Here is a 70,524-nt window from a genome sequence, read left to right on the forward strand (position 1 = left end):
CGCCGCCCGTGCCCGGCGAGCGGACAGGCCCCGAGAGCCGGCCGCGGGGGGTGCGGGGCGCGGGGGCGGGGGCCGGCTGCGCGGCCCCGCCGGTGAAGACGTGCTGGGACCGGGCCCAGCCCTACCACCGGCCGGCGGGGACACGAGAAGCTGCCCGGGGTGCCGCCCGCTGCCAGCCCCGCGGAACCTGTTCCCGCGCACGCGCAGTGCGGCCGCCCAGGACCCGGCCACAGCACGCATGTCCGCACGGCCGGCCTGCGCGCAGCTCCGCGCGACTCCCGCGCCCGCCCCAGCCTGGTCTAGTCTGCAAGGGCTCAACGCCGCCGCCGCCACCTCAGCCCCGCCCAGTCGCGCAGCCTTCCGACGCGGTCCCCTCCCTACCCGCAGCCCGGGTGCCCAGTGCGCAGGCGCGGTAACCAAGGCGGCGGTGTCTAGTGAGGATTTGAAATCGGCCGCGCGTGCGCACTGGCGTCGCGGCCCCGGCAAGGGAGGCCGCGCTTCCTCCCCACCGCCCCCTCCCCCGCCCCTCATTGGAGCGGAGGCAGCGGCGGCCCCCTCCTTCCCCCGCGCCCTGCCGCCGCCGCGAGTGTCTTTTCGCCGCCGCCGCCGCAGGAGCACGGAGCGAGCAGCGCGAGCGTGACTGAGGGCCCGGCGCACGGGCGGCGGCGCCTCCCGCGGGTCCCCGGCCGCGCGGCGCCTGGGCCCGCCCCCTCGGCCCCGCCGCCCGCCCTCTCCGATGGCCTGTCCCCCCGGCCCGAGCCGAACGCCGCCACCGCCGCGGCCCCCGCGCCCGCCCCGCGCCGCGTGAAGCGGGAGCCCGCAGGCCGGAGCCGCCCGGGGACGTGCCGAGCGCCGCCGCCGCCAGCCGCGGCCTGCTGGGGCTCGCCGCCGCCGCCCGCGCCGGAACCCCGACGAGAGCGGGCCGCGAGCAGGAGGCCGGGCGCCCGCCGGCCCGGGCCCGTCCGTCCGTCCGTCCGCGCGCGGCCGGCCTCGGGGCGCGGCGGGGGCGGGGCCGGGGCGGGCGCGCGGGCCCCGCGGGGGCGGCGCGTGGATGGATCCGCGCGTGGCCTGGATCCAGCCCGAGCAGAAGGGGCCGGCCAATGCCCTGTGGATGCAGATCTGGGAGACCTCGCAGGGCGTGGGCCGCGGCGGCTCGGGCTTCGCGTCCTACTTCTGCCTCAACTCGCCGGCGCTGGACACGGCGGCCGCGGCGGGGGCGGCCGGGCGGGGCGGCGGCGGCGGCGGCCTGGGCCCCGCGCTGCCCGCCGCGTCGCCCCCGCCTCCCGCCCCGGGCCCCGCCGCGCCCCCCGCGCTGCTGACGGCGCTGGGGCCCGCGGCCGAGGGCGCGCGGCGCCTGCACAAGTCGCCGTCGCTGTCGTCGTCCTCGTCGTCTTCGTCCAACGCCGAGTCGGGCACAGAGAGCCCAGGCTGCTCGTCGTCGTCCTCCAGCAGCGCTTCGCTGGGCCGGCCGGGCGGCGGTCGCGCCGGCGCCTTCTTCAGCTTCGCCGACGGCGCGCCCAGCGCCCCCGGCGCGGCCAACGGGCACCCCGGGCCGCGCGGCCCCGCGCCCGCCGGCTCCCCGCCGCAGCACCAGTTCCACCCCGGCCGCCGGAAACGCGAGAACAAGGCCAGCACGTACGGCCTCAACTACCTGCTGTCCGGCAGCCGCGCGGCCGCGCTGAGCGGAGGGGGCGGCCCCGGGGCCCAGGCGCCGCGGCCCGGCACGCCGTGGAAGAGCCGCGCGTACAGCCCGGGTATCCAGGGGTGAGTGCGCGGGGCGGGCCGCCCGCGGTCCGGCCGGGCCTGGGCTCCGGGTTTATTTCGAGGACGGATGTGGAGGACTAAGGCCCGATTCTACACTGAAAGTTTGTTTTTCCTTTTGATTTTAAAGCCCTTTGCAAAGGAATGATTTGCCCCGATCCTAGAACTAACAGTGCAAAAAACGGCTGCTGAATCCGACTTGTAGATATTTGCCTTTTCTCCTCCTGAATCTGGAAAGGGAAGTCGTCAACTTTATCTGTTTTTTACTCTGCCTCCCACCAGACAAGTTAGAGACCCCTTGTCGAAGTGGGGCACAGATAAGCGTGGAGTTTCATTTAAGTTAAATTGCAGAATGATTTAGTGTTGCCAGGAACTCAAATTGGGTTGGAGGAAAATAACTTTTTTTCTTTTCCAGAAAGTCCTTTTAAAAGATACTAGGATTTTGGTAGTGATACAGTTTAACAATCGGTGAAGTTAGAGGCGATTTGGGAGGGTGATGTATGTTATATTTTAAGTTTGTGTTGAAATTAACATAAAAAGCATCAGCTGCAGTTTTTTAAAACTGGCCAATAGCATTCGAAGAAAATAAAAACAGTTTTGTTGTGTATATAGTTATTCTTTGAAAGCTGTTATTTTTATTTTAAATATTTCCACATCCACCTAGAGGGAATTATAAGTTCTAAGTTGAGCGCACCTACAAGAGGGCAAGAAATGAAAGGAAACAAAACGCCTCATGTGTGTGTTGGGGAGGAGTTAAAATTGTCCCAGGTGAGGCTGTGAGGGGTGATGCTGTTTATGCAGCTCCTTTGCGTTTTGGTGCTTTTCCCAGTTTCTAGAAAGAATTTGCATGTAGGTTATGTGTCGATATTTCCAGACTTAAATCATACTCCTTGGACAATTTTTTTGTTGATTTATCAAACACTTATGGATCCTGCAGGGGGTATTAGGGTTGTTACATACAGTGGAGTCCTACAAATACCTACAATTGTTAGATATTGGGATTCTTTCTTACAGTAAACTTTTTTCTTACAGCTCTTTTTATTTCTCATTGAAAAAATGTTGGAAAACACTTAAGTTGACAGTACTTTAAAGTGTGTGAGATACAGTGTAATAGTTGCTTGTGTTGTGACTTGTTTCACCTGGTTTGGGTTAGAAGTGTTACTTTCTTAAATTCCTGGAAGCCTGATTATGCCCTGCAGACCCAGGGAGGAGCTCTGTTTCCTCTGCCCTCTCCCTCCAGTTCTTGTAGAACTTTCTGAGGTGAGGTGGTGGGGAGCAATTCTTCTTGATGTATGGCACTATATGCCCAAGGGTGCACTTGGGAAGAGCTTCAGGTTTCCAGCCTGTTATGTAACTGGAATGGACTCCGTGTCTCTTAGCACTAGAAAAAATAGGAAGACACGTGGTCTTCTCTGTAGTACCAGTTTTGGCCCCTGACAATCTGGAGTCGCACCTCTGCTCTTGGTGAGCAGTGGTGCATCATGCCCTGTGCACATCACTAGGGCTGTTACCTTATCTTAGTCCTAGTCAGCCTCAGTACATAGGGGTGTTGTTGCTTTTGTTAGTAAATGAGCCCGCAGGGGCCAAGTGCTGTGCTAGGATCTGGGGGTGTGGCGCAGGGCTTGTGTGGGAGATGCACATTCTCATGATCTTGACCCTGAAACCTGACCCTCCTTAGTGCTCCCTTCGCCAGCGCACAAGGGCACTGTCTGTCCAGCTGTGCAGATCTCTTTTGTGCCCCATGTCCAGTTGTCCTTCAGATGCTGTCCTTTGGCCCCATTCATCTCTCAGTAACCCCTCTTCAAGCCAATGCCGTCCCTCTGGTGGAGATTGCTCAGCAGCACACAGTGGGTGCCTTTCATGCACTTGGGTCCTGCTTGGGTCTTTCCTCAGCGCAGCCAGTGGGGTGATCGCCTCTGCCAGCAGACTTGGTCAGGTTCCCCCAGCCCTCTGATGACACCTCCCCTGGCCCCCAGCCCCCAGCTTAAAGACTAAACCCCCAAACTCAGTGATGCCTCCAGGGTTCTGCTGCTCTGCCCCTGGCCTGGTGCCCACCTTTTAGAACTCAGCTCAAAGGCCATATGGAATAGGGCTGGAGAGTGAGCTCTGAAGCCAGCCAGGAGCTCTGGATTGATCCCCACCTAAATGGGAGATGCTGCAGTAATGCTCTTTGAACCCTCCTTGCCTATCTCTGGGTGGCATGTACCAGGACTCCAATATGGCCCTCATCACATCCCCTTCTCACCATCTCTGCCTAGAGGAGGAGCCTGCTGGGATTGCCTGCTGTGTGCCTTTCTTAAATTCTTCAAGGAAGGGCGGGGCGACCTCTGCTTGGTCCAGCCACTGTGGCTGCTGTTTCAGAAGGGACAGGGAAAGAAGTAGTAAACCTGAGCCTTGATACCCATGCTTAGAGGAGGGCAGGCTGCCTGGTGAGTGTTTCCACATGGAGCTGATCTTTTGGTGTCAACAAATATCTATGTCAAGAACTTGCTTCTGGCCACCAGCTTACCCAGAGTGTTGGGAGAGACCACCAGAGTTTTTCAGTTGTGGCTTAGAAAGGGAAATAACTGAGCTAAGGGCATGCCTCGCCAGTAGTAAAGGACCTTGTTGATGAGAAGCCGCTCAGAGCTCTTACATCATCCCAGGACCTGCGTTTCTGAAAAGACAAGCATCTGCAGTCCTTGAGCGGGCAGTTGCCTGATGTGTAGCATCGACTGAGCCCAGTTGGGTCTTTGCCTGGTGGCCTGTGCGGCAGGCAACCTGCGCTGTTTGTCCTTTTCTGGGCAGTAGTTTCCTGCCCTTGAAAATTTTGCCCTGTGGCCTGGCCTTGTGAGACTGCTAGTTTACCTTCAGCATCGAGAAGGATGTGGAAAAAGCAGGTGAAAGAAGATGGGAATTAGTGCAAGAACCTTTAGAAAAGAGAAGGTGAAATACCTGTTTTGGGGATGCCATTGGCTGTGGTTCTCATTACGTTTTTTTGGTTGAACTCTCAAACCTTTGTTTTGGAAACTGCATAGTGTGAGAGGTGCTATCTACCTGGACTTCTGACCTAGAGATGTGGGTGGCTGGGCCCTGTGCATCCCAGCCCCTGGCTGCTTTCACCTCCTGGCCTAGCAGTGCTCTGGGCTATTGTTACTTTGCCGTGGTTGGTCCCAATAGCTTTGGAAACATCCTCAGGTTAAAAGAAAAGTCCTGCCTAAGAGGGTGGGAGTGCAGCCCTCAGGTGCTTGGCCAGGTCCTTACGGGTGTGTTGCAGAGCCCCAGGGAGAGCCTGGCAGACACGTGCTGTCTCGTGCCCTGACCACCCTCCATTCAGAGTTTGGCCTTTCGAAGGCTGTGCTGTCTCGGGTATGCCTGCAGTGTGCACAAGTCACATGCAGCTTCCCTTCTGCAGGACCCTTGATGATATCTAATTAAATCTTTTAATGTCTTCTGTTCTCTCAAAGAAAATTCTGTTCTCAGTTTGAAGTCCGAGAAACTGACCAGTGTCAGCATTCATAGCCTGACCCACGGGGCCTCTGGCATGAGTCATTTCCAACTCATGCATGTTCTTTTCACTCTCGTTTTGCAAGGGAGTCAGCTTAGAGGAGCAGCCAGGATCCCTCTTCTCCCTCCAGCCTGACTTCACACAAGAGTGTGATGTGACCTTCCCCAGAGTGTCCTGAGGCGCAAGTGGGAGGGCACAGGTGAAGGCCCAGCAGGGCCCCTGAAGAGCATGGGAGCCTTCACTTTAGGTGCGTTTCTCTCATTTCCGTGGCTTCCTGTAAACAGCAAGGGATGCACAGGAGAGGTTATTATGAGATCTGCCTCAAAAGGTGACAGTGGCACCCATGGGCCTTGTTTTCTGGGTTTCATTCTCTGAGACCCCAAGGGTATAAGGTTGTAGAAGGAGCGTGAAGGATCACACTGGGCCTCCGCTGCATTTATGAAACTAGCTGTCACTCAGACACCCCTGCCGTCTGATACCTGCATGGCTTGTTCCTGCCCACTGCGTCCCGGCCAATCTCCACAAAGTGAAATTGAGACTCGAGCGCGCCATGCTGGCTGTGGTGGAGCCGAGGAGAGCCCTGCTGGAGCGCTGCGTGTGCCACGTGCCTGGCCACGGGCTGGCACTGGAGAAGGGCTGCCAGGAGGGCACAACAGGCCCTTTGGAAAAAGAGAGGTGTGTGTGTGTGTGTGTGTGTGTGGAGGTCTTTTGGGAAAATGAGAGGCCTCAAATGTTTTTTGCAAAAAAAATGGCCTTCTTAATGCTCATGTAGTGCAAGTCAAAGCGGTGTACAGTGGATCCTGTCTCTTTGTGAGCTTTTTCTCAGATAATACATGGTTGTGACTTAATTTTTAAATATTTTAAAGTAAAAGTAAGTTTTTCATAATTGTAAGATTTGTATCTCAAGGTAAAGTCTTGGACTTTTTTTTGGTCAGTATTTAATATGAGATTTTGGTCCTTATTTTAAATAGATCCGTGTAAGTGGCCTGTGGGAGAAGGGATAGCAGTTATCCTTGGAAAATAAAGACTTTTTATGCCTTGGGAAGGTCATATGGTTTAGAATCTGATTTTGTAGTTGTGGAGTAAAAAAGTGTTGTAGTTAAGAAAAAAAAAACCTTTGAAATTCAAGTTTAGAGACTTGATTTTGGTGATGCAGCCAGAATTCAGGCTAAAGGGGGACGACTGAATCAGACCACCTAGGCTCATAGGAGGTGACACTGTGAAATCCACAGTGTCACCTGGAACTTGCCCTTGGCCAGTGTTGCTGTGGAGAGGCCCTGTCTTGGAGGTCTCGCCAGCTCGTCAGTGGTTTCTCAGAAGCAGGGTGGGCGGCTGCCGCACTGTCGCAGAAGGCTGCCCTGTGAGACAGGCACCTGAGTAAGGGTGGGCGGGTGTTCGCGGCAGGCGCTGAAGGTGTCTGAGGTACTCAGAACATGTGTCTGAGTGAGACGGCCCAGATGCCTTGTCCCCTGACGTTGGAGATGTACCCTGAGTAATGCAACATCTTACTCTTGAGATTTCTGTGCTGTACTAGTTTTCTGTTGCTGTGCAGCAAATTACCACAGACTCAGTGGCTTAGCAGGAGACGCACTCACTGTCTCGCAGTTTCTGTGGTCAGATTAAGGATGGATCAGCTGTCCTTTGCTCAGGCTCCTACGGCTGAAGCCAAGGTGCTGCCTGGCTGTGTTCTCAGCTGGCCCTCAGGGTCCTCTTACAAGCATATTCCTGTTATTGGCAGAATTCAGCTCCTTGCAGGACTAAGGTCCCTGATTCCTTGCTAGCTGCCAGCTGGGGAGGATGGAGAGCTCTCAGCTTCTTCAGACCACCTGCATTCCTTGGCTCAGGGCCCCCTCTGTCTGCAAGCCAGCAAGGTGTTTCAGATCTTTTTGATGACATCTGCCAGCTGGAGGAAGCCCTCTGCTCCTAAGAGCTCCCGATGGTTCCGCCCACTCAGGTAACCTGCCTGCCGTAAGGTCATGTAGTAACACAACGTGATCATGGCATGATGGCCTCACCAGAGCCACAGGTTCTAGGGGTAAGGATGTGTAATCTTGTGTTGGGGGTGCTGCCTGGCACCTGTGCAGGTGTTCTCCCGGGGGCAGGCTCCCCACCGTGGAAGCCGATGGTTGTCCTGGCCAGCACTCCTCTCCCTGGACTGGACTCCAGCCCTTCAGGATGACTCTTGCAGACCCTGTCGTCTGGCTTGATTATCACTGCTGAACTCAGGCAACCGGAGTAACCAACCACGAGAGCTTTTCTGTGCCTCTCTCAGGTGGACTGTTCTTTAAAGTGTGTCAGTTAAGAAGAGTTTGCAGGAAAGGCACGTGAGTACATAAAAACACAGCAATTGAAAAGTCCTGCTCATGGGGGCCTGCATCGGCCCACTTAGGAAAGGTGTTATTCCTATGCAGGTGGGGGTTGGTGACTCACCCAGTCTCCTCTGGGATCCAGTTCTAAGTACGTAGCAGTCCATCTTTGCTTTGTGGGAACGCTTGTCCTGCAAGCTCAGGTTATGGGAACAGTGTCTTGCCCAGGCCCTCAGCTTCAGAGCACTGTGCCTCCTTCAGGAGGGGAAGAAGACGCCCCAGCAGTTCCTCTGTCCCTTCCTGCGGGCCGTCTGAGTGTTCACCTCAGAGGCATTACTGACCATGCATGCCCTCAGGGAAGGGGAGGCTGTATTTTCACCTGCATCCCCAGAGCCAAGCACACTTGTCTGTGGAAAGAAAGAAAAGGAAAGAAAGAGGATCTGCCAGCTCAGGCGAGAGTTGGGATGGCAGGTCTTCCTAGTGTCGTAAATCAAATGCTAAGGAAAACTTTTGTCATTGTCTTAGAATTTTAAAAATAAAGTCTGCTGCAGTTTGTTTTCCTTCCTGAGGAAAGGGTAAACCAGTTTTTATGTTTTATAATATAAAGTGCAAAACTAGAAAACATTCAAAAAATTCTACAATGTATTTGAAAGACATCCTCATTTAGTTTTAGCTGTTGGTTTTTCTTATTATGAAATTAATGCCTATGAAAAATTAGAAAACTTGGAAAAGTATGAAGGAGAATCACCCACCGTTGGGCCACTTGGCGAGTGTCCCTGTGCACCTGTCACCTGTGTGGCTTTGGCGGTGTGCACTCCATTTCGTGGCTATACGCAGGGGGTCGGCGTATGTGGGTCTCTGCCTCCCCCAGCCGACGGGGTACAGTGGATGGGAGCAGCACTGAGGATCCCTGTTGGCAGGGAATATCTTTGATTGTCAGCAATTCGCCTTTTTGTTGTGGGCATGTGCTCTTTTCTGTCCTAAATTGGCTGCTGTGCATAACCGGTTAGGCTCTCCTGTGGTTTAAGAGTGGGGTTAATTTCCTAAGTGATAGCACTTCGGTGTAGGTAGCTACAGCTTTTTCATGTTTGAAGTAGATTTCAGATCATCGTAATATTTCTGGAATACTGTGACTCTGAGGGAATGGCTAGGGTGCAGTAGTTGAAAGGAAATGAAAAGTCAAATTATTTCTGTGTTTTTGCTTCAAACCCTGTGGCTGGAGTCCTTTTCCCAGCATTGGAGGCATGCTACTGGCCCTGAGCACTTGCTCGCTTAGCCCATGCCACCGACTCACAGGTCTGGTTTTGGCTGGTTTCACCACAAGTTCTGATTTCTGAGCCTCAGTTTCCCCACTTGGGAAGCAGGGACTGGGACATCCACCTCAGAGAACATATTAAATAATGAAGATTGGGAACACTTTGTGAATTGTCACGTGAGGGATTAAAAAGGCTGCTTCCTTCCCTTTTTTCCTCTTCTAAGGAAATTGAAACTAAAACTTAAGTTGTTCTCACTGCCAACTGGACAGGAAAAGCCTCTCTCTTGGTTTTTGCAAATACAACTTTCTCAGGCTGAACCTTTTCTCTTGGAGAAACTGCTAAAGAAGACTAAACTCCTAACTGTTGGGGATGGTGGGGGGCGGGCTGAGAATGGAGAGAGATCTTTCTATTTTTAAAACATTTTAACAATGCCTTCATAATGTCTGTTCTGCAGTTTGTAATTAAGCATTTTATCTTCCCACAGTCCTAAGGGTACTCTTGCTGTACTTTAGCCAGGCGTGTGTGTGCTGGAAACTTGTTTAAAGGTGATTAAGGTTTTTTATTCTGTGCACATAGTAACGGGAGCGGATAAAGTGTTCTAATGTAGTGTTCTGTGTGTACAGTGTAAGAAAACAAAACTAAGGGACAGGAACATTCTCAGGTAACTAGAACAGCACTGTCAGTAGCACTTCCTGCGAAGACGGACAGATTCTGTTTTTGCACTGTCCAGTACAGTAGCCACTAGTGGGTTCTGAGCACTTATAATGTGCCTAATACAACTGAGGAATGGAATTCTAATTTTATTTACTTTTAATTAAAATTTAAATGGCCATATATTTGGACAGTGCCAAACTAAAGTAACTTTAGACTCTTTATTTGAAACACAGTATTTGATTCAGTGACTTATTGAAATAAGTTGAAACTCAAACAACAGTAAAAACTGTATTATTCAGCAGATTACCACTGGGAAAGCTCTAGAAATTGTGTTTCTGAGTTTCCAGTGCAAGTCTTTTCCAAAAGGCTGCTGTTTTAATAACATGTGAAGTGTAAAATAGAAGGTTCCTAGCCAAGTGCATCATGGAACAGCTGTTAAGGCGCAGTGTCTCTACTCCAGCCTGCAGGTGACGGGTCTCGGCATTTTGCACATAGGTTAATGGGAGGAGTGCAGATGGTCTCTTCCCTGTCTGGACAATCTCCCGAGTCACCAGCACCGCAGTGACTCTCGTGTGGGGCTCTTTGGGGCTCAGCTTTCTGCCTGAACGTCCTCCTTGAGTTCTCAGAATAGGCCTACGAAATAAGTAGACAGAAAACCAATGTCATTGTTTAAAAATAATGACATTGTTTTTATAAAACTAATTTTTGGCTTTTTTTTTTTTTTTAAGTAGAAAGCTTTAAAGTCACTCAATCCCACCATCCAGAAATAACCGAAGCAGGGTGAGGTGACTGCCACCGTGGGACCTCTTTTTCTAAGCTCATGTGTAGACGGACACATGAATTGGTCAACAGAAATACTTTAATTAATATTTATGCTATCTTTGCATAAAATTTGCTAAATTAATTTTCCCTGAAAGTGAATGATGTTCAACTTCAGTTGGAAATACTAGTTTCTGAGAGAGATTGCTGAGACATAAACCATGATGAAAACCTTACGTGGCTAAGAGCCAAGAAGTTGGAGTAAAAGTTATCATGAAATATTAGTTTGCTGCCTGCAGGTGGAGAGGTCACAGCCCTTTTATCTATCTTCCCACCTCCTGACTTGCATTGTGTTCTTCCTACGTCACCTCTGCCCTGTACTTAGCCATCACTACGATACTGGGCCCCTGCTGAGTGCCAGGCGCTCTCCTGACTACTTCATCTGTATGGGTTCATTAAGTCCTCATAATGCCATATGGGGGTACCAGCATCCCCACGTTCCCATGAGGAAAGCTGGGAAGCAGCAGGGTGTGGTCGGGCGCGACAGTCGAGATTCCTGGCCCCTGCAGTCCTGCCTCTGTAGGAAACTGCAGTTTGCAGTTGGTGAGTCTCGGTGCCCTGTATTTCCGCAGACACAGCCTGGACTCCTCGAGATTTCTGAGTTCTTTATGTGGTTCACGTTTTTGGTGGGGTTCATTGAGGCGGTGCCCCCGCCTTTGTGTTGCCTTTGTGTGCTCTGATCAGCTTTGCGGGGTCAGCCCTGTCCCCCACAGAGTGTTGCACAGTGTCCTGGGCTGTGACCTGCCCTGCTCCACCTTGACCTAGCCTTCCCTCTTCATTGCTCTGTCTGCAAATAGGAGCTGCTGTCAGTTGGTTTTTGTTGTGTGTGTTAAATGGTCAAATGTTTTAAAGAAGGGCCGACTGGGGCTGCATTCCTCAAAGCCCTTGCTTGCCTGGATAGCAGCATGACTGGCTGCATCCTCAGGCCTCTCCTCTCCGGAGTGTGTTGCCTGTGGTCTCTGGCTTGGAGTGTTGTGAGAAATCTGAGGCAAGACTGAGTCCCCTCCTGGAGGTGGCTAATTCTGATTGCCCTTGCCTGGAGCGCCCCTCGGCCCCACACCTGGCCTCTGCCTTGCGAGTTGCTGCCTTAATTCCTCCTGGACCCCAGCCTGTTCCTCTGTGGAGGCTTTGATACTTTGTTAACTGGTTTTGTAGCCTTTCCTCTCTTGAGTCTTTGATACTCTGTTACTGGTTTTGTAGCCTTTCCTCTCTTGAGTCTTTGATACTCTGTTACTGGTTTTCTAGCCTTTCCTCTCTTGAGTCTTTGATACTTTATTACTGTTTTTCTAGCCTTTCCTCTCTTGAATCTTTGATACTTTGTTACTGGTTTTCTCTTTCCGTGGGTGGGAGTGTCTGGCCCTCCGGGGCTCCCAGCCTCACTGGGATGGCTTCAGCTGCTGTTCAGGTTGCCTCTGCCTGCCTTGTTCTCAGCTGCCTCCTTAGCTCAGTGGCTTCTTCATGGCCTCTTGTTCTGCACTTGTCTCCCCTTTAGCTTTGCTTTCTTGACGTGTCCTTACTAAGTTTTTCTGTAGAACAAGGCACTGTAGTGTTTTTTCCTCTGATCCTTGACTTAAGTTTTCTTCCATATTGTTTTCACTGTGTACTGGGTTCCCTTCTTTCTGCCCTTTTTTTCCAGTTATGGTGTGCTTAGGGCAGGCCTCCCAGGCCCTGTCTTCATGCTGAGGTGCCACCAGTATGTCCGTACTGAAGCCCCTTCCACCTTGCCTGAGAACTTTTCCCTTTCAGCCCAGGCTGCAGGTTTGAACGTCTGGCCATGTTCCCGCTTACCTTTGTAGGGTCTTGAGGTGCCGGCTAGTAGAAAACAGGCTTAGGGTGAGTTATGGTCACCTTTGAGGAGCCCGGACTGTTCCCTTGAATTGCTCTTGCTTTGAGAGCTCAGTCCTTTTGGTCCTGTGACACTACTGAGTTTCCTTAAGTACTTCATGGTCTCATCTGCTCTGTGGGCGGCCCATGGCAGACAGGGACACCGGGTCCCAGGTCACAGACTCAGGTTCCAGCGCACTCTCAGTCCATCCCCACCTTGGGGGCCTTGTCCCGCTGTTCCTGCTGCCAGGAGCTGTCCCTCACCTTTGCATATTGGGCTGCTGCTTGTGCTTCCTGTGTCAGCTTCGATGCTCTTTGGGAGGTTGTCCCTGAGCACTAACCCAAAGTGGCCGTACAGGGCTGCCATTTCGAAAAGGGCATAGCAGTTTTTTGGTTTATTTTGGTTATTATCTCATCTGTCCGTGGGGTACCCTCACCTCCAATATAATAAACTCAATGAGACCAAGGGCTTTGTTGACTTTTTTCTTGCTCCCTGCTGTGCTGTCGGTATCAGAACAGTCCCTGTTACGTGGTAGGTTCATAGTAGAGTGAGTGAATCGCATCTGCCTTCTACATGTCAAGATTGACTTACACCTTTGGGTCCATTAAGTTCTTCTTTCTCACACTCTCCCTCTTTCTGTGATTTTTGGTGATCTTCCAGCCTGTTGTGTTTTTTTGTTTTGTTTTTTTTGTGATGGGGTCTTGGCTCTGTCCCCTGGGCTAGAGCATGGTGGCCTCATCATAGCTCACTGCAACTCAAACTCCTGGGCTCAAGTGATCCTCCTGCCTCAGCCTCCTGAGTAGTTGGGACTACACCTGCATGCCACTATGCCTGATTAAATTTTTTTTAAATTTTTTTGTAGAGTTGGGGTCTTAATATTGCCCAGGCTGGTCTCAAACTCCTGGCCTCAGGTGATCCTCCCAAAGTGCTAGGATTATAGGCATGAGCCACTTCACCTGGCTGTCTTTTGTTTTTTATAATTTTTTCCTGTCGTTTTGCTAGGATCTCAGGAGGCTGAGTGTGCAGGGAGGGCAGATGCTGTCCCTGCCCGATTTTCGTGCCAGATGTGTGGCTTAGGCAGATGGTGTAACCTTTGAGCTATCTGTCAAATGGGATGGCAGTGGTGGTTTCAGGATCATACTCAGTGACATGTATCATACAGTGAGTTCTTGGATACACAGCAGGTGGTAAATATCAGCTAATAGTAAGAATTGGTATGATATCATCATTGATGAATTTTAAGTTTTTTCTTCTAAGTCTGAATGCAGCCTCAGAATCCTGCCTGACCCAGCCCTCTGGCAGCAGTGCGATTGCTGAGAGTTGGCGTAGTTGAGAAAGCCTGGTGGCTGTACCTGGTGTGATTGGGGTGCTTGAGAGAACACCTCCTTCCATACAGCTCTATTCTGGGGTTCAGTCTTCTGTATTCACAGAGGTTTCTTGGGGTTGTGGGACAGGGTTTTAGGGGCCGTATCTTTCTGGGCAGGTGCTGCTGCAGTCCGGGGGAACTTCCTAACCCAGAGAAGTGACATGGCGCTAGACGCAGAACTTTAGTGCTAAGGGGGCCTTTTTAGCCTCGTTGGGCTAGCAGTGAGCAGAGTCTCCTGTGGGATGCTGGGCAGCAGAGCTAGGAGGGGCCCATCTGGTTGGCTTTAATATAAAGGCTGGGGGAGGCCAGATTCTTAAAGAAGACTTAAGACAGGCATATGATGTCTGCTTTTGACCTTTGGGATGAGATTAATAGGGAATTAGTAAAGCTGACATGATAACTCTTCTTTTGTTGTGCTTATAAAGGCAATAATGTACTTGTTGAGGAAAATTTGGAAAATACAGAAACTAATTTTGCCATTGTTAATATTTGAGTATATGTCTTCCCAGTATTTTTAATGCTGCTTTAAATATGTAGCAAATGTATCATTTTTGTATTTATTTGTTTAAATCTAATTCTAGGCAAGCATTTCCTCCTGTCCTTGAAAAGCTCTTTTAAATAATTTTTAAATATTGTGTAGATGTGCATTATTTCCTGAATAATTGAAGAGTTATGTTTACAACCTTGCCACTCTGCATAAAAGGGCTGCAGTGGTGGCGTAGTTCTGCGTTGGGTCCTGAATGGGCTTCCCAGCTCGGTTGCTAGAGCTCACCCTGAGAGAGCTGCACAGCTCTTGACTTGTCCTGGTCGGGTGGTCTTGTGCCAGTTCTCATCTGATGAATACTTAGTTTTCTCATTTATGAAATGGAGATGATGATATTTGCTTCAAAGACTATTTAGAAGGATCTAATGAAAATGCTGATAATGTAGATATTGTATCCCAGAATATTCACATTATCAGACCTTTGGCTCTTACTCCATATTGTTGCCCCCCCAGCTCATCTTCCATGGGGTGTGAGGATATCTAGAAAGATAACAGAAAGCGTAGCAGTTTTCCTTTCAAAAATGCTCCAGCTACTTGAGCTAGCGCTAGCAAGCAAAGCTCACACTGGCTCCCAGGTGCAGCCGTGCAGTCTCTCGGTGGATGTGGTCCCCTCGGAGCACCCAGAGGTGGCCTGCATCAGGCAGTGATTGTGCTGTGGCTGTGCTGCGAGGCTGAGTGACAGGTGGCCTGAAGCCAGCAGACGTGGCTCAGGAAGTGCCTTCTTGGCCTCTCCTCGCTCTTCCAGAGAGTGTGGGTCCTTGATTGCATTGTGTGTTTTTTCAGACTCCAGTGTTAGGTGACTGAGCTCTTTGGTATTTTTTGCCCTGAGATGGGTTAAGGACATGCTACACAGGTGGGGTACCTCCCCCTGGGTTTGCTCTGCCTCATGCCTGTGGCATGGGTGGTTCTGAGTAGTGTTAACCCCACTGCCAGAATATTTGTGCACTCACTTTGTGAAATGCTGAGGTTGCCTTCATCCCCGCACCTGGTCTGATGCCTCGCTTTCTTCTCTAGCCATGAGCTTAGAATAAATGCGGTTAACAAACCCCGAATTCAGTTAAATACTTCTCCCATGGCTTAGTTATTATGAGCTTCTGGTACCTAAGCTCTCACTTTCTGTTCTGAGGGAAGAGAAGATTGTGTGGTTGGTTCTCTCTCTTCTGAGCGTCCCCAGGGCCTTTGCTTGGCTTTTGCAGTGTGCCTGGGTTTGCTCCAGCAGTGGGAGGAGCGTTGTGGCCCCCAGCACACAGAAAGGCACCTCTGCTCACCTTCCGGTTAGGTTCTGCAAGGCCCTTGGACAGCCATCTGCTCCCGGGTCCTGTGTGCCTGACCTGGGAGGACTCTGTGAAAGAAGGGGAGAGACGGCTCACCTTTGCTGGCAGCTAAATTTGCTCGGATCATAGTTCCCACGTTGATTCCAAAGCTGCAGAGCCCTCTGTCCTGGCAATTCTGTGAATGCTAGTTGGTCTTGGCTGCCTCACGGGGCCGTAGCCCCCCTCCTGGCCCAGCTCCTGCTCTTCCTGGGGGAGGGGTGCGGTGACGTCCTCCTCCTCTCGCCTGTAGCTTAGCTGGCAGGCCCTCCCTCCACAGCAGATTCTCCTCCAGGGCCCTGCCTGCCCCTCCATTCACACTCGGGCTGGCAGCTCCATTCAGAGCCTCTGTGTGGAGAGACAGGCAGACAGGTCCCTGCTGGAGGGGGCGGGCTGAGGCAGCCTCTGGAAGCAGCTGACTGGGAGCCCTGGGAACACAGGGTTCTCATTTACAGTTTAAGTCCATTTCCTTCCACTTCTTTTGAGCCTAGATTTAAAAAAAATTCACCTTTGAAGGCCTGATTCAAGGTTTTCTAATTTGTGCAGATAGTAATTGTAATACAACTAAAATGAAACAAAAATGATTTATAACTAGCTCATTAACTACATCAGTAAACAGACGCTTTAAAGAGGATCATCCAGTCCTCAAAGTCGTAGGAGCCGTCCAGCCATCCCTCACTGTCCTCGTCCTTGTCCTCTGCCTAACAACTGTTCTTTCTGCTAAGCAAGAAGTAAACGCTAATCCAGGCCCTATCTGTGCAGCATAGTAGATGGAGTCTGTGAAACACTTGTTTTACTGTAAGTTCATCAAAGCATGTTATAAAATCTATAAAATTACAGTCGTTAACTCCAAATATTTTCACTAAGGAATAGTGAAATGGCAAAATGCGGATAGTGAGCATTGTGGAGCTGAGGGGAGTGAGGTCCAATTTCTGAGAAACCACTGGTTTTAAGGCTATTGAAGGAAGAGTTGGAGCGAGTGGGAGAAAATGAATTAACAGTTAACGAGGTTCCAGTATCTTCTACTGCGTTTTACATTGTAATGGAAAAGATCGGGAACTGAAGTTGCATGCAGTTCATAAAACCACTTTTTCCCTAGCATTTGAGATTGATGAAGTTCATAAGTGGGGTGTTAAAGGTAAATCGAGGCACATGACTGACAACACCGAGAGAACTGGGGACCTGGGTGTTGAGAGTTCTGAAACCTCAGTGGGTCGGGAAAATCAAGCACCAGCACTTGCAGTGCAGCTCCTTGTGTGCAGTGGGTTTCTGGTGCTGAAACTGCTCATAACCTCACGGAGGAGGATCCTTCATTCTCTGTGGTGTTTCTCTTCCCTTAAGAAAAATATTGAATGAAATCTGACCTTTGACTATTGCTTTGCTTAGAGGAAGCCTCTGGATCTAAAATCCAGGGGAACGTCCTAAATAAGCAAAGCATTCATTGTATGTTCCCCACTGGAAGGCTGGAGTTATTTCGTGTTTGGCATATTTCTTCTGTCCCTGTTCTTTCTGAAGTGTTTTATTTTGAATAAGTGTCTTTGCTGCAGGGCTGTGGCCTCTGCCTCTGTGCCCCTTGCTGCTTTGTGTCCTTCACCTGCTGCAGCGAAGCTGCCTGCCTTTTTGGGTTGAGTATAAAGAGTCACTTTTGAACAACTTAAAAATCGTGCTTGGTGGAGAAGTGAGCAGAGCCTCTGGGCGGAGAGGGGGAGGCCGGCTTTGCCCAGGGCCGGGGGTGCCGCTCGAGAACCCAGGGACCACTGGGGGCTGCCTCACGCCATCGCCCCCCCTTCAGAACCAACCAGGCCTCCCTTGGCTTTGGCTCAAATTTAGACCAAGTTGGGAACCGCTTAATCCCCTTAGCTCAGCTTCCAAAGCTGAAAATTATCCTCCTGAAATGGGTCATCTTTTTTCATTAATAGCTTTATTAGCTATGAAATTATATAGTTTGGATCTGTAACTGTATGATCCTTCTTTTGCTCTTAAGCTAGCTCTGTGAGTTGGGTGTCGTAAATAATTACAGCAAGAATGTACCAGATACTAAACATTGCTGATGTTGATTTTTGGCACCAAAAGCAGAAATTTGGAAAATTTACTAAAAATTGAGAATTCAGGCGTTACCTTTTGAATGGGTTTGGACTCTTATCGAGTAGTGATTGTGAGTGAGAGCTATCTTTTATTTTTCAATGAACTTTATTCTCTAATTTTTAGTAAAAAAGCATACTTACAAAAGTAATGCTTCAGAAGTCTGTTCTCCAGTATTTTCATGATTAAAATGAAAATTCACTGAAAACTTGGGTCTCACATTTCCATCTTTATTAAGATAACCAGAAAGTGAATTATTCAGCACTTGCTCCACTGGGGTGCATCAGGTGAGACTCCTCCAGATTGCAGTCAGAGCCACACCTGACCTGTGTGAGCCAGTGGCCATCGCTGGTGGCTCAGGATCGTACCTCTTAGACAGGCCGGCAGAGGCTCACCGCATCTACAGATCCCGTTGCTTGCCATGCACCACAGCAAACCCAGGTTGATGACAAAGCCTAAGACAAGGCTGGAAGCCAACCTGCAGAGCAGTCAGAAGCTCCGCTCTGGGTTCTGGGCGTGGTGCTCCGGGCACACGTCCTTGGGTCCCATGGCGATCTGTACCCTGGGGTCCTCAGCTGAGAATGAGGTTTGCAATCATGCAGAACTTCCCCCAGCTGGAGAGTGTCAGGCTAATGCATCAAGATTAGGTGTGGCAACAAATAACAGAAGTACTGGTGGTCTGAACACGTTGGGGGCTAGCGCACCTTCTCACCCCTCGTTCCTCTCTCTGCACCTGGCTGCCTTCTTGAGGCCACCTGGCTACCACAGTTTCTGGAGCCCCAGCCCAGGTCAGTGCCCCCGGACTCAGTGAAGAGGGAAGAACAAGGCCCAAGGGCTCTGTGCAGGTTGCCCTCCATGTGAGAAAGCCCTCCTAGGCTGTCCTGCTCTCACCGGCTGCCTAGAGCTGCAGGGGGCATGGTCCGGCCTGCGCTGCTGCCCGCGTGCAGCTGGCCTGTCGCGGAGGAGCTCGATGGCATGTCTAGGGCTGCCTTGGATCATCGCTGTGTCCTGATGGTTTTGGGACACTACCTCTGTGAACTGTCATAGAGGAACTTTTTTCTGTGATGATCACTACATAGAAATTTCCTCGATTTGGGGACTGCCAGTGAGCTTAACTAAAATTGAGCTCTAAAAGATATTGATGACTAAATTGTCTGTGGAGATGGGACTGTAGTGTGGTTTTTATGTAGGCATCTTGTCAGCTGTGAAATTCCCTACAGGTTTTGATATGTGAGAATCATAAACTTATTTCACCTTTTTTATTGTTTAGTAAAAATTATTAAAACTTTTCATTGACATAATTCTGTGGAAAACTTTTGGAGAATTGAACCTGTGGGTATATTCAGTGTTTGAAGTCATAGACGAAAAAAGGAAGTGGGTTGTAGCTGACGCTGAGGCAGGCAGTTGACAGCACTTAGCTGGGAAAGTATGTTGTCACAACCATATACGCAGTAGCTTGCAGCAGCAGAAACTGGTAATGTTATTATTGAATAAAATAACAAAATATTTAGCAACTATTTACATTTAAAAGGATAGCTGACCATTTAAGTGGTTTCTGTTAACAAATCAAGTTGTCCAGTGCAAGGATAAAGTATTTCCAGAATGATAATGTTTGATGTCATGTTATGGGAACTGTAGACCAGTAATGACAAGGTCATAGCAAAATATTTTAGCAAAACTTACTTGTTTGATTCTACACCCAGGGACTGCTCGCTACGAGGTCAGGTAGTGAGCTGGTGAATCCTTTCCTCCTGGAGGTTGCCTTGCCTGACAGAGACGGGCCCCAGCTGGTCAGCACCTGGCCGCAAGGAAGCCGGGGGTCTGGGGAGGCTGCTGGGCTCAGCTGGAGGCGTGGGCAGAGGGGCTCGGCTGTGCAGGGTGCGGGTTGTTTCACACTTCTTCTCTGCTTAGTCAGTGGTCCCACCTTGCTGCCTGGCCCCCACCCCTCCCCCTTTGGAGGGTTCCGCAGAGAGCTGGTGCAGGGGGCAGCCCTGGGCCTTTTCCGGTCTGCCTGGATGTCATCATATTGATGTTTGTTAGACTTTGCCATGTCCATGTGCTGAGACGGCAGCTGTCACCACCTGTCATTGCAGTCCTCTGCTCTTGGGCACTTCTGGGAGTCATGCAGGGGCTTGCTGGGCCCTGCTTGGGGGACTGGAGGTGGTGAGGTTCAGCCAGAGCCGCCTTGTCCAGCTCCCTCATCCAGGAGACACCAACGGGCTGGTCTACCAGCAGCATGCCTTCTGTTCTGAGAAGGGGAAACAAGAATATTCCTGACTCTTACTATGTATCTAATGTTTGTTACGGCGTGTGCTAATTTACGGTCTGAATTATTACAGATTTCAAGTGGGTGTAGTTATTAATGTATCTTACTGATTGGACACAACACCGGAACAGGCCTCTGTATTCCCCTGGACACGCTTATCCCTCAGGGAATGTGGGCATGCCCCGCTGGGTGCTCATCGCTCCGACGTAGGGGAGGGTGGCTAGGCCACCCCTCTGGTCTCTGAGCAAGTGAACAGACATTCGATAAAAAAGATTCTGTGTCAGAATGCTGGTGTGGTGTGATGCGGGCTGCAAGTGTTACTTTCCTGTTCTTTCCTTTCCTGGAGTGTTGAGCAGGGGGTTCCGTGGACGCTGCTGCACCAGTCCTGGGAGCGGTGGAGGGGGCTGTTTTATCTTGCTGTTATTTCAGATACACACAAGTTAAAGTGACAATGCATTCTACTCTGCGTGTGGCGACCTGGAGTGACCTTTGACACATGGAATGCCCTGTTTTCAAGATGTTTTAATGTGTTAATTTGGAGGATGTGACTAGAAATTTAGTTTTTGTGTTCTTCCATGACTTTGGGCCAGTTGCTTAATCATTCTAAGCCTGTGTTTATTAGGATCTCTCTGAATTTCTGTACTCCCTGTTGGCCTCAGAACAGTGCTGTGAGGTGCAGGAGAGCGTGTGGCTGGTGGTTCCTGTGGACCACCTTCTCCCGTGCTGCTCTCAGGGAGAGCCCAGCACTGCCCCCAGGTGGGCTCTCTGCAGCGACAGTGACTGGTGAAGGGGACCCACCGGGACATTCCTGCTGATGGAGAAAGGCTCTTCCCTGGTGTGGACATTAACCTGTTAACTTGACATATCTAGCCTTACTGACATTGCTAAATAGTAGGAAATTTTAGGTAACACCTCAGACTTTAAAATGGCCTGCTGAGCTGGTGGAAAAAGATAGTTAAATGCCCGGCTGGTGCTCAGCAGTTGTTGTAAAGATACAAGCTTTATTCCCAAAATCTTGCAGTTTGATAGGTATTTTGGAAAAATTATTTTAGCTTAATGTTGTATGACTTACTACCTTTTCAGATCTATTAAAAACTGGACTTCTGGCTGGCTGAATTGGGACCATTCTTGGGATGAGATTTACCTTTAATTTTTTAAATAAAATATGATAAGGCTCCAATGATGGCCTGATATTGCAGGTGTGTTGTGAACAAGAGTATTTAGTATTTATTTCCTCCTACTAGAGTCGGCTTTTTTTTTACTTTTTTTTTTGGAGACAAGAGAGTCTTGCTCTGTTGCCTTGAGTAGAGTGCCGTGGCATCAGCCCAGCCCACAGCAACCTCAAACTCCTGGGCTCAAGTGATTTTCCTGCCTCGGCCTCCTGAGTAGCTGGGACTACAGGTGTGCACCACCACACCTGGCTCATTTTTCTATTTTTAGTAGAGTCAGGGTCTTGCTCTTGCTCAGGCTGGTCTTGAACTGAGCTCAAGTGGTCCTCCCGCCTTGGCCTCCCAGAGTCCTACTAGAGTCTTGCCTGTGTGTTTAGACTAGCCTTTGAATCTACCGTGGAGTGTTTGGAGTGGTTATGCCAAATGGTTTTTGGGTGGGGGGGATGGCGGTAATACTGCAGGTGAAGTTAACTTCAAACGGGAACCAAACTGTGAAATGATGTATCACTCAATTTTAGCTCGAGTAGCTTCATTGCCTTTTGTTTTGCACACTATTTTGCTAGCTATTGAGCTGACCACATTTTATTTTTGTCTTTTACTATTTGTTTTATTAATCAAACTGAGAATGGAAGCAGGTGAATTTGATTTGTTGTAATTCCTAGGATTGGCTAATTTGGCCCCATCTTTAATTAATCCCTTAAAGTGAAAGCGGATGGTGGCGCTTTCTTCCTGCAGTCTTCACATGGGTGCTGGGCCGAGACCTAACTGCGCAGGCTGGTCCCCCAGCCTCAGGGCTGACCTCAGAGCCCAGGGGGGACTGGAGGGCAGTGTCCCAAGGCAGGATGTGAGGCATCTCCTAGCTCTCTCCTCGCACCTGAGCCTTGTGGAGGGAGAGGCCCACGCCAACTCCTGCCTTAGGAGTCTGGTTGTTGATCTCCTTGTTGGCATCTGGAGGAGAGAAAACTTGAATCAGGTCGAGCTTTCCTACCTCCAGGGACTCTTCCTCTGTGTGGAGACTGGGATGCATTGAATATGGGATTTAGTGGAGGGTCAGCAGGTAGCCTGGGCAGACCTGGGCTGCTGAGCTCGGCCTCTGGGCTCCTGAGGACACACATGCCTCTTTCTTGCCTCCCACGTCTCACCCTGCACGTCAGCCTGTCTCAGGCCTGTTGGCGCCTCTTAGTGTGAGGCACCGGGGTGGTGCCAAGCGTGGGCCCCACCTTGGGAAAGCGTGCTGTCCATTGGAAATCTTTCATGGATGGCATTCGCTCATTTTCTTAATGTAAAGTCACTGGGATGATTCCTTTGGATAAGCCTTTAAAGGCCACTTGTCAATTTATGGTTTGGTATTGACAAAATTCATGTGACTCTGTGGTGTTAAGCCACAGGGTGTGATTTTGTCCACCATGATCTTCATTTCATTACATACTTTGAGAGGAGAAAAGAAACTGGATTTAAATAGCCAGATACGTGTTTTACTGTCATACTGATCTAGTAACAGAATGCAAAGCCTGGTTAAGTTCAATTGTAATTCTAGTGTGTTTTCTCTCTTACTCACTAGACTTCATGAAGAAATAATTGACTTTTACAACTTCATGTCCCCTTGTCCTGAAGAAGCAGCCATGAGAAGAGAGGTGGTGAAACGGATCGAAACTGTAGTTAAAGATCTTTGGCCGACGGCTGATGTGAGTACTCTCTGCACGTCTGTGCTGAACGTCCCGTCACACCTGGGTGCGTCCACGCACCTGTGATTGCTGTGTCACCTGGATCCACGCCCTGTTTCCCATGGGCCCAAGGCAGCAGTTCTCCACATGTGGTTTGGGGATGGGCAGCTGCACCTGGGAGCTGGTTAGAATGCACGGCCCGCCCTTCACCTGCAGCATCAGCCCCCCTGCGCTGGGGCCAGCATCCGTGTGCACACCCCAGTGTGAGGACCCCCAGCATAAGGGATTTGTGGGGTTTTTTTGGAATGAAGTGATTACTTAAATTCACCTTAAGGTTAGACATTTCACCGCCACCCATATAGTATATGACTTGTGTTCATTTCATGACATTTGGAAGTGTTCCTCACGCAGCACTTTCACGGTGAGTAGGCAGGTGTGTGCTGAGAGGAGGCGCCTGGGCACTCGGGCGTGCTTGGTGCAGGCAGCATGAGCACCCCTCTGTGGAGCTGCTCGGCAGCCTGAGCCCCGTGCTCGGCACCCCTTCCCCACCCACGCCCCGGGCAGCCCCGCCCCACCGAGTGCGCAGTGGGTGGGAGGGACACGTGTGCTCTCAGTGCAAGGGCAGCGACTTGGTTTCCTTCCTCTTTTAAAATGATATACTAATACATTTGTGGCTTTAAAATTCAGTACCTGGGACAGAGCCCTGCCTGGGGCCTTGGCTCTGGGCCTGAGAGATTGCTGGAGGGTTTGACACTGGCTCTGAAAAGTCCTCAGCTTTGTGTGGGCGTGGGGTAAGGCCCAAGTTGCCTCTTAATATTGAGATTTTAGAAATTCCTTTCTCGGACAGGTCTTTAACTTAAAGAAAAAGGAAATTTTCTAGTTCATCGTAGGATTGTTTTTTGCCTCCCCCTCCCACCAACTTCCAAAATAGTTTTACTTTTTACACAAAGGTATAGTGAGGCTTTTTGTTTGGTAAGAAGTAATGGAAGTAGGACTACTTGAATTGTAGTACACACCTTAAAACAATCACTATTTCTTTCAGGTACAGATATTTGGCAGCTTTAGTACAGGTCTCTATCTTCCAACTAGGTGAGTACCAGATTAGTGTTTATGCATATTTCAGGGTGGGGATGGTGTGTGTGTGTGTATAGTAAGGGCCGAAAGTATTTTCTTTGTGACCGAATCTAAGGCTAGGAATGCCAGCTAAAGGAAGATACTAGGGGTCACAGAGAGAAAATTGGCAGAAGTAAAATTCAGATTCGTAATATGTTAGTGAATTGATGGCTTTGCATTTTTCCTCTGTGCACTTGTTGGGGTACAAAAATGCTGGATGCTGTAAACAGAAGATGAGTGAGAGGACCATGGGAAGTAAATGCAGTTAGATATTTTGGGGCATTTTTTTAAAAAACTGATCTTATGTTGTAATGAAGATTCAAGGAAAATTCTACTTAAGCAGTATGGATTTTTATCTGAGAAAAATGTCAAACAATTTGCATTCTAAAATTGTTTTCTAGTCTTTTTAAGTACTCCTTGATATCCAAATAAATTTTATATGTATTGTTTCATTAAAAGTTTAGCTTCTGTTAACCCACTGATAGAGTTTGGAGACTGAAGAGGCTGTAATCTCAGGATTTGGGGGTTGGTGTTGTCAGGGACGGTGGGAATAGGACAGATTCAAGGTATCCCTGGGTCAGCAACAGTGATCGGTGTGGATAGTGTGGGAGTTGGGTTCCAGGAAGCTTGGGGCCTCGGCTTGGTTTGGAGGGTCAGGCATTTTCATCTCAGCCCCTCAGTTACCTTGTGCTGTTGGGAGGCTCTTTCATCCTTCTTACTTTCTAGCTTATGTCACAGATACCGCAAATCCTCAGTGTTGTCCATAGGGTCTTGGAAACTGCGACTGTAAGTGAAACAATGTATAGAAGGTCCTCAAATAATGAATAATGAATAATGAATGTTTCCTTCAACATCATTTTGTTAATGTGTTGAAGAGGAGAAAAATTGGTTTCCTTATACATCGTTTACCGTAGAGTCACAGTTTCCAAGAGCCTATCAGTGTTAAGTGAGGAAGTTCTGTCATTTATAAACTGCACTGCATCTCCCTGAGGGCAGTGCTCTTGTTGGGATTATGTCTTGGCCTTTGAGGAGATGCAGGCACGGTACTGTGGCACGTGTTGTCCCTGTGTCATCTCGTGTGAGGGGAGCAGTGGTTGATGTGCAGTTTTTCTTCTGTCCAGCGACATAGATCTGGTGGTCTTTGGAAAATGGGAGCGCCCTCCTTTGCAGCTGTTGGAGCAGGCCCTGCGGAAGCACAACGTGGCCGAGCCATGTTCCATCAAAGTCTTGGACAAAGCTACGGTAAGCTCTGGGCTTCGGATCCGCCCCGTGCCAGGGCCTCCGCGCTACGTGGGCATCATGTCTTGCACCTCCACGACTAGCTCGTGTTTGATGGCAGTTATTGGCTACATTTTTGAAGACTTCTCTACTTTCAGTATAATCATGCTTGTTACATTTTTGTTTTATAATCATGATTACCAGCCAAGAACATGTTTAGTGGCAGTCTGAACTGTTGGAATTCGTGAGCTTGTCAGACTGTTCTTGCCATTAAACATATGGTTGTGTCTACTTGTGTCAGGATGAACAAGGAAAGGAGGTTAATGTGCGAAACGAGATATCGTAACATTCAGGTGCTGCCTGTTCTAGGTCACGCAGCTCAGTGACTAAGCCATGGCATTTATGTTTACCATTGGCTAAGTTGTATTCAAGAGAGAAAAACATATGAGTTCCTTTTGTTCAAAAAACGTCCATGTGTGAAAGACCTCTTACCGTGGTGAGAAGTTTGAAGACGAGACTGCTCTGGTGTGTACGTTAAGGTTTATGTCAGTCCAGGGTTAGAAACAGCTCAGGAACTGGAAGTCACCTGCCTGTGGTATGACAGTTATTGGCTCACCTGTGCTGTTAGGTAGCCTTGCATTTTTCAATTGGTGTTTCAACTGAAGTGTGATTAACGTCGTTGTCGTGTTTGAGTGGATTGTCAGAAGTTAAAATGGGAGCTTCATTGTGCTCATGTGGTGGTACAGTGAGGAGGTGTTCCCTGTGTTCCTTGAGTGTTAACTCTTAGGTGCTTTTGATTGGCGTGGGGCATAGTTTTTAAAAATGATGTATGCACTGAGAAATGTACAGCTACCGGGTGGACATCTTGTTGAATTTTAGTGAAGTGCATGCACCTGTGTCACCGGCACGTGGGCTGGAGAGCAAGGGGCCGACACCACTTCCTTCCTTCAGGCCTGTCTCCCAGATGGGGCCTTTGCTTTCCTGCCGTCTAGCACCAGACGCGAGCTCTGGCCGCCTTGCACTGGTCCTCCCAGCTGCTCTCGTTGGCAGACGCTGTTGTTCACATTTTATAGGTGAGGAAACTGAGGCACAGAGAGGTGTGACGATTAGTATGAGGTGGGTTAAACAGCCAGTGTGAGGCGTACGGTGCCTCAATTAGCCCTGGCCTCAACTGTGGGCACAAGCGCCGCGCCACGTGCCTGCCCCTCCGCTGCCCTGTGCCGCGGCCCCTCACGTGGGGCCTACGGGCGAGGTGGGCAGCTCAGCTGTCCGAGGCCCTCTGGCTCTGCCCTCCATGTGTGCCCAGTCGAGGGAGACTAGGCTTCTCGAAGCGGCAGGGTGGGTGGGGATTTCTGACCAAGTATCATGGTTTAGATGTGGAGGAGCTAAAAGGGTCATGCCTGTGTGTCCTGAGTTCCAGAGCATTCTGGAGGACAGGCAGTACTCGAGTAGCTGTTGCAGTGCTTGGCCCCCGTGGCCCTTTACTGTGCGTGTTGGCCACTAAGTCCCCTTCCCTCTGTTACGCGAGGGCCCCCGTGGACTGTGAGGAGAACAGGCACTTGTGTCCACTGTGCTCCCTGTGCTGTGTTCCAGCCGTTGCCTGGCAGCGCTGCTGCTGGGCATGGTCAGCATGTCATTGCGGGCTCAGGAGCCCAGGGGTGAGGCTGTGCTTAAGGTGAAAGCTTGTCTATTGGGAACAGCACTCAAAAATAAATATTGTAGTGTTACTGCTGATTTCCAGAGTTTGGAGGCTCACGCTGTGAGTGTAGGAGTGTGTGTGCGTAAGCAGAAGGCAGGGAGCACCAGAAGGGATTCTGGGGAGTAAGCGCACGAGGATGGAAAAGAAGGTGCCTCCCAAGCCCAGGGTTGGGGATGGCCAGGGTGTCAGGAGGCCTGAGTGTCTGAGCGTGCGGCTGCTTCTGCAGCAGTTTTGATGGGTTCTCTGGGAACATGCCAGTCACAGCTCAGCCTGCCTGGTGGTCAAGCTGAGGTCCCCGTGTCTCTGTCCCTGCTGGCCCATCCTCCTTCCTTGGCAGTTGGCCCCCAGGTGTGGGTTTTGAAGCCAGAGTGGGCGTGTGCCCAGTGAGCTGTTTCTGTGTCCACTCTGTTAACGCTGAAGCCTCTCCCAGCCCCGGATTGCTTGGGTGAAGGGAGCTCCTCCTTTATTCCTTCGAGGCTGAAGGAACAGAACATTGCCTTTCTTCAGGAAGAACACAGTTTTGGTGGGTGGGGAGACAGTGGAGTGTGGTCTGAATGCTTTTTGGGCAGGTTTTATGAGGCTCATTTTGAGTGCCTTTTGGTGATAATTCTTGTTAATGAGAGTACTTCCAAAATAGCGTTTTTATTCTCTGATTTTTAGGGGAAATTTTTCTTAGTAAAATGGTCTTAAAGAGTGAAAACCTAAAGTAAAATTGTTTAGAGAAACAACATCAGTACAAAATGTAGCTTCAGAAACGGCTGTGAATGTTTTCAAACAGACTACCAAGCATACTTGGGGGCCCAAGCGACCCTTGGCCTCCCCAGACACCTTCCGCCACCTCCTTCCCTGGGGCAGCTGTCCCCCTGGGCTCCCTCCCCTCCGTTTTCTGATGCTCAGTCCCAGCCTCGGGCCGAGCCGGGCCAGCTGGGGCACGCAGGGCAGGTGCCAGCTGTATGAGAGATTGGGGACGGGATAGTGGGTCGTCCTGGGTTCCCGATATCACTGAGGTCAATACCTGGCAAAGTTCCCTTTCTTCTCATTTTAAAATCTGGCATTCATGATCTCTAAGCTCGTTTTGTGAATAAGAATAAAAGCCCAACACTTCTGTACAACTTGGGAAACATTTTAATGCCCGACTGTGAAGAATGTTGCATATTAAAGGATAATTTTTAAAATTAAATCTTTATAGGTACCAATAATAAAACTCACAGATCAGGAGACTGAAGTTAAAGTCGACATCAGCTTTAACATGGAGACTGGCGTCCGGGCAGCGGAGTTCATCAAGAACTACATGAAGGTACTGTCACTGGGGAGTTAGCGCCACGTGCGAGGGCTTGAGCTCTCACGCTGGGTGTCTCTTCTCTCATAAACGTTAAAGACTCCCCCCTGATGGTAGGAGTCTCTAGTGATACAGTCTGTACGCTCAAATTATTTGTCCTCTAATGTTATTTCTAGGGCTACTTGGAGATTATGTAGCTTTCTTTCAGATTTGCTTTTCTTGAGTAACCATTTCGTAAAGTTGAGAATTATTTTAGAGAGCTTTGTTAAAATGTTCTTTCTAGTTATTACGAAGAGACTTTGTGTCTAGCTCACGTGCCTCATTCACAAGTTTAGCCCAGGGGTCCACACTTTCGATGGCCTCAGTGCCTGAGGGTGGGATGACAGACTAGTTGTGTGAGCTGATGTATTTTGGACTCTTGATCTCCTGCTGCTGCAGGGGTGCTGGACCCTTAGCAGGGGCTCCTGCACCTTCGGGGCCTTGCTCCTGCAGTTTCCCGGTTCCCTTCCCTCTACGTCATCACCTGGTCCAAAGGCGCTTGTCTAGCTCCAGCATGAGGTCAACAGCAGCCACGAAGCCCCCAACCCACCCCAGTGCGCTGCCCTTCCTTGCTGCCCTCACTCTGCCCGCCGGCTGGGGAGGACTGTCCGCTCGCCCTGCGTAGCAGGCTGTGGTGAACACGAGGATGCGTGCCTCCGTTACTCGCCAGAGCCCCTGTGCCTGGTGACTCAGCCTGCTGGATCGGAACTGGGGGCTCCACAATCTGTATATTTCACAGGTCCCTCAGGAAATTCTTAGGCCCCCCTAAAGTTTAAGACTGATTGGCCTAGAGCCTTCAGAAGGGCAACAAGATTGATTAAACTTTCATTTCTGTCCTGTGAAATTTCTTTAGAAGTGTATGAACTAATCAGTAAATCTTTTTCTTTGGAATTTACAGAAATATTCATTGCTGCCTTACTTGATTTTAGTATTGAAACAGTTCCTTCTGCAGAGGGACCTGAATGAAGTTTTTACAGGTGGAATTAGCTCATACAGCCTAATTTTAATGGCCATTAGCTTTCTACAGGTATGTATGCCTCTTCCCGTGAGAACGTTTGCATTAAGATATGCGTAGAGTGGGTTCCTCATGTTCTGATTGATTGCCTCGTGAATCCCAGCAGTGCTTGCTCTCCCTTCACTGTTCTGTTCCGATTTGGTGGAGATTGACATCTAATTTTTCTAATAAAACCTTCTTTTGATCAGTGCTTCTTTCCTGTTACTGCTTTATAGCTTATTTTTGTAGCTGATTTAACTATCAGGGTAGGGAATACTTGCTTCTGTAAGATAGGTGTATGTCAGTCGAAGCTCAAGGAAACGCTCTTAGAAAACATACATTCCTTGGTAGACAATAAACAGCTATTTTTCTTGATGCTTCTCTGTTATTTATACTGAAAAAAAACTTGTCTCAGAATAAAGTTGGGTACCATATGTGGAGGGAAAGTTTAAAAGAGAGCTTTTCTTCTCAGATGGATGAAACAGTAATATTTTGTCTTAAATTATATGTCCTTATTTTCTTGAATAACATGATGGAAAATCTATCTATAGAAAACCTTCCTAAAAGTGATTAAAAAATGTAAGTGTTAAATGCTATGATGTATTGATAAACTATACCTACGCTTTTTAAACATATAGTCTCTAAGTCTCTTTAAACATTTAAGTCTCAATAATTAATTGAAACATTAGTTATTCCATTTACATATCCTTGCTTGAAGAACTCGCTGTTCTTTACAAAATCTGAGGATAGGGTGACAGACTCGTTGCTTGAGCTGATGTATTTTGGATTCTTGATCTCCTGCTGCAGCAGGGGCACTGGACCCTTAGCAGGGGCTGCTGCACCTTTAGGACCTTGCTCCTGCATTTTGCCGGTTCCCTTCCCTCTGCGTCATCACCTGGTCTAAAGGCGCTTGTCTGGTCCCAGCATGAGGTCAACAGCAGCCACGAAGCCCCCAGCCCACCCCGGTGTGCTGCCCTCACTCTGCCCGCCGGCTGGGGAGCACCGTCCGCTCGCCGGGTGTCATAGCGAGCTGTGCTGAACACGAGAATGAGTGCTGCACAACTGTATTCCTCCATGCTCACCATTAATTTTGTATTTGTGATTGTGCTTAGTGAGGGTTTTAAGACCAGAATTTGGCAATTTCCTCATCAATACTACTGATAGTAGAACTACTGGTTATACCACCTTTAATTATTGTGACTTTCTCAGTGTGTCTTCGCAGAAATGCTTTAAGATTAGTGAAAGTGGAGTTCCATGTCTATTTTCTTACAGTTCTAGTCACATTGTCTTATTTTCTACTTTCTCCTCTGTGATGCGGCCCATATAGTTTTGGGGCATTATTTTGAACTAAACACATCCTTCTGTTCTTCACTGATTTCTCCATTTGCTCCAGATCTGAGCTCTGTCCATGGCTGGACATGGCAGCCATGGCAGCTCGTATTTGAGCTATCCCCAGTGTCTCCTGCTGCCCTCCCTCGGGGCCCTTGCAGTGATCCTGTGACCCCACAGGAGGCCACCCTAGTGTGGGCGATTGCTGTGTCCATGTCCACATCCCAGTGTCCAGAGCGCATCCTGCCTCCACTGTGACTGTTGAAAGCATCTGAATTCATTTCATGACTGGCTGACGGGGGAGGCCACCCTGGCACTGGGCAGGCTGGTATCGCGGAAATATGCAAATAAATCCTCAGAAGCCTAAATTCCCCAACCCTAAAAATACTTGTAGGCTTGAGGAGATGTATTTCCTGTGAAGCTCTGTTATAAATATTTTTAATCATTATACTTTTATGAAGACATTTGCTTCCCTGTGGACTTGGCCATCATGTTCTAGAGTGGCGCTGTCGGGTAGAGCTTTCTGTGTGGATGGCAGTGTCCCACATCTGCACGGCCCAGCAAGATGACCACATACGGCTACTGAGTTCTTGCAGTGCGGCTGCTGAGATTGACACACTGAATTTTAATTGATTTGTTTTAATTCACTTAACTAGAAATAGCCACATGTGGGCAGCACATGTCTGGAAGACTGAGAATTATGAGTCTGTTATGTCAGCGACACTTTGGAGGTTGCAGTGGACCGTGGCTTAGGTTTAGAATAAGTTTATTGCCTGCTTCAAGAAAATGTGGCTCTGAACGGAGGCTGATGCTAATCTGTATGACAAGCAGGATGTAAATTTGCTCTAAATATTATGATACAATACTAATTACACAGTTAAATTAATCATTTCACATTCTGGTTTTTTGAGATACTGTTCCACTATTCAATCTAATGCTGCCCCCTATTGGTTATATTTTAGAATAACGAAATTGTGACTAGAATTGTTAGAGTTACATCCTCTGTCCAGATGACTCAGTTGTGCAGAATGTGGTCAACTTACTCACCAGTATGTGGCAACTGTGGTTAATCAGATGGCTTGTGGGAAGTTGCTGTATGGGTTACCAAGTTCAAAAAAGCATAATAAAATTCAGATTAGCACATTTATTTCTTTTGAACACTCCTGTTGACGGAAGCTGTCCAGGTTCAGTTAGTGCCTCCTTGCAGCTACCCCTGTTTCCTGCTGGTGTGTGAGTGAGCACCGCTCAATGCTGTGTCCTTGAAGAGATGCTAGCAGATTTCGTTGCATGCTGTCTGCTGTAGTACATGACTTGAATCTATGCAAATTGTCGATGCGTTGCTTTTACAGTTACATCCAAGAATTGATGCCCGGAGAGCGGATGAAAACCTTGGAATGCTTCTCGTAGAATTTTTTGAACTCTATGGAAGAAATTTTAACTACTTGAAAACTGGTATTAGAATAAAAGAAGGAGGTGCCTATATCGCCAAAGAGGAGATCATGAAAGCCATGACCAGCGGGTACCGACCGTCGATGCTGTGCATCGAGGACCCCCTGCTGCCTGGTAAGGGCGTGTGGCTCTGCACTGGTCTCGTGGGGCACTGGCCACCGGAGGCGGGTTGATCCCTGAGAGCCCAGGATGAACTTGTTTGCCCTTGTTGCAGGGTACTCCTTCACTAGCAGGGTTAATGGTGCCACTTTCAGAATTCCTGGTTTAATGCTTCTGATGGACTTACTGTCTTCTAAGCTGTTTATATTCTGTAATCAGCCAGAATTAAGAAAAAATTCTTGTTCTGATTATGAAAGTATTACATATTCACCATAAACTTTTCACTTATTGGAAATGTGTAACATGGAAAAGCAAAGGATGATCTCTTCCCATCGGGTGTGTATTTCTCCAATTTTTTCCTATGTGGGTATTAATATTTATTATTGCCATCTCATTAATTAAATGACATCCCACAGCACAAACAGATTTGCAGCTTGGATTTTTGCATAACAATGTATCCTAGACCTTTTCCTATGTGTGTTGGTCACATTTTTTTATAAGGATTGCCACATGAAGAGCCCGAGGCTGGGATCCAGTTTTCCCAATTTTATTCCTTTTGGTGTATTTAAGGATGCTTATATCCCCATAACTTTGGTGACAGTCTTTCTTAATCTTTGACAATCTGATAAAACCATGTGATATCAATTTTCATTTAATATACATTTCTTAATGATTTGTGGGGTTAAACACATTGTTATTTGCCAAGTCCCCAAGTGTTCCATGAGCATCTGCTAGGTGAGACCTTGTTCTTTCTGTTGGAGTTAGTCTGTGGTGGACAGAGGGCGGAGCATGGGGTGGAGGACGCCAGCCCCAGGTGCCTCGCCCTGTGCCTCCCTCCTGCACGGCTCCACGTGCTGCCCACTGCCTGCTGGCCGCCCTCCTGGCACAGAGTCCTGTAGGTGCCAGGGAAGCCTTTCTTGTCATACATGCCATGCTTTACTTTTCTAGTTTGTCTTTTGCATCTGTATTTGGTATTTTGTATTATTTAGCTTCTATACATTTAGAAAATATCCTCATATTTAATGCTTATTTTTGTTTTGTGGCATCTAAGGTATAAGATTTTTATTTCCTAAAAATCACTTGAGAGAAAATAAACTGTTGTGTTTTGTTTCTTTTGTTTTTAAATGTGATTTTCCTGGTAGCAGGTGTGGCAGTGTATCATCCGTCTTTTTGTCTGTGTTGGATCAGTCAAATGGGAGACATTTACATTTTCTTCAAACGTCTGCTTAAACGTCCTCGAAAAACAAAAGACCCGTATTATCACTGGGTTATGTTATTAAGTCTAGAAAAGATAAAATTCCAGTGCTTAGAATATACCTCCTTAAAAAAATCCATACTTAACCTGAATTGTGAATGATGAACTATATGTAAATTAAAATTCAGAACAGTGATTTTCTTATAAAAATTAAGCTCCTTTTGACGGACTTACTTGGTGACTTTAGTGATGGTTTCATCTGATTTGCTGTCCATCCAGTTTCAACACCTGGGAGTCCAGACCTGAAATATTCTGTTGTGAAGGATTTATTTCCTGCAGGTTTCATTAGTGTTCACTGAATTGCAGTGTCCTCAGGGTCAAATGGCCTCTGTGTCTGCAGCTGTCGGGTCGCTGTAATGACTCAATTTTCAGGTCATCACTCACGATAGGTCATTGCTGGTGGTCTGCGTGACAGTGTCTTTGGCTTCCTTGTGGTTTTTTGCCACCTGGAGAGTTAGCAGACTTTTTCATGACCTGGCGCTCCCTCTGTGAATGACATGGCTCTGTCCGTGGAGGGGGACCCTGACCACATGGCATGTGGTGGTGCAGACTGGGCCTCTTGCACTTGCACAGCGTGAGCTGCGCGTTGTGATTGGCGGTGTATTTGCAGGGGCCAGTTTCCACATGTGTCTGTTGTTGGCCTCATTCACCTCCGCTGGTGCGGTCTGGGAGTGTTTTAGTGGTGAGGACCTTCAAAATAACTGGGATGAGAAGATCAGAAACATCCAGTGATGGCTCAGTGTCTCTGGTGGTGCTTGACAGCCAGCTGCCTTCTGTTGCAGGAAACGACGTCGGCCGGAGCTCCTACGGGGCGATGCAAGTGAAGCAGGTTTTTGACTACGCCTACATTGTCCTCAGCCACGCCGTGTCGCCGCTCGCCAGGTCCTATCCAAACAGAGATTCTGAGAGGTAACACAAGCCCTATGTCTGTTCTGGGCCCTTGGCACCTATGGGGCGGTAGTTACACCTCTCCTGTGTTATTTACTGCCATGTAGTTTATTAGGGGTTACACTATCATATTTTAGAAGAACTTGAACGTGTTGGTGAAGGAAGAAGACCTTTCAGGAATCGAGGATGGCTGTATTTGACTCATCCATGGTTGAGAGTTGAAAATTTCTTATTTGGGGAGTCGATATTTTCTTCGGGGTATTTTGTTTTGGGGGAAGTGATTTCTGTCTTTTAAAACTTTGGCACATGATGCTTTTTCTCCAAGTAGTCTTCAAAACATGAACTTTCAGCTTCTGAGAGAACAGGCACATGTGTACCCAGGCCCTACCCTTCTCTCTTGTGTGCAGTTGCTCCTCATTCTACATTTTGGGACATTTTTGCAGTGGTATATTGGTAGCCGGAGATGTTTATTTTTGACCCCTGTGCTCCTATGATGGGTCAAGGGGGGTGAGGAGATGGGAGTGGAAAAGGCAGGATGATGTCCCGAGAGTGGCCATGGAGATGGTGCATCCCTGCTGCTCCTCGGGTGGATGATGGAATGGATGCACCTTTGAGGCCTGGCTCGGCAGCCTCCCCGCACACTCGTGCTGGTGCAATAGAACTTTGCATGGGTTTCGCAGACTCTGTCCGTTCAGTGTTTTCAGTTGGTGCTCTGGGCCCTGTGACTCGGTGTCTCTTGGCAGCATCTCTGCATTCTTGCCCGTGCAGGGGGACGTGGAAATGTCAGAGCTTCCTGACCGTCATGGGTGGGAAGGCTGTGCTCCCTTACTCAAGAACTGGATTGAAACAATCTTCTGTAGATAGATGTAGGTTCAAGGACTTCTACATGTACTGTGATCTCAGGGTGTACTTGTGCGTACACGTGACAAGGCATAGATATTTTGTAAAGGTATTTCAGCTCTTTTCCTACTATCTTTCATTTCAAAGAAGACTTGTAAGTATGAAGTAGCTACCCGAGAGGGGTTGTCAGCTCCCTGGTACCTGCTATCCTGTGTTGATGTCCGTGATGTCCCTTTGCAGTACTTTGGGCAGGATCGTCAAGGTGACTCAGGAAGTGATCGACTACCGGCAGTGGATCAAGGAGAAGTGGGGCAGCAAGATCCACCCGTCGCCAGGTCTTGGTGAGAGATTAATTTATTCGTGTTAATCTCCATCATCTGATGTGCTAATGCAGAAGTATCTTTGTCCCTTAATGGTAAATTGTCCAAGCTAAGAAAATAATTTTTTTGATAAGCATTGAAGTAAAACTGTACGATCGAGACCAGCACTGTCCAGTAGAAATGTAAGGCGTGCCACATGTGGAATTCTAAAGTATGAAAAGGGACAGGTGAAATTAATTTTAAGGTATTTTATTCAACCTAATTTAAAATATTAATATTTTATTATGTAATCAACATAAAAATTATTGAGATGTCTTACGGCTTTTTTGGTACTAAGTCTTTGAAATCCGGTATGTGTTTATACTGATAGCACATCCTACTAGGATGCTAAGTTTCGTCAGAAACACTTGGTCTGTATTTAGATTTCATGAACTTCACAGTTGACGATTTACATACCTAAGTTTTACATGTTTAAATGTTTTCCAATAAATAACTAAATGTAATTTTAAAACTTAAAATTTAATAAAATTCAGCGTTCGGCCTGTGGGCCACGTGAGCGGCACCCGTGGCTTGGCAGTGACCGTGCCGGCGGCCGCACGGGCACAGCGGTGCTTAGCCTGGCCTCCTCCCCCGCAGACAGCAGAATCAAGATAAAAGAGCGAATAGCCACGTGCAACGGGGAGCAGACCCAGAGCCGGGAGTCCGAGTCGCCCTACGGCCAGCGTCTGACCCTGTCCCTCTCCAGCCCCCAGCTCCTCTCCTCGGGCTCCTCTGCTTCTTCGGTGTCGTCACTTTCCGGAAGTGACGTTGTGAGTGTGCCCTTGGCCTCCCCGCCGCCACCTGCATGTGTCTGGGCTGGTTCGTGTGCCTGGTGAACATCCGTAGCAGCGAGTTTAAACTGTCATCTGCTCAGTTTTGATGTGTGTGTGGGGGCGTGGGAGGCGGCCCTGAAGTCTGCGCCGGGTGGCCCATTGCGAACCTTGAGAACCTCTGTTGCTCGCGTGACCCATCAAGAGCAGTGATACTGTCCACCGTTGAACCACAGTGGACGTCCTTCAGTAGTTTTTTAAAAGTCTATTTGGAGATAACATTTAAGTCCAGGTGTCTCTTCTGTATTTCCTTTAACATTCTTTTTCAGTTTTGAAATTACCTGAAGGAAGTCTGGGTAGAGTCAGACTGCCTGTTCAGAAGTTACGCTTACCTGCTAACCCCTCATAGCTAGCCTGATGCAGGCACAGGGCACTGCACCTCTGTGCTTCAGCTGTGCTTGTTTCTTGTCCTGGATTCAAGGATTCGGACACACCGCCCTGCACAACACCCAGCGTTTACCAGTTCAGTCTGCAAGCACCGACTCCTCTGATGGCCGGCTTGCCCACTGCCTTGCCCATGCCCAGCGGCAAGCCCCAGTCCACTGCGTCTAGAACCCTGATCATGACAACGAACAATCAGGTACGGGCCCCAGGGAATAGCTTATGGGCTGTGAAATGCACTAGAGGAGATTGGGTTCCTCCTCATTTCTGTCTTGTTGTAGGAAAGTCCTTTTTGTGGATCGATAGCATGTAGTTCCTGTCGTTCTGTAAAAGACAGTCTTTATCGCTGCCAACGCTGAGGTCCACAGTGCAGAGTTGTAGCAGCGAGGAGACTCGTGTGGTTGTTGAGTACTGAACTGACTTCTGAAGGGGCCAACTTGACCGTCTTTCTGCACATTACCTTGGTGCCCAGCATGAGACCCACTGTCCTGGGTCGTCTCGGGGACACTGATGCTGTTCGTTCAGCCTGTGCCCAGGCAGCAGTGGACACTTGTCCCTGCTTTCTTCTCATAATCTCAGTGTTTAGATTTTTAAAAAGTTTTAATGTGAACTTAGACTTTACCATGTTATTGGTTAGGCATTATTTTTAGGGTTTTTTTTTTGTTGTTAGAATATGCGCTCTGTTTTTTAAATATAGGTGAAGTTAGAAGTCTAAAGGAGAATTTTATAGATATTACATTTTGTATCTACTTCCCAACTGTACATGAGTTGAGTATGTATAGGTATCACATTAGTTTACTTGAAGTAAAGTAAAGCCATTTTCTGAAAGCGGGTTATAATGTGAGTGTAAAATGTTGTAGATACATGCAAATATATATTGACTCCTTTCTTGGCGTTTTGCTCTCTGCTCTGGGGAGGACGTTCTCCGGCATACCCTGGGAGCCCTCGAGGAGCTGCTGGAATGGCTGGCGCGGCGCTGGACAGCACGGCCCAGCCAGACCTGTCATATCCTACAGGCCTTTACCCATCACAGGAACATAAAGTCCTGCGGCAGTTGTTTACGTTATTAAAGTAAATTCTGCCACAGAAACGTGGTTGCCTTTTTACAGTCAAATTGGCCATGACATCCCTGACTGTGTCACAGAGGTGTTTATTTTAACCTCCTGAGGGATCAGCGCTGAGAGCTGAGAGCCCCCACTGAGCTGCAGGGTCACACGCTGTGGCTTTTTGTGTGGCTCTGGCTGGGAGACTGTGGGGTTGGGGGTCTAGAGTGTCTAAGGAAATTTCAGGCCAGGTTGCCACTTATGTTCACGTCTTCATTTTATGCCAACAGGCTAAAGTAGTAAAGTCATTAAAATGTTAAGACAAAGCTCAGAAACCACTTTCACATGTTGTTTCCAGTGGAATAATTAAGTAACATCCCATGTTTAAACATCGTATGCGTTGTCTGTCCTGTGCAGCTCACAGCATGCTGAAGTCACCCACTCCGGGCGGGCTGCTAAGTCTGGTGGGGATGAAATCGGTGACCGTCACAGTTGGTGGGCATTCAGCTGTCAGAGACCCCATGGGTGGAGCTTGCTTTCCTGGAGGCCCATTCCCCTGTGAGGGCGAACGCATTCCTCTGAGGGGAGAGTGTGGGTGTGGCGTGGGGCCCTGGCCCTGCCCAGAGAGGCACACTGGGGGCCTGGGCTCCTGGACGGGATTCCCCCACCCACTTCTAATAGTGTCACGAAGAGGCACTGCGTGTGCTCTGCAGCCCCCTGGAGCCACGTGTGAGGACCACAGCTCCTGCTCTGTCCACTCCCCTTGAGGTCTTAGGGGTAAATGCTTCTGATGCCAAGATGGGACCAGTACAGTTGTCCCAAGTCTGAGAAGGGGTCTCGCCCCTCTGCTGCCAAGAGCGATGGGTGATCCAGAGGCAGAAGCATCCCAGGAACTGGAGAGAGGCCTGGGAAGAACTGCCATCCCATCCTTGGGCTCCGATCAAGGTGTTCCTTGCAGCACTAGAGCAGGGGACTCACCCTGGGGCTCTTCTCAGACATCTGAGTGGCAGTTGGAATTCTGATGACTAATTTTTTTCAATGGTTGTTTGGTCATTAGTGAATTTCAAACTTTATGACTTGAGTTACTGGGCACACTTCATATTGTAATTGCTATTGCAGAGTATATTTTCAATGCAGAACAAAATACTAGTAGTTCGGTTATAGTAAGTCATAAGCTGCTTTATCAAGCCCTTACGCAAATTGCCCTTCGTGAGCAGCTCCACCCTTTGCGGGGCTTGCTTTAGAGGTTGGATGGTGTTTTTTTGTTGGTTTGGTACCTATAATGTCTCTGTTTTGTTCCTAGACCAGGTTTACTATACCTCCACCGACCCTAGGGGTTGCCCCTGTTCCTTGCAGACAAGCTGGTGTTGAAGGAACTGCATCCTTGAAAGCCGTCCACCACATGTCTTCCCCGGCCATTCCGTCGGCGTCCCCCAACCCACTGTCGAGCCCTCACCTGTATCATAAGGTACGTGGCATTTGTGGCCCACACATCCACCGAAGCCGCTATATGAGAGGCAGTGTTGTACATTTTCTCCTCCAAAGAGAATTCCAGAGAGATCATTTGAAAGGCAATTTATTTTCTGGTCATTCAGCTTCATGTTTGCTTTTCTTTCCTAATAAAACTTTAAAAATGTTAAATTATTTTAAAATAATTTAAAATAATTATTCATGGATTCATGAATAATTCATGAGCGTGTGGTTCATGAGCACACACACCTGTTACTCCATTCAGGCCCTCTCTCTTATCTAATCCTATTTGCCTGTTAATTTTTTATTCTTGAGGCTTGGCTCTTTGGCCCTGTGTCACTAATTCCTGGTGATTATTTGTACTCGAGAGTTAAGTAGCAGAACATTCCCTCTCGGCTTTGTCCACCCTGTGGCAGCAGAGCTCTCCTCCAGTTACTGCTGAGCCGGTAGAATCGCTCTGGATGCATTGCAGCGTGGCAGGAAGGCAGCCCTCGTTACTGCGTGTTGGCTTTCCTTGCTCAGCCGCCTCCTGTTCATTTTGCTCTGAGATCTTCCCGAGACCTGCTTGTGTTTTCTCTCAGCCCGCTTTGCGTGGGGACTTTGCTGTGCAGGGCTGTGCTCGGGGGTGACCCACACACCCCGCAGCATGCGCTGACCCGGGCCCTGGCATCTGTGCTCACAGGTGTGGTGCCAGAGGTCGCAGCCAGGGGTAGAAAACAAGAGGGGCCTCTTATTTCTGTGGCAAACAGGAGGAGTTAGGAGTGTGATTCTCGTGAGCGTGTGTAGTTTGATCCCAGCCTGCAGTTCGTACCTTGAGAGAGTCCCTGAGCGGGAAGGGTGCTGTTTGTCTCAGTGCAAGCCGAGTGTGGCTCGTGACTTGTGAGTGTTGTGCCCGGTGTCCGAGTGCTGGCTCCAATGCTGCTCTTTGTCTCTCCAGCAGCACAACGGCATGAAACTGTCCATGAAGGGCTCTCACGGCCACACCCAGGGCGGCAGCTACAGCTCTGTGGGCAGCGGGGGCGTGCGGCCCCCCGTGGGCAACCGTGGACACCACCAGTATAACCGCACTGGCTGGAGGAGGAAAAAACACACACACACGCGGGACAGCCTGCCCGTGAGTCTCAGCAGATAATGGCTCCTGGCTGCGCCGGCCTCCCCGACCCCTCCCGCAGACTGCCCAGCCGCCTCGGGCGCCGGCGGGGGCCCAGACCAGCGTCCAGCACGTCAGCCCGGGCACGCGGCCCTGCCGCGGATCACTCTGCATGTTTCTTTGTGTGGTGGTCACGTCCATCTTAAAGAACAGCTCGTCGTGCTCATCTGTGAAGCCTTATTCAACGTGGATGTTGTTTTCTGCCTTCCCACGATTCTTCATTCAGCCGATCAGGTCGGGCTCGGGAACTGCAGGACGGAGCGTGCGCTTGCAGTTCCACGGCAGCCGGTGTCTGTTCCTTTGCAGTTTGGTATTTTCATTTCGCGTTTGTCAAAGCAGCAGAGGAGATCAAACCCCGTACGTGTGTCTTTCCTCCACGGATAAGCTTGGGAGGTCATCGTGTCACTGCCCTCACGTTTCGTTTGAAATTTCAGAACTGTTTTTCTGTGTAAATACTGAAAACTTATGATTTGTGCAATAACTCAGATATTTTTTATTTAATTTCATATTTTCACATAAGTTATATTTAAGGGAGGAGGGAATTTTTTTAAACGAGCTTAGATCCTTTCCCGAGTTGCATTTTCTAAGTTGGGTTCATTGCGTCGGCTGTTGTCTGAGGAGCATCGTTACAAACACCATGAGGAGGGGCTTGGGGGTTTTATTTTTATGTCTTTTCTTTTGGTCAGACGTGAGAGAAGGAGCCGAGCCGCCCTGCGGGGTCTGAGGGGCTCGCTCTGAAGCCATGGGACGTTCTGCTGGCGGCCCTGCCCTTGGGCCTCATGCTGTTGTCCTGCTCTGACCACTGAGTTTTAATGTTTTGGTTTTTGATTCTTTTAAACTAGACAACAAATCCAGCATTTAAAGTGCCAGAAGTATAACTTTCTAAGGGGAGAAAAGGTGGTCACATTATAAAATCTAAAAAAAAAATGTGAACTTGGAAATGCTTCAGTCAGTTTTAGTAACTAGCCTGTGATGGTGGGTCTGGTGAGTGTCATCGCGGACCGTGGTACCCAGTTTTAGGAATGTGGAGAAAGGAATTCTGTCGATTCCGTTGGGAATCTGCATAGCAGTATGCATTCGTTCTGTTAAGAGCAAACATAGGAGAAGTTCTTCAGCTGCTCAGTGCACCGCGGGGAGTATTTTTAATGTATTGCAGGAGAGCACAGCCCAGCGTTGGGGCCGGGAGCGGCTGGCGCCGACGTCGGAAGCATACAGGTATACTATGCAAGTGTATTCTGCCACAACAACCACTGTCTTTGTTACCTTTTTTTGAACAAGAATACCCATCCTGCCTAACCCTGAGTTTTTGGAGCACCACAGTTGTCCTGGGAGTTGGTTGCATCTTGTAGGCCATCTGACTTCCCGTTTTTAAAATTGGGGGTTCTGGCCCTGCTAAACACTACAGGTAGGTTGGTCTTTGAAGTCCACTAGTGGAGAATGTTGAGATGAGGAACTTGCTACCATGACACCTGATGGATGTGCAGCAGTGGGGAGTTCTAGATTGCTGTCTGAATGTGACGGACACCCAGCAAGGACAAGCTTTAAAATGTCTGCGTCTGCCTTTGGAAGCAGGGCTGGCCCCCACTGTCATTGGGAGCTGTCGACTGCGGCTGCAGGCTCTCTAGGAGGCATTCCAGGATAGAGTAGCACATTGTGTCTGCAGTTCTTGATGATCGGAAGTTATCAAAAATATTTAAAAATATTTAAATCGTGAACCTATTGATAAAGAATATTTATAAAAACTGATCTGTAGGCCTGTACTAATCTCTACGCATTAGCAATATTGACTGTAAACCTACATTAAGGAAACCACTACGGGGATAGCGGCGAGTGTCCCGTGGGGGGTGCATTTTAAAGCTTGATTTATAGACACGGTACCATGTTCCATTTCCGTCATGGTGAACCAAATGAATTGGCCTGGCTACCACTGTGGTCTCGTGCTACAGATTTAACTAAAAGATATCATGTTTCGACTTTTTTTTGTGTGTGGACAACAATGTGGAAGCTAAAATTGACATATTTTTATGTAAAGTTTTTCTATTCTTTGATTTTTAATAAACTTGGGAAACCAGTTTTGTGTTTGTTTGCAAATATATGCTTTCCTTTCAAGGGGAAGGGTGACGTCTGTGTTTTCAGTTTTGGATTTCTGTATTAGGGCACTTCTTTAGCCAGTTATTACCTAGGTTCAACAAAAGGCAGATGCCAGTCCTGTGCAGTGAGTAGGGGAGGCCAGTTGTATTATCAACGGTTCATTAAGTTGGACTGAGGTTCCAGGCTTAGTACATACCTATATAAGAGAAAAGCACCTGAAACATACTCCCTGTTCTCACATTCTGATGCTAACAGGAAATCAGGAAAGCCATTAAGTGATACTATTTATATGGGATTTCTGATAAGCTGGTACATGATACTATATGTACTTAGACCACCAGTAAAACATTTGTTTCCTCTATATCTCTTTTAGGTCAACATTACGTCACTTAAAAACACACAACAAACCACCAATCATAATGTAGCTTAGAATGTAACTTAAGGTTGGAATTGCTAAGGAAATTTATCAGAATTCTTATACACCAGCAAGGTGACAGAACCATGTCCCAGGCTACACAGCCCTCTGTGTGTGTTCTAGAACCATCAGCTCTAGAGCCCTGCACGTGGTGGCCTGTGGTCGTGGCACCTAGTTGTGAGCGAGCAGAAGCAGCTAAAGCACCACGCTGGTGCTGGGGAGGGAAGTGCAGCCCGGGCAGGGCTGAGTGAGGGTGCGGACGCTTCTCCAGGGCGGTGGAGCTCCCCCCGCAGCCCCCACCCCTGTGACCAGGACAGGGTGGAGGAGCAAAGGCTGCTGGGAGGATTTATAGCCCGGAGCGTGTTGAAGTCACTGTGGCCACTGGAGGACAGGCCAGGCCGAAGGAGGTGCTGAGGTGTGGGTGGCATGGGAGGAGAGACACGGCCAAGTCAGGATCTGTGTTGGAGGCAGGGCTGGCGAGACCCTGGGTAGATGGGTGGGCGTGAGGGGAGTCACTCGTGACCCCCCCTCTGCAGGAGCCTGTCCCAGAGGCATCCAGGATCCTGAGGCCGCAGGGGGAAGTAGAGACTGCAGGGGGGCCTAAGACAGAAAATGAGTCCTGCTGTCCCAGCAGGTTTGGGGTGGGGATGTACGGAGGCCTGGTTTCGGAAAGCGAGGGCTCTGAGAAAAGAGGCGGCCTGTCCCTTCAGGCAGGGCCGTGTGCCTCTCTGGACGCCTCTGGAGGTGTTGTCCCCACTGGCCGACTGTGATGGCTTTGGCTTGATCATCAGCTGGATCTGCACGTGGTCTCGGGACCCCATCAGCTCCATTCCTGAGCTAACAGGTAAACTTTACCACTGGGTTCCAGAATTTTCTTTTCGATTCACTGTAGGGTCCCAAGAGCCACCACTTCATCCCTGTGGGAGGTACCTAGTGGTACCTGTGACCCCTGTGCCATGTGTGCCACGGCCTAGGCACCAGGGTGTGCGCGAAGCTGGTGGTGACGTTTGTGATCCAGACACACCTGCCTCTGTGGACACAGGGTTTTGTCTTAATCAGGTGACCCTGTGACGACCTACCTAAATCAGTGCTGACAACAGTGTGCTGACTGCCTTCACATGGTCTGACCCTCGAGGTTCTTGCCCATCCTTAGGTGACTTAGGGGACCAAAAGGAAGCTGATGTAGAACGGATAGTGGCTATCATTAAACGCACGGAGACACACAGATGCCCAGACGCCCCATGCTGGGGCTAATTCTCACTGTTTAAATGTCTCTTCTATTGAGTCTTCAGGCCCTGTGGGGGAGGGGCACTTTGAGAGGGACAGGTTCCTGCCAGCCCTGGGTTGGGGGGCAGCTCCGTCAAACCTGGCGATGGCATTCATGTTCTCATGTGACTCAGGTCTAGAGAGGGACCAGTTCATGACTTCGGAGGCCTGGGGGTGAATCCCAGGCAAGGTCAAGGAACGTTGATGGGGTTCTTAGTGAAGGGTGTTGTGCACGGTCGCCCTGGGAGATGGAATTCTGTCCTCAGTGAAGCGGCCTGGCCTTGGGGTGAGGGGTTCCTACCAGCGAGTGTGGGGGTGCAGCCCTCTGTCCCGCTGAGACAGTGGAGCTCTGGCGATGCCCAAGACCAGAGTAAAGCGCTATTGGGTCCACTCAGGTTCTGGGAAGAAGTGTGCTACTCAGGCAGGTTTCCATCATTCCTGCCGTGTTTCATCACGTCCTGCGTTTCCATGGTGATGGACACTGACGGCTGTGGATGAATCCAAGCCTCCTCCAGGGATGTGAAACCTCCCCCAACCCAACTGTCAGAGAATCTTCGAGTGGGGAAGAGTCTTAGGGACCAGCTAGAGCAGCACAGTCCTGAGGTTGAGGAACTAAAGCGGCTTCTTCGGGCAGCCGGCAAATCCGCAAAGCAAATCCACAAGGAGCCCAGCGAGAGTGAGAACCCACCCACCTTGCTCTGTTTGCCGACAGCCTGGAGCCCCTTGTTCCCTGGTGGCTACTGTTGAGCCCGCCAGCTTCTGCAGACGTGGCCCATGCCCGAGGCCTCGGTGGAGCCTGCCCGAAATCCTCATTGGGAGAGAGCTGGGGTCCAGCCTGAGCTGAGCCCTCACTGTCCTGTCTTCCCTGTCCCTCGCCCAGCCCATCCCTGTCCTTACCTTGCTCAGTGGCCCCTGCTTCCAGGACATGTAGGCCCACGTGGTAACATCCCTGACCTCATTGTCTTTCAGTTGCATCCTCCTCGCAAACCCACCTGTGGCTTCATGCCACCACAGGCCACCGCAGGTCCCTAGGGCCAGGAATGCTGCAGCGTCCAGGCAGGGTGGTGCGGTTGAGTAAACTGAGGCAGAGAGTGGTTGCCAGTAGAGCCCCCGGGGGCGCACAGGCTGGCATCAGGAGCCAGGCAGAGAGTCCAGAGGGGCGACTGGAAGGTGCGTGACAAGGAAAAAACATTCTCACTTTGTGCTTCAGGGTTTTTATTGTTGGTTCAAGTATCTACTAAAACCAGTCGACATATCCGCACAGATCCCCTGTTTGGGGAAATCAAACCTCAAATCCTTAATTTGATTTAAAAAGCTTTCCGGAATCTCTCCTTTGCCTCCCTTTCCAACCTTGCCACTTGGAATATTTCTGTTAGAGAATCCATGTTTCCCCCTCAGGGCCCTCAAATGTGCAACAAAATTATCATCACAGTCAAGTCTGGGGTCTAAGAGAGGCTGCTCTTGCTGGAAGGGGCTGAGGGGGCAAAAGGGAGGTTGGATCTCTATAACCCCCCTGGGGTCAAGTCTCCATTCTGCTGCCAGCTGACTGTGTGTCCTTGGGCAAGTCATTTAACCCCTCTGTGTCTTTTTCCTCATCCCTTACTGATGGGCGTGGCACAGACTGAGTGAGTAAATGCACGACATGGCAAGCACTTGCAGCTGTGGCAGGCCCTGCAGGCTGTCAGACCTCCCGGGGGGCAGGACGCAGGTGCCTGCAGAGCTGAGCTGAGCCCGTCCGTCTAAGGGGGCGTGGCAGGAAGAACTCACTTTTACTGACAGGCAAGAGGGAAAATATTGTAATATATGGCTTCATGTTTTTCTTTCCCTTTTGTTCTTGCATTTGAGTTTATAAAGTTGCTTATTTCATACTTAAGATTCTTGGTCCTGAGCTTGGAGCACTTTGAAAGAAAAGTATTTAGTGGGCTTTAGTAAGTGCTGTCATTTGATATTCTGGTACACTGGTTTTCAAACTATTTTAGGACAGGGTGGCAGGTACCGCTAGTTACCCACCCGTATCTAGTTTCCTTTATTACTTGCTGGGATTGCCAGATTTAGAAAATAAAAATGCAAAACTCCAAGTTAAATTTGAATTTAAATAGACCGAATAATTTTTTTTGGTATAAGTATGTTGCAGTATTGCACAGTCAGTTTAACGGGGTGTCCTGTGTTTTATCTGGCTCACTTTTGTTTGGGTAGCAGTGTGCACAGCCGGAAAGATCACGTCCTTAGCTTCCTTGCAGCTGTGGAGTGGCCACAACAGATGGTTCTAGTCAGTGCTTGCTTTTGGAATAAAACTTTTCAAGCAGAGGTACTTTTTTTCTCTCTTTGATTCTAGCTGGAATTAGAATGTGGTGCTTGGAGGCGCAGCAGTCATTGTGTAGTCATGGGGTGGATCAGCCTGGTGAGGCTGACCGAGCTGAAGCTAGACAGGGCCTGGAGTCCTGAGGTTTTGGTGGCATCCTTGGTTATGTATTCCTATGTAACATTTACCTGAGGAAGGACCGTTGTCTGTTTATGCCACTGATATTCAGCGCTCTCAGCTGAATACAATTTTAGCTGATGCATACGGGAAATACAGAGCCCCATATGGGTGCTCTGGCTAAAGCAATCTGGTGGTGGGGGTAAGGAGGCATAATGTCATGTGCTTGAATTCCTGCTGCCCTCCTCTCCCCACCCTTCTCCTGGGTGTGGGGGTACCCTACAGAGCCCCTAGCTTTCCATGGAACACAGCTTGCAACCAGCACACCACCACTTGCTTCCCACCCTATTTTCATTTTTGCTTTTTCAGCCCTTTTGCTTTGGGGATGAGGGAGGTGACTTGCAGGTTGCACAACTGCCTGTGGGATAATTCCCAGGGAACGATCTGCAACTCCCAGCACTGTTACTGTGCACCAGGGGGACGGCCAGGGGGCAGCTCTGATTGTGCCCCCCCCCCCAGCCAGAGGCTTGGACTCGTGACCTCAGGTAGGGGGATTCTCTCTCTGCCCCTTCGTGCCGCTGGCCCAGCCTGGGTGCTACTTTCTCCACTTTGTTCACAGAGTTGTTGTTGCAGACGTGCGTCAGGTGAGCTTCCAGCGGGACAGCAGGGCTGCCCTGTAGGTAGGAGGTGGAAGCTGTGGCCCCGGCCGGGCACTCAAGGCCCCTGAGACACGCCCTGCTCTCTGAGTGCTCGCCCGCCCTCAGCTGATTGGTCCTGAATGACTTACGCTTCTAAAATATCCAATCAGTCATGTACTAGTAGCCGTGTAAAATATAGTGAAAATGAATTGCTATTAATAGAAAAATGAAATGGGAAAAGAGAAAAACAGAAAATACACAAAATAGAAGCCCATGTTGTTTTGTTACTGGGCTCAACAGCCATGAAACTGTCCTGCCAAACTGCCGCGTGAATCTCTTGGTGCCCACGCTCACGTCCGCGCTCGCTGGCGGTGGTTCCAGGGGGGCTCCCTCCCCGCACCCGGAATGGTGGCTCTCACCCGGGCCCAGGCCTGGTCCCCACACCCCTCAGCCGCTGGGGCAGGTCTCCCACCGCCTGCCCGGGGACCTTCTGTCCTTCAGTCCCTGTAGTGGCCAGTCAGCCCCACGGCCCTGCGATGGCCTCTAACACTCGCCCCACGGTCTGTGCTGGCTCCTTCTCGTAGGCAGCATACGGGGGCACCAGGGCCTGCTGCTGAGGAGGAAAGGCTGAGACCCATGTGCCACCTCGCCAAGGGGCCAGGGACACCTGGGCCCACCTCCAGAGCCTCTGAGTTACCTGGTGGGGAGGAGCCTGCGCATCTGAGACTCAGCTCCCAGGTGCGTCTGCGTGGTGGGGGCAGAGTGGCTGCCCCGATGCACCCTTGCTCACAGGCTGTGACCGCCCGGCGGGAGATAGCCTGCGGGTTCCGCGCATCACTGCCCCGACCACAGTATCTCTTCTCTCTCCGGTTCTATTTCATTTTTGAAAGTGTCGGTTGCCTCACTAAATTTTGTTCACCAGTGGTCAGGACCATGGAGAGGGGACGGCTGTGACCCTACCTCAAAGGAGGGAAGCCAGAACCCGCTATAGTGCGCCTCCTTCTGGGGGGTCCCCTGAGCCAGGCAGGGTCCCCGACTCCTTTTCAAAAGCAGTGGCAGGATGGGGTCCCAGTAGCCACTGGTAATAAGGTGTCTCTCTGGCCAGAGGTGACACCACGTGGGCCAGGTCCCAGTGCTGCTTGATACCGTTTCAGGTGCGGAACGACGGGCAGTTGGAATTCCTGCCTCCCTTTCTCTTTGTGTCCTGAATTTCAGCTCATTTCAGACTGGTGACAGACCCGAGGTTCGTCTGGCACAGAGGGGGTTGTGCCTGAGTGTAGGAAGGTGCTGACACTTGGGGGTGGACGGTCCCCTTCCCGTTGTCCGCCCTGCCCTCGGTGAGTAGAGATGGGCTGTCCTTGGATAACTCCATCCACCCCCACCTCTGTCCACCCACCTGGGACCCGCCCTTCCCTGGGCAGTGTGGCTCCTCCTGCCCTCCAGGGCCCGGCAGACTCCTTTTCTCTTCTCTGGTGTTGGGTTCCACACTTGTCAGTTAGTAATCTCATCATTATAGGAAAGTATTTCTTTTGTGTCCTTGTTTAACTTTTTCAAGTTTATCTTTACTGAATAAATGGTGAGCACGGGTGTGTGTTCCTCATGGGCTCAACACTGTGCCGGACAGCGAGAGATTGCCAGATGCAATTTCACTAGTTTGTGGACAGGTGATCCTGCATCCTTGTGCTTCTGTTATTCCACGCCAAAGAAAGTCACGAGCAAGTAAATAGCAAAGCTGTAGTGAGTAATAAAAAAATATATATTTTACGTTGAGAAAAGCAGCAGGAGAGAGAGTTAAGACTCAAGTTCCTTTTTTTTTTTTCTAGAAAAACTGGAGTCTAGATATCGACAGATGCTCCTTGACTTATGATGGGGTTACTTCTCCATAAGTCCATCATAAGTCAAAAATGCATTTAATCACCTAACCTACTGAACATCTACCTTCCATGTGCTCAGAACACTTTCATCAGCCTACAGTTGGGCAAAATCATCTAATGCAAAGCATATTTTATTTTATTAAAATTTTTTATTGATACATAATAGATGTGCATATTTTTGAGGCATATATGATAACAATACATTCATATAATTTGTACATTTGTATAATTCATATAACCAAATCAATGTAATTGGGAAATCCATCATCTTATATATTTGTCTTTTCTTTATGCTAGATACACCTGAGTTATTCTCTTCTAGCTATTTTGAAATATACATTAGATTATTATAAACTATACTCACTCTACTGATCTGGAAATACCATATGATCCACTACTGCGTCTGTATCCAAAGAAAACGAGATCAGTATATTGAAGAGACACTGACATTCCCATGTTTACTGCAGCAGGAATCACAACAGCCAAAATCTGGAGTCAGCCTAAATGTCCATCGGTGGGTGAACAGATAAAGAAAATGTGGTGTATATACACAGTAATGCTATTTGGCCACAGAGAAGGCTGAAATCCTGTTGTTTGCAACAACACAGGTGGGACTGGAGGGCATTGCGTTGAGGGAGATAAGCCAGGCACAGAAACACAAATACGGCAGGTTCTCACTCTCACGCGGGAGCTAATGGGGACATCTGGAAGCTTAGAGGGAGGGTAGCCTGGTGGTTAGCAGAGGCTGGGGAAGGGGGGCAGCGATGAAGAGAGGTTGATTAATGGGTACAAATATACAGCTTGACAGAAGAAATAAGACAGGAGCCTACTTTACAGCAAAGTGTTGGGTATCTCCCGTGATTTACTGCACACCGTGCTGCAGGTGGAAGCAGGATGGCTGTGTGGGCTCCCAAGCGTGGCTGCTACTACACGCGTGTCACTCTCACCCCTCCGTCAGATCGGAAAACTGCTAACCTCGGTAAGTCAGGCACTGCTGGGACTAGAACTTTCCAGAATGCTAAGTCCTCCATTTAGCTGTGAATAGGCCACTGAGCATTGCCCGTTCCAGATGATGTTATCTGGAGTTTTGACAGCCTGCCTGTGAGCTAAGCAGTGCAGGTCGGAGCCGGGGTGAGACAGTCGCCAGTGCTGTTTCTTTTTCTTGGTTTTTAAGTTCCTGGGTGGGGCGTGTTTACTGGTGACTGTGTCTCACCTGCAGGTGGCCAGGGCTTCCTCCGCTCCTGCAGAGCCCCGGGAACTCTGTGCGTGACCCAGGGTCTGGGATGGGCTTCACTGTGCCCCCGACCTGCTCCAAGTGGGTCCGGCCGAGGGCTGCCTCCCACCTGCTGGGCCGGGCACTTCCAGCCCTGGCTGCACGGAGCAGTCCCGCCGTCGAGAAGAAGGGGGCGCTCTTGCCTCAGCCTTGCAATTTTCTCCGTGGCCAAAGCACCCTCCAACCTCAGGTTGGCAGCAGGAGGGGGCCCCCTAAGGTGGGCTGTGAATTAACTTAGTGTTGTTTCTAAAACCTCATGTCCTTGCGTTTTAAAAAAAGTACTAGAACATGAGACTGCAATTTTTTCTCTATTGCAAAAAAGAAAGAGCTGTACAATTTTAACAGTGACGATGAGGTGAGGCTGGACCTTCGGGGTCTGGGGCCACTCCTGCTCCCATGGGGCTCCCTGAGTTGCTGAAATCAGACTTGCATCCACCCAGGAGAACCTGTACCCGTGTCCTGGGGCCATGTTCTGGCATGGACAGGGGCTTTGTGGCCCATTTGTTACCAGGGTCCCAGATATGCTGGGAGAGAGACCCGAGCTTGAGGAGTGGAGGGGCCAGGCCCCCTGAGGATGCTGTTCTGTTCTCCAGGGGGTGGGAAAAGAAGGCCGCAGCTGCCTATGGGGTGGGGGCCCAGGTCCTGATCCACTGTGTGAGCTTGGCCGTGGCATTCTGTGGCAGCCCCTTTACCTGGAGCCATGGGGCCCAAATGTAAGTCTCCGAGCAAAGGACTTTGCAAACTGCCAGATGCCCTGCACGCCCCTCCCACCACGTCTCCCCCTCTGGACCTGCGGCCTCCAGGGCCCGGCTCCCACTGTCTTGCTGCTTTCTCTTCCCCTCCTCCCTCCCTCGTGCTCCCTCCCAGCTGCCTGGCCCCCAACTCCCCGGAAGGGCCTCTGGCCCAGCCCCAGCCAGGCTCCTCCATCACATCAATGGAGCCAGGGCCCAGAGTGTGGGGAGCGCTGCAGAGCTCGGCTCTATGGAACCTAAGGGACATGTCCCCAGATACTTGCATCCAAACAGCCAGCCGTGGAGCCTGGGAGCTGGCTTATGTGGTGGTTAGGTTTATGGCCATGTTAAGAGAACAGTAATTTTGGTGAACGCCCTACAAATAGACACAACTTAAGTTGGTGATAAACATTTCTTATCAGTGGAAAAAACCCAAAACTTGCTTTTCTTTCCCTTCACTTTTTAAAGTAACATATGCATCCCTTCCGCCTGTGACTGCATGTGCTGGAGATGGAGGTCCCACAAGGAGCGTCTTGCCGAGAGCCGGGCAGCAGATGGGCTCTGTGCGGCTCCACGGCAGCCAGACGGAGGGAGGTACATCCCCGAGGAAGCAGCAGGAGGCTGCCCATGGGCTGCGTGCACACCTTGACCTTCAACAGAGCAAGGCATCTTGAAAGGCTCCTCCCAGGCATTTAGAAATGCTTTCAAACACGTGGCATTAGACATGCATTGGTTTCTTTTGTGTCATCAGCACACGCCAGCAGGCACACACCTACAAACAGAGCCCTCTCCCGGCCTCTGAACTCCGCGCTGGGAATGGGTGACTTGCTTTTCTCCGTCACTCCTGAGCTGTGTCCTTGTGCTTCGGCAGGGTGGCTTCATGCAGCAGGTTTAAGGTTTGCTTTCATCTTGAGAGACTCGCCACGTGGGACCACTGTGGGGGGCTGGACTCGGAAGGACTTGGAGGGCTGAGCCCGGCGTGCTTTGCCGGGGTGTAGCCGGCAGTGTGCTGGGTTTTGACTTCCCAGGTCAGAATCCGTTCTGAAACCTGGGTTCTCAGCCAGGGTGGGCCCTAAAACTTGACGTTTGCTTTGGGATTTTTTGAAGCAATTGCCCGTGGGGCTTGTTCTGGGGTCCCCAAGACCAGCCCCACCCACAGAACTTGGCATATGGTCATATGCTCACCAGTGTGTTTTGTCTCCGTGGAGGACACAGAGCAAAACCAGGAAAGGGAAGGGCAGCTGGGGCGGAGTCCCGTGAACACAGGCGGGAGCTTCCAAGAGCCTCTCCCAGTGGGGCTGCCGGCTGCGGTGAATTCCTCCGGCAACGATCGAGAACAACTCGTGCGGCCAGGGAAGCTCAGTAGGGACTCAGCACCGGGGTGTTCAGTGGGGGCTGTCATGTAGGCACCCTCTGCCTGGCAGGTACCACAATTCCAGGCTCCCTGAGGAAGAGCAGGTGTGGGGTGGAAACTGCCCTCTGTGCAGACAGCTTAGGCGAGTGAGCCTCTTCCCATCCAGGGACGTCAGGACCCCGAAGCCCAGGACGCAGGGAGAAGCCGGTGCTGGGCGGTGCCCCCGTGGTGCCCCCAGTGTGCAGGCAGCAGGTCGCATGGAATCTGACCTCTGGCCTTGCACTAACACCAGGCAGGTGCTCAGCAGGCATTCCTGAGGGAGGAGTGGAAGGAAGGAATGGATGGGGCTTCCAGAACCTTCCCTAGGGACTGCTCCTCCACCAAGGGCAGTGTGGCAGGAATCCCACAGCCCCACAGGCCCTGCTCTGGCTGCCCTGTGCTGGGTGGTGGGCTTCAGGCCACACTCCACTCACTGGCCCTTCGACCGATGTGCGAGCCAGGAGGGCCGGGCTTTTAGATTCTTTCACTTTGCTGTGTCCCTGGAGTCCTGAACACTGCCTGGCACACATAGACACGCAGTAAATATTTGCTTGTTCAGAAGGGCCAGTCCCTAAACAAGCCACTGACTGGGGGACAGGGTGTGCCAGTGGCTTGGCTTGTCCCCTGCTGTCCTCGGAGCTGGAGGTGAAGGGGGCCTCCCCTTATGCACCAGGGGGATCCACGCAGGAAGGGGGAGGGGGCAGTTCCTGGAAGGGGGAGGATGGTGTCAGCAACACGGTGAGGGCTGCCACACACGGCCTGCGTGCCACCCCCAGCCGGAGGGTCCTCTGCAGTCAGAGCAGCTGATTCCTGCCTTGCACTTTTACCTCTTCCTTCTTCTGGGAAGGGGGTGGGGTCCTGGGGGCAGGCCTGTGGGAGGCTGGAGGCTGTGGGAGCGAAACTGAAGCCCTGTCTTCCTTGCGGTTCCTTGGCCAGAGGCGGACACCATGCAGGGCGGTGCTGGTCTGACCCCGCTGGAGCAGGTGCTGCTTCTGCCCCGGGAGCTCAGAGGCCTGGGCCACACTCTGTGTTGTCATCTGCCTTCCTGCTGTCCATGTCCTGCGGGGGCTACTTGGCCCCTTCGGGTCCCTCCTGCTAGGTGTGATGTGGACCCATGGCTGAAGGAAGACTCCACTCTTGGGGCCAGTGTGGCCCTCCTGTGGCATGTGCTGGCTGTCCCAGGGGCTACTATGGGACGCATTTTCTGGGGTCCTGGGGGCTGCCTCCTGACTGTGCAGGTTGTTCTCTCAGCTAGGGGCCTGCCCGGTGCTGGAATCCACGCCGTGCACCCTGGGGTGGGCTGTGTCTGCCGGAGGAAGGGGCCCCTCTCCCCAGGTCTCACGAAGGGTCTGTGTGGACTGGTGGGTTCAGGCCAGGCCCTGCTCCGTGCAGCTCCCAGACGCCGACAATGGCCCAGTCCGGGCTGCCCCTACGTGCTCAGGGCTGTGAGCTGCTCCTGCAGGCTCCAGGGCAACCAGACATCGGGTGCAAAGAGTGGGGGAGGGGCCCGGGGCTTTGTCCTCAGCACTTGCTGGTGGTGGATGGGGCTGGGGGGGCGCAGTGCGGGAGGAGCTTGCTGCAGTTCGTGGTGTGGCTGAGGGTGGAGGCTGAAGGGCACACAAAGAGAGGGCAAGGTCAAGCAGGCCTTTGCTTCTTGACTGTGGCCAGGCTGTCTGCCAGGCCCTGGGGTTGGTTACGTGACCTGCTGGTGCCCACCCAGGTGGGGCGGGGCTGGGGGTGGTGGGCTGGGGGAGAGTCACGTCAGCTGCACCGTGAGGCCCACAGTGGCCTCTCACACCTCTTGTCCTACTTGTCCGTCTGGAGACTTTTCCCAAGCTCCAAGGCCCAGCCCAAAGTTCCCTCCTCTGTGAAGCCGTCCTGCCCCCAGCCTGACTCTGCAGGCAGAAAGAATCACTTTTAGAAGAAATGCTCGCTCATTCCTACCTTCCCGGGCCGGCATCTTGCTCTGGTGACTCAGCTGGGAGAGACGTGGAGGCTGGGGTCGGGTGGGGTGGTTGATGGTGCCCTGGGTGGGGTGTGTGCACGAGCGTGTGCGTGCGTGCACGCGGTCCCAGCACACACGGGAAGGTACATGCTTAGACTTTGCAATCCAGAACCTGTCAGATGATCACCCAGGGGCTTGTGATGGGGCCTGTTTATTTTAGCCTCTAATTATATTTTTACCTGAAACAATTTTCAGCTAGATTTCTCTTTGACAAGGTACCACCTGGGTAAGACCCACCTGACCTGGAAAATGACAGGAACACTTTTAATCTTTCCAACCTAACCTTTTCATCCTGAACTTAACCTTTCCATCTTTGATGTAAATGAAGAAATTAGGGCTCTTGACTGTTATTGATTTAAGGAGATTACAGAAGCACCTCTAGGGGCGTGAACATGAGGGTTTAGCTCCTCTGGCAGCTGAAAGAGGATGCTTCCTGTTTGGGACCCGGGGCCTCTGAGAAGAGTTTATTCCGCCAAAAGCATAGCCTTGCTCTTGGCCCGACTGAGAACTTACTGACCGGCCTCTGTACAGGGCTCGTCCGTGCCAGGCTCTGCTCTGAGCACTTGGCATGCGCTGACTTGCTGAATCCTAAACACAGTCCCAGCAGGTGGGCGCTGGTATCACTGTGGGCGAGCAGACCGCATGGAGATGTGAGTGAACTTCCCTGACCCCCGGCGGGCAGCAGGCAGGGCCAGGGCTGCAGCTCAGCCCCGTGGCCTCCTGGAACGTGCCTTTCATGGTTTTGCTGCCGTAGCCAGAGCTGGGCCTCAGCTGTGCACGGGGCAGGGGTGCTCCTCTGGGCTGGGGCTGGAGAGTGGCCTGCACCAGCAGCTCTCCAGATGCCTTGCAGCTACTTGGAGACACAGGACATCTGTAAATAAACAATAAACACGAACCGTACTAGTGTCCTAGGGCTGGAGTGATGAAATACCACAAACTGGGAGTGCTAGAACAACAGACATTTATACTCTCACATTTCTGGATGCCAGAAGCCTGAAATCATGGTGTCAGCAGGGCCTTGCTCTCTGAAATTTCTAGGGGAGGATCCTCCCTGCCTCTTGTGGCTTCTGGTGGTGGCCAGCAATCCTTGTCATTCTGTAACCAGTAGACACATCGCTTCAGTCGCTGCCTTTGTCTTTGTGCAGCCTTCACTGCTGTGCGTTGGTGCTTCCCAAGTCCCCTCTCTTGTAAGGACACCAGTCATCGGATTAGGGCCTGCTCTGATCCAGGGTGACCTCATCTTGATTTATGGAAATACATCCCCAATGAGACGAGGAAGCCATTTGAGGAAAATGGACTGGAAAAGAGGATTCCATCCAATTCCCAGGAAAATCACCGTGGCTGTGTGCAAGTGCCTGCGCAGGTAACAACAGCAAGTGAAATACGTAAAAACCTTTTCGCTGGAGTTTCGAACAGGCCAGGTATTCACTGTTTAATTACTGGCTACTTATAAACGGTGTGTGGGATTCACAAAGGTGGTTCTCCGCACTGGGGAGTGGCCTTAATCAATACTACGCGCCGTTAGTTTCTGACATTAGCGTAAAGCCTTTTTCTGATTGTAAATATAATGCACATGTCCATTACAGCACACTTGCAAAATACAGAACAATATGAAGAGGAGTATTGAAGCCACCTGGAACTCCAGCATCCATGGAGGACCACCGCTGACCACTGGTGTACTTTAGGGCAGGGCTCAGTCAACTGTGACTTCCTGTTGGCCAAGTCTAGCCCGATTTTATAAATAAAGTGTTATTGGAACACAGCCATGTCCATTTGTTTACATACTGTCTGTGGCTGTTTTTGAGCTGCAGTGGCAGAGTGAGCAGTGAGCAAGGCGTGGTTACAAAGCTGAGGACATTTACTCTCTGGCTCTATATAGAAAAAGATTGCCACCTGCTGCTTACAACAGCCTTTATTCTGTGTGTGTGTGTATATGTGTGTGTGTGTGTATATATGTGCATCCATATGTGTGTATGTGTGTATATATATGTGCATGTGTGTTTATGTGTATGTATGTGTATGTATATGTCTATGTGTGTATGTGTGTATATATGTGTATGTGCGTATGTGTGTCTCTGTGTGTATATATGTGTGTATGCATATGTATATGCACATATGTATGTGTATGTGTACATATATGTGTGTATGTGTGTATGTATATATGTGTGTGTGTATATGTGTGTATGTGTGTGTGTGTGGCTGCACATAAGATAGACCACGAAGTTAACAGATTCAGTAAGGGGTCTCTAGGGAGAGCAGGTTTCAAGTTTTCTGGGGACATCCTGAATGGTTTTGGCTGTGCCAAGCGTGGAAGGACCAGGTGGGTATTCCTGGGGGAAGTGAGGAGTGTGGTCTAGACTGGCATGGAGGTTTGGGGCCGCAGCCTTCCTTGGTAGTGGTGGAAGCCGTGGCAGGCGTGGGGACGGACGTTCAGATAGAAGAAGGAAGAACAAAGATGGCCTAGGGGAACATGGTGTGGTGAGCCGTTCTTGTGCAGGAGAAGGAGGATTAGAGAGGAAGCAGACAGGAGTCCTGCACCCCTTGGTGGAAGGGGTGCCCCCAGCAGTGACAAATCCTGCAGAGGAGACAGCTGAGCCCAGGGTGCAGAGGGGATGCTGGATTTGAAAGTTGGCAGGTAGTTGCTGACTCACATGTTCACACACACAGCACAGAAACACAGAACTGCCACGCAGACGGGTGGGAGATGGTAAGGCAGAGCTGGCGCATCCCAAAAGGTAATGGCCATTTCATGGAATTAAAACAAGGCACTAACAATTTTGTACTCATATGGACAGGAATCCACCCCTGAAAGAGCTCTTCCATTGACTTGCTAAATTCACTTCTGTAATTATAAAAGTATCTGATTTGGTAGCATTGGTTACTGGAAAGTCTTTATTTCCATCATTTAAATATAAACCTGAGTGTAATCTTATCCATGATTTATAGAGCTTTCTTGAATAAAGATGCTGCTTCATATATATGAGAAATTTTAATGTGGTATTACTCATCAACTCATGGATAGGCTGTGTTGCCTCAACGGGCATATAAATAAAATCTGTATTTTTAATTGCCATAAGGAATCACAAACCCTAGGGAAAGAAATCATAATATGAATCATTTTACAAAGTCAATAACTGCAACCCAATTTTGTGTAAATTTGTGTTTTCTTATGTAGGTTGGCTTAAAGAGATGCATATGTTAAGTGGCTTAAAGTTCAGGTAGTAAATGCTTGCTTTCAAAAAGCCATAGTAAATACCTTAGTTTAGAATTTAAGGAAAAATGGCCTTCTGTTTTTTATTTTTTTATTATTATTTTTTTCTTTTTTATTTCAGCATATTATGGGACTACAAATGTTTAGGTTACGTACATTGCCCTTGCCCCACCCGAGTCAGAGCTTCAAGCATGTCCATCCCCGAGACGGTGTGCATCGCACTCATTATGTGTGTATACACCCATCCCCTCCTCCCCGCTCCCAGCTGCCCAACACCCAGTGAATGTTATTCCTATATGTGCACTTAGGTGTTGATCAGTTAAAACCAATGTGATGGTGAGTACATGTGGTGCTTATTTTTCCATTCTTGGGATACTTCACTTAGTAGAATGGGCTCCAGCTCTATTCAGGATAATACAAGAGGTGCTAGATCACCATCGTTTTTTGTGGCTGAGTAGAACTCCATGGTATACATATACCACATTTTGTTAATCCACTCATGTATTCATGGGCACTTGGGTTGTTTCTACATCTTTGCAATTGTGAATTGTGCTGCTATAAACATTTGAGTGCAGATGTCTTTTTTATAAACTGTCATTTGTTCTTTTGGGTAGATGCCCAGTAATGGGATTGCTGGATCAAATGGTAGATCTACTTGTATCTCTTTGAGGTATCTCCACATTGCTTTCCACAGAGGTTGCACTAGTTTGCAGTCCCACCAGCAGTGCATGAGTGTTCCTGTCTCTCCACATCCACGCCAACATTTATTGTTTTGGGACTTTTTGATAAAGGCCATTCTCACTGGGGATAAGTGGTATCTCATTGTGGTTTTGATTTGCATTTCCCTGATGATTAGAGATGTTGAGCATTTTTTCATGTTTGTTGGGCATTAGTCTATCTACTTTTGAAACATTTCTGTTCATGTCCTTTTTAATTAACTAGAATAGATGCCAGTATTTTGGACGCTTGTAATTTAGGACCACTGTGTCAGGTTGTTGTGTAATTTTAACAGTTCAATCATTTTTCTTAGCTCAAGTATTGCAGGAATAGCAGTTTTTTATTTCTCATTCCCATTCTCATTATTTTTTTCTGGGGTGGGTTGTGGGAGGTCAACTGGGAGGAGACCCCTGGGGGCAGAAGCTGGGAGGACCCAGGGGTGCTCTGGAGTCCCCTCACCCCCCAACCTCATCTCTCCTTCATTCCACCCTTGGGTCCAGGTCAAGGCCACACTGGTTTCTCTCCAGCTTCCCTGGTTCTTGAATAAACAGGCGTCTTCCTGCTGTGTCTCACATACTCCTGTGTTTCAGGTTGAAATTGCTATTCTTGAAGTGACCCGACAATCATGTCAATGGTGTCCCTGAAATCGGGCCACAGAAAAAGGAGCGAATGACAGTCACCTGGTCAGGGAAGGTTTTCTCTTGACAGGCTCTTTTATCTTTTATAGAAGATGATTTCAGAGACGTTTCCCCCAAAGGCTTCCCTCCCGTCTCCTTGGCCAGAACTGCTCGCCTGTTTCTGCACGTCCAGGGGTGAGCCGACCTTCTCTGCCTTCAGGGGACCCCCGTCTGGTGAACGAGCCAAACCAGGGTGCAGGTGCTAAAGAAGGAGGTGGACATGTGCTATGGTTTAATGTGTCCCTCCAGAATGCATATGTTAAACCTTAATTGCCAGTGTCATAGTATTGAGAGGTGGGACCCTCTGGAGGTGATCAGTCAGGAGAACCAAGCCCTCATGGGGGGGATTAGAGCCCTTGTAAAAAGGTCACAGGAGTCCTTCTCTCTGCTCTGCACCTCTGCCACGGGAGGAGAGACCCCGACGGAGCGGCCTCACCAGACACTCCCCAGCCTGCAGAACTGTGAGTGACGATTCCCGTTCACTGCAGAGCACCCGGCTCATGCACTTGTTACCGCAGCACAAGCAGATGAAGACAGAATGTCTCTGGGGTAGGCAGTGAGCACTGCGTGCCTCAGTAATTAAATCACCGTTGTCTAATGCAGGGGAGTCACCCTCGGCGACAGGGCCTTCCGGCAGAACACAGGGAGGATGTCCCTCGCAACACGCCGCTCTTCCCTGAGGGTCCGTTTCCACGCGTGAGTCCCGCCCTCGCGTTCCCAGGCTCCCGGCTTAGACACGGGGAGCGCGTCAGGCTCGCGAATCGAGTGGGTGTCTCCAGTCTCTCCGTCGCGGCCGAGGCAGCCAATCCACAGCAGTGAAAGCGGGCGTTGGTTTTGCGGGTCATGCCGCGGCCCCTCCCCGTGAGGACGCCCGCCTTGCTCACATGGTGAGCAATCTGTCCTATTAGCACAGGGTGTCGGCAACAAGCCAGGTGGCAAGCCGCCTGCCAAGCAAAGCGGAGCAGCGTGACACACATCTCGGAGTTGACGGTAGACTCATTACGGAATCCGCCTGGAGAGATCTTCCTCTAACGCCTCGTGCTTATTCTACCAACGAGAACACGGAGCACCAGGAAATCAAGTAACCTGCCAAAGTCACATCGATGGCATGAGGGAAACTAGGGTTTGAAGCACGCGGGGAAGTTTGTTCCTCCCAGACCCTATTTACTTACGTGTCCATTTAACCGGGACGTCCAAATCTCACCTTCTCTTCAGAGCTCCTCTTAGGTTTCTTCGATGCCCTAGCTAGAAATAATTCTGTTTTTGTCCTTTGAGCTCTCATGACACGTCATCTTTGTCCCTGCCATGCATTGAATTGCGCCCTCCAAAAAGATATGTTCAAGTCCTCGCCCCAGAACTTGTGAGTGTGACCTTGAAAGTAGGGCCTTGCACATCTTGCCAAGCTGAGATGAGGTCACGTTGGATTTAGGGTGAGCCCCACTGCAGGGACTGGTGACCTTCTGAGAAGGCGTGTGACGGTACAGTGACTCCGGGACACAGAGGAGAGCTCCACGCAGAGACGGAGGCCGAGGTGGGGGTGATGCGTCTCCAGGCCAGGGACGCCAAGGAGAGCTGGCAGCCCCCAGACGCTGGATGGGGCTGGGGACAGATTCTCCCTCAGAGCCTTGAATAGGGGGAACCAACCCTGCTGACGCCTTGATTTTGAACTCCTGGCATCCAGAACGGTGAGAGAATAAGTGTGGTTCAAGCCACCCAGTTTGTGGCAATTTGTTACTGCAACTCTAGGGAGCTAATATAGTCCCTCAGACAGGCACTTACCGTCTCACACTTTGTTAGTTGCGTACGTGTGCTCTGACTGCACTTCGGCACTGGCATCCTTAACCCACGACCACCTCCGGGTGGGCCTTCAGCGTTGCGCGGCACCCTCCTCCGCGTTGGCCCACTTGCTCTCTTGTCCTCAGCCACGGCTATTCCCTGCCTCCCCTCACTCCACAGCCCCAGTCCACCTCCTCTCTGCCGCAGCTTCGCAACTGCATTGCAAAGAGAGCAGGACGGTCAGAATCGACTCCTCATTGCTCTGCGGCCAGGTGACCAGCCTCCCTGTGTGGGTGCCTCAGCCCCCCCCTCCCACGGGAAGTGCTGCCCTCTCCTGCAGCTGGTCCTCACATCCCCGCAGCATCATTCAGCCCCTCCTTTCTGGAACTTTCCTGGGAGCACAGAAACTTGCTGTAATGCCTTTCATTGCAAACCCCACCGGCCTCCTCGGGCCCTGCACCCCTGCTTAGCTTCTGCCTGTGTTTCCTGCCACCTTGGCAGCGGTGGATAATTCATGCCCACTGTGCCAGCCCCGCTCACTCTCTCTCGAGCCCCGGCCCCTTCTCCAGGTGGGTGCAGTCGCAGGCGTAAAAGGCTGCTTGGAGTTGGTTCAAAAAAAAGTGGAGGGGGGGAACCAATTTCATACAGCAAGAACTGACAGCACTTTTAAAAGGAAATATTAATAGATGGTTGCTGGAAGGGAGAGGAGGATATCAACAGAGGATTGCTTTGAAATTATTATTATTTTTTGAGGACAGGTTTCACTCTATCACCCTGGCTGGACTGCAATGGCCTCATCATAGCTTACTGCAACTTCCAACTGCTGGGCTCAAGCAATCCTCCTGCCTCAGCCTCTAGGGTAGCTGGGACTACAGGTGCCGCCACAATGCCCGGCTAATTTTTCTGTTTTTTGTACAGATGGGTTCTCATTCTTGCTCAGGCTGGTCTGGAACACCTGACCTCAAGCGATCCTCCCAACTTGGCCTCTCAGAGTGCTGGGATTACAGGCGTGAGCCACTGCACTGGGCCTGAATTTTTTTTTTTTTTATTGTGGGAAAATACATATAAAATAAAATTTTCCATTTTAACTATTTTTTAGGTGTACAAATTCAGTGGCATTAGGAACATTCACAATATTATGTACTCATCACCACTATTATCGAAACCTTTTAATCATCCCAAACAGAAACTCTGTACTCATTAAGCAGTGATTCCCTGTTCCCCCTCCTCCCAGCCCCTGGGAACCTCTACTCCACGTTCAGCCTATTCTAGACATTCCAGGTCTGTGGACTCTGCAGAGAAGGCATGTGCTCATCTTCTCCCTCTTCCGCTAGGTAAAGCAGCTGCTTCCCCGAGAGGTAGGCTTGCAGATTTGCAGCTTTGAAGGCCAGTTCAACTTAAGAGAAGGGTCGGCAAGCTCCTCTGGCTCTCTCGCTCGGGCCAGCCGCTGTCACCTAGCTGTCCCGGTGCTGCAGTTCCGTTCTTCATCCCTGTCAGCCTGACTCCAGTGCCTTTCTCCACCGGTTCCAAACTGGCTGGGTACGGGGAGTGTGACTGTCTCACAACCCCAACAGCTCAGCACTTCACGCATGGTGGCTGCTCTTTGAAAGCTGGTTCAAGAAAGGGAGGACGGAACATGTCAAATAAAACAATATTTTATTTAGTCTTAAATCTCTTAAGATTCTAATGAAAGACTAAACAGAAAGCGACAGAGTCATCAAGAAAACGCATGGTCTCTCGAATTCAAAGGATCTGAGTCCAGCCCAGATGCTGTCACTCACCTTCTGTGTCATTTCTCGAGGGGATCGAGTCCTTGGTCTCTAGATCGTAAAATATTAGCAAACGGCTTGCAAGTTTGACGTGTTGGGATTAAACAAGGTGTGCATGTACGGTGCCTGGTGCCTGTAACTGGGGGGTGTTTGCTTGGTGTTTGCCTGCCCACCTCAAAGGAGTCTCATTTATGGACTTGAAAGTTACCTCCCTGATTTGCTTGAACACGACCCTTCTGGGGACACCATGCCCGTGACAGTGGCAAGTGCATTGCTGTGAGCTCCTCCTGCAGGTAGAGGAAACTGGAGATGATGACAATGGCACCACTTCCCCGGGAGAGGGGGACATGGCCCAAACGCTCGCTACCTAGCATCGTTTTGGGCTGCAGCCGAGTGCTGGGCGTGCACCTCCAGCCCGTGTGCCGGCTGCACAGCGGAGCCGAGTCGGAGCCGTGCCTCTGCTGACAGAACTGAGAGCCTGACTAAATTTATCCTGAATTTCTTGCTGTGCCAGATCCACTGTGACTTTGAACTTTAAGAAAACAGCTCCTTGGGTTATGTAATTGGCACTGCTCTGAATGGGAGTTGGAAGGAAGTGACAGGAAATCTTGTAAGAGGAACGGAAGAGTGATTTCTTCCTGCTCCAAGGCAGGAGGTGCTGGCAACTACAGGCAAGGTGGGGGCGTGGGTGGTGGTGCCCCCCACCCTCACTGAGCCAGGTGCCCCACTGAGCCAGAGCCCTATGCCTCGGGTGTCTCCTCATCTCACAGCACCCCCGGGGCCTGGCAGAGAAATCTGAACAAAGTGATGGTGTGGGTGCTGTCATGACTGGGTGCAGTCACTTCGCATTAGACTCACCTGGGGGGCTTGCCAGAACACTGGATAGGGCCTTGCTCCCAGAGAGTCCCTCACTCCCAGAGACAGTGGGGTCCAGGTAGGCTGGGGTTGAGCCTGGATGTCAATATGTTCGAAAGCTCTGGAGGTGTGTTTGTGGTGCAGCCAGGCTGAGCTCCATGGACTGAAGGTGTTGTTTCCCAGAAGACGCAGTGTTGGCGTATGACACCAGGCGTGGGCAGGTCAACTGGCCATTCCACTCAGCGAGCGCAGCACCCAGAGGATGCGGAATGGGAGCTGGTCCTGGGGCCGAGTGTCTCACAGTATGGGCTTGAGCCTGGCGCTCAAAGGAATGCATTTCATACAACATGGCCCTAAGTTCAAGTCGGTTGTTTCAAATGATGTCTGCTCAAACCCAAACAAATAGCCACCTGTCTCACCATTAGAGGAAAAAGGAGCTGTTTGGAATTATTGAGGTTCTTTTGTCTTTCATAGTGCTTTCCTCAGCAATGCTCAGGGGGTATTTTTGATGATATGTGGCTTTCTCCCATCTACAGGTTTCAGACTATAATCCCTAAACATACTAGGACTTTGCTTACTGCAGATGTACCCAAGAGCCCAAGCAGGATAGGATTGTCCCTTTCTTTCACTTCCTTGTTGTCCATCAAGTCTTTTATTTCTTCTCTATTGCCAAAGTTCTGATTATGAGATTCCTTGGCTAGATGGGGGCATTGGTTCTTCCTGCTTCTGCCTTCTTTTCCATCTCTTTCTCACCCATCCATTCTGTGGTTTAACTGAAAATCTGATTCTGCTACTCCCTTGCCTAAATAGTTTCATTGGCTCCATGACTATGAGAGTGGAATATACACCCTTAGCACCTGTGGAAGAATCCTACACACAGCACCGCCTCTGTAATGGCTGTGCCGTGCCTCACTGACGGGGAAACACTCTATACCCCGAAGCAAACAGAATGGAAGGGCTCACTCTACTTGGTTCTGGTCTGCCCCGAACTGAAAACTTTAGCTCCCTTTTAAGGGAAATTTATCCCTGACTTTTGCAAGGCTGATGTCTGGAGATATGGCTTGACTTTTGTGGACATGAAAATCATGATAAAATTGCAGTTCTTTCACCATGGACAGACTAACTGTATATGCGGTAAGTTTGGTATCTCTTTTGAATATTGGTTGTACTATTTACTTAAGTAGCCAGTCCTTGTAAACCCGAGATCCTTGCAAATCTCCTTTATAAGTAAACTACCTTTCTCTTTTAAATGTTTTTTTCCTCAGTTTTCTTTTTATACATAACATGCAAAATCCTCTTCAATTTTGGCTCCTGATTTAATTTTCTGATACTCCCACTTCCACACCCTGTTTCCCAGGAACCAAATCCAACAGTCTAACGCAATTCAAGATGAACCTCTTCAGGAAACTTTCTTGACTCCACCAGAGCTGAGTTACATTTTAGTTCACCCTCTGCTATCCTTTGAACATTTGTCCTCTCCAAAACTCATGTTGAAATTTCATTGCCATTGTAACAGTATTGAGATGATTAGGCGGTGCGGGCCCCACCCTTGTGAATGACTGTTATCACGGGAGTGGGTTTGCCCCTCTTGCGCTCTCTCTTTCCTTGTCCTTCTGCGGTGGGATGCCTTTTGCCATGTTATGACACAGCAAGAAAGCCCTTGCCAGGTGCCAGCCCCTTGATTTGGGACTTTCCAGCCTCTGGCCTGCGAGCCAATACATTTCTGATCATTACAAATTACCCAGGCTGTGGCATTCTGTTACAGCAGCACGAAATGGACAAAGACCCCCTCGCTGTTTGTAACATCCCAGCAGGTCACCACTAGAATGTAGACATCTCACAACTGAAAGTGCACCGTGCTCACGGAATAACTGGTCCAAGAGTGAGGAGATCTGGTCATTTGGAACAACCGATGAACAAACGGCACCAGTCCAGATGAGTATGTCCACGAACGTGTTCCGCCATGTGGAACAGTGGGTGAAATCCAACTCAGCAGGCACAAACCTTGTTTCCAATCAGATTCTTGCTGTCAAGAATTTGACCCAAGATGCTCAGAAACCATAAATCAGCTGGGGAATCCTCAAATGCTAGCAGGATACTGTGGTGACTGGGAAGAGGAGCAGGCTTTGTGTAATGTAAGAGGCGCTAGGAGGACAAAAGAGTCGTGGCTGGAGTTGGCGACTTGCTCTAACTGGACAAAGCTCAGGGCTCCTCAGTCCCAGAGCTGAGCTCCTGACCACCAAGCAAGACCCGTGGCCCAGAGTGTGGCGGAACCACTAACGTCCCTGTCCTTGAATGTACCATTCTCATTCTGCTCATGGTACTGCTTGAGGTCTTTCCATAGCACTGGACAGCGCTGATGAACGCTGAAGTGTGCCTTAGTGTACCGCACCTCTTTCAGCCCTGGTTTCCTTACTCATAAGATACAGTTGATAATACCCCTCTTAAAAGGTGATTGTGAATGTGATTTATAAAGTACAAATGCAAGTTCCTACTATTAAGTAAGAAATCCATCCATCCATCCATCCATCCTGTCCTGAGCACTCTCCCATCTCTTTTGTAGGAGTTTAACTATATCCTCAGGATATATGATTAAGCCTTTATAATGTTAAACCTTTACTTAGGGTTTTAGACATCTTGGAAATTCTTGTTTTTAAAAGTTATGTGAAAAAATCAGGATATAAAATATTATATAAAGTACAATGACAAATATGTAAGACACATACACATTTTAAAAATCAAATCAGAAAAATTATTGGCTGGCTTTAGATTATGAAATTAATATTTTTCTTTTTTCCACTTTTCCATGTTTTCTTTGTGCATATCAATACATTTGTAATTAGAAAAGAATTAATTTTATTAGCAAATGAAATCGGCAAAATATTTGGAGATGCCGCAGGAAGGGCCCAGCTTAAGTGTTTGGGCCCCGCAAGGTGTTTGATGATCTGGCATTTGGTTCGTGCACCCTGCTTCCTTGTGTAAAAGGAGGATTGCACTTAGATGCTATTTGCCAGACAGAAATATTATTCAGTAAGTGTTTTGAGCTCTTTATTTATTGACTCATAAGAAAAGTCACATGGTTCACCCAAACTGTGGTGTGACTAGCTTTTCTATGACAGCCAATCTCTTCTAAATTCTGCATCTAAATAGACAGGCACTGTTTGTTCATTGGTTGTTCCAAATGATCAGGTCAGGTCTCTTCACTCTTGGCCTGATTATTCCATGTGCACAGGGCACTTGTTATTATGAGATGTCTAAATCTTAATGTGGCCTGCAGAGGATACTCTTATTGACATGGACTGTCATTGTACTTGCACACTGCTGGTGCTATTTAAACTTCACAGTACGTACCCACCCGCACACAGATACATACACCACATAATACACACATACTACAATATAATGCAACACAAACGTCACAAGTACCACACAATACACACACAACACACAGATACACATGTGAAATACACACAGACACCCCTCATGCACCAAATCCATATTCCACACACACATCCACACACATGGTACTACAGATCACCTACACATAGACACAACCACATTAGACACATACATTGCAAATACATCCCATGCCCCTTTCCTCCCTCTGTTCTTCCTTGCATATCTTTGAATAATTGCAAACTTTTCTGTCAAAAAATTACAAGGCCAAATGAGAACATCAGAGATAACATAACGAGTGCATTGGGATAGGTCAAATAGATTTATGATGCTGGAATTCTATCATATGTGAAGTTGAAATCCTATTTGTTCAGCATTCTAGCCATGCAAATGAAGGATGTAACACTTTTTTCCCCTACGAAATCTATAAATGAATCATCTAAAAATAATTAGTCACTTTTACAGAGTAAGATTGCACAGTGTTGCTTCACTTAAATTTAAAGGTGATGTGGGACTTATGTATGAAGTTCCAGTTCTGAACACAAGAACAGACACTCACAGTTTGAAAAAAATAAGTTCTTAATGGAATTCATGCTATTTGGGTTTCTTGCTAACTTCTTCCTTCCTTTTACATTTTTATTGTAAAATAAACCATAGATACAGAGAAAAATTATTCATAATAAGCGTATAGCTTAATGAATTATTTCAAGATGGAAACCTTTGCAACCATTACCAACAACAAGAAATACAATAGAACTTTGCTAGTCTTCCAGAAGAATCTTCATATATATTGTCCTTATTGCTGGTATGAGTTTTTAAAAAATCATAAATAAGTGTGAATTATGTCTAATGTTTTTACATTGATTAAAATAAAAATATGATTTTTCTTCCCTAGTTTTTTTTTTTTTTCTGGTAACACAATGAATTAGATTGATTGCTTTTGAATGTAAAATTGCCCTTCCAGTCCTGGAATAAACCCCACTTTTTCATGATATGATATCTTTTGTATATATCACTGAATATAATTTGCTGACTTTTTTTAGAAGTTTTGAATATGTGTTCATGAGAGAGATTTATCCATAAAAGTTGGGAAGTATTCTCTCTCCTTACAGTTTTTCAATGATTTGGTGTAAGACTTATTTCTTTCTATGAAATGAAAGAATTTACTGATAAATCTACCTGGGTCTGGGGTTTTTTTGTGGGAAGGTTGATAATAACAAATTAATAATAATTTCAATAATAATTTACTAAACAAATCAAAAATAATTAATAGTAAATTAATAAATTCTATTTCTATAATGTATATCAGACTATTCATATTTTCTACCTGTTCTTCTGTTAGAATTAAGTTGGATTTCTAAAAGAAATTTGTTGATCTAATCCAGATTGTCAAAGTTTTTAGAGTTAATTTTTTTATAATATCTTGTTATCTTCTTAATATTTGTAGGATCTAATAATTCATTTTTTCTTTCTTATTTGGAAATTTGTGTATTATTTATGTTCTATTTTGCTACGGATTTATCCTTTCAATGGATAACTTTTGACCTTGTTGATTTTTTTATTGGATTTTATTTCATTGAATTTCTGCTCTTAACATTATTATAATTTCCTTCCTTCTTTAATACATACATTTAAAGTTGTAAATTTCTCATTGTTTTCTGCTTCTATCATTTCCTTTGAGACGTTGGCTATTAATGTTATTTTTGCTCATTTGAAGAGAATGTGTTATTTCTGTGGTTGCTTTTAAGATTTTCTTTTAGTCCTTCATTTTTAGCAGTCTGACATTGATGATGAGCCCAGATGTGAATTTCTTTATATTTATCTTGCTTGAAGTTTGCCAAACTTCTCAAATACGTATATTGATGCCTTGTGTCAGTTTGGAATGTTCTCAGTGACTATCTCTTTGAATACTGCTTCTTGCCCCGTTCTCTCCTCTCTGTAATCCAGTTGTCTTTTGTTCAGACCTGCGTATGCCCCACCTTTTTCTTGAGTTTTAAAAATCATTTTTCTTTCTTTTTAACTCCTGTTCTTCAGTTTGGGTATTTTTTGATTGTGTTGCCTTCTAGTTTGCTAATTCTGCATCTGATCTGTTAAAACTATTCATTGAGTTCTTAATTTTGGATATTATGTTTTTCAGTTCTAGAATGCCCATTATTTGAGACCAACCTGAGCAAGAGCGAGACCCTGTCTCTACTAAAAATAGAAAAAAATCATATGGACAACTAAAAATATATATAGAAAAATTAGCTAGGCATGGTGGCAAATGCCTGTAATCCCAGATACTTGGGAGGCTGAGGCAGGAGGATTGACTGAGCCCAGGAGTTTGTGGTTGCTGTGAGCTGGGCTGATGCCACAGCACTCTAGCCTAGGCAATAGCATGAGACTCTGTCTCAAAAAAAAAAAAAAAATTCCAATTCCCAGTTGCAAATTGCTATCATTTTATTTATATTGCCTCTCATTTCCTGTAGTTTCTTAAGCATATTAATCATAGTTATTTTAAAATAATTGTCTGCTACCTCTAGTATTTGGATCATCTGTGCATCTAATCTGTTGTTTGCTTTTTAAAAATCATTGAGCATATGGACTTATCTTTTCACATGTCTAGTACTTTTTTGTAAGCTGAATATTTTGTATAAAAGATGGCAGAGTTTTCTATGATGCCATTTCCCACAGAAGAGAGTTTCCTGTTCTCCCTCCTACGGTAGATTGAGAGAGAAGGTTGATTCCCAGACTCCAGTCAGGGATTGTGCTGTGTCAGGGCTTGGTGTTGTTTCGATAAGATTCAACCTACTTCGGTTCTCAGGGCTTCAACTGAGAGCTTGGAAAGTCTTTGCACTCCCATTTCTGGAAGACTGTGGGTGATTCAGCTTGGCCTTAGGAGGGTCAGTCTCGGTGCTCACATTCCTGACCTCTCACCTTTAGAATTTGGAAAATATCTTGATGGAGAGAATGGTCACGTGTTGGATGCCTCCAGCCTCTAATTTTGTCCTTTTTGAACACTAAGATCTTTGCTTAATTTTCTGTTTCCGGCACTAGCTTTTCACCAGTGGCCGAGCTTTGATTCTCAGCCTCCAGCTATGCCCACGTGTGTCCAGTGCCCCCAAGAGAGTAGCCATCATCCTGGTGCCCTGTCACCACACACCTTCACCTTGTGTTGGGTTTCTTTTTGAGCCCCTTCCCTCGGAGCGTCTTTGTTTCCTCGTTCCCTCAAAATGGCTGGAAATTTTACTCCCCTCTCAGGAACTTTTAGCTTGGCTCTTGAGGCCCTACTCCCAGACCATTCAGCCAAAAACACCAGCAAATGTCCTGTGAGTGAAATCAGCTATGCGTTTAGCCCCTCACCTGAAGTGTGATTTGTCACCGTAGCCCTGCGCCATCTCTAAAAGCTTCTCTGGTTTCTCTTCCCCCCAGCAGCATCTTCTCCCTACCCAACTCTGGTCACCGGGTTCTGCCTGGAACCGGAAGATGTTTCTGGGGAGAGATAGATGTCCGTCTCCTCTCTCCCAGATGGAATTTTAGTTCATTTGGTCCCTGTTGATTCTACAGCTCTCCGATGCTCTGAAAAGGATGTTTTATTATTTATTCTTTTCTGTTTTTGTTTCTTAGTTTCTGAGATCAGAAGCATTGGCTGTGACCTACCAAATCCTTAAAAGTGGAAGTTTGGGGCACATGTTTTGACTTATTTTTTTACAGTTTGATGACTTGATTCAACATCAATACACTCTGGACCCTGGGGACCCTGGGGACCCTGGGTCCCAGTACTTTTACTTGTAAACTCTTACGGTAGAGGCATCTTCAGTGGTCACGGGCTGGGATTTTTCTGTGAGAAGCTGGTAGTCATTCAAAGAATGGAAGCTGTGCAACTAATTTCATTACAGTTATTACATAATTCTCAAACTTGTGGACACATACAGCTCAGATTTGGGGTACAATTTCTTAAAGATTCTCCACGTTGTTGTAAAGTAATGGTGTGGCTGATGTGTCCCGTCAGAGCAGTGTCCCTGGATTACTGCCACTCCTGCCATCGCGGAGTTTTTCCTTTTAAGACACAAAGGTGGAGGAGAGTTTCACTTG

At 49.0% G+C, this 70,524-nt stretch overlaps 1 protein-coding gene across 2 annotated transcripts; it reads left to right on the forward strand.

Moving 5' to 3' along the window:
* Positions 1–558: 558 nt before the first annotated feature.
* On the forward strand, positions 559–42,015 carry TENT4A (terminal nucleotidyltransferase 4A). 2 transcript variants are annotated; one of them, XM_045565677.1, is made up of 13 exons: positions 559–1,764; positions 22,407–22,530; positions 23,552–23,598; positions 24,744–24,864; positions 27,729–27,836; positions 28,756–28,884; positions 31,530–31,743; positions 33,766–33,892; positions 34,952–35,052; positions 35,668–35,840; positions 36,322–36,480; positions 38,628–38,792; positions 39,732–42,015. In XM_045565677.1, exons 1-13 carry the CDS (start codon positions 1,052–1,054, stop codon positions 39,924–39,926), a joined length of 2,376 nt encoding a protein of 791 aa, XP_045421633.1. In that variant the 5' UTR covers positions 559–1,051; the 3' UTR covers positions 39,927–42,015. The 2 variants fall into 2 exon arrangements, with proteins under 2 accessions (XP_045421633.1, XP_045421634.1); XM_045565678.1 differs by having other exon boundaries at positions 39,735–42,015.
* Positions 42,016–70,524: the final 28,509 nt, after the last annotated feature.

This window comes from Lemur catta, chromosome 12, assembly GCF_020740605.2.
Source record: "Lemur catta isolate mLemCat1 chromosome 12, mLemCat1.pri, whole genome shotgun sequence".
In the NCBI taxonomy this organism is placed as follows: domain Eukaryota; kingdom Metazoa; phylum Chordata; class Mammalia; order Primates; family Lemuridae; genus Lemur; species Lemur catta.

Excerpts from the sequence above, each read along its gene's own strand:
- TENT4A (XM_045565677.1), top strand. The coding sequence starts at position 1,052 with ATGGATCCGCGCGTGGCCTGGATCCAGCCCGAGCAGAAGGGGCCGGCC. Across the intron at positions 24,865-27,728 it reads AAGTCTTGGACAAAGCTACG|GTACCAATAATAAAACTCAC; the intron begins GTAAGCTCTGGG and ends AAATCTTTATAG. Across the intron at positions 31,744-33,765 it reads CGAGGACCCCCTGCTGCCTG|GAAACGACGTCGGCCGGAGC; the intron begins GTAAGGGCGTGT and ends CTTCTGTTGCAG.